This window comes from Rhea pennata, chromosome 7 (assembly GCF_028389875.1).
Source record: "Rhea pennata isolate bPtePen1 chromosome 7, bPtePen1.pri, whole genome shotgun sequence".
Lineage (NCBI taxonomy): Eukaryota > Metazoa > Chordata > Aves > Rheiformes > Rheidae > Rhea > Rhea pennata.
The window spans coordinates 35,862,636-35,930,947 of NC_084669.1; the positions used below are offsets into that span (position 1 = coordinate 35,862,636).

Here is a 68,312-nt window from a genome sequence, read left to right on the forward strand (position 1 = left end):
GAAAATGCATTAATACTGACCATGATTTATCTCTTTAAGTATATGTTTAATCCTATGCCAGTGTTAGTGGTTAAAACTGATGCATTTGCTTTGCTTGACAGGTTTTCCTGTACAACAGGAGAAATTTATCCTAGCCTACTAAAATGAACAACGCTTGTTAATGTATCACAGCTCTCTCAGGATTTTCACTGTATTTGGTGCCTTGGTCTGTGTTATATTTTAATAACGTAAGTTTATCTTTCATTTTATATTTGGCAAAGAGGATGATTCAGGCTTGAGGGGACTTCAGGATGGCTCTGGTCCTACTTCCTATTCCAAGCAGGGTCAGTTGTGGGGTCAGACCAAGTTGCTCAGAGCTTTATCCAGTCGCATCTTGAAAAACTCCGTGGACAGAGACGGCCAAGCCTCTCTGGGCACGCTGCTCCACTGCTGGGCTGGCCTCATGGTGAAAAAAGGGCTTCCTTACACCCACTCTGAACCAATCTTGTTCCAGCTAATGCCTGTTGTCTCTCACCCCGCCACCACACACATCTGTGCAGAGCCTGGCTCATCGTACATTGATGCACCAGTAGCAATGCAGGTCCCAGTTGCTGGTGGTGCACAGAGTCTCTGTAAGCAGCTCGATTTGTATTGAAACAGAAAGCTTTCTGGGCAAGGAAACAACTGAAATTCCAGTTGCTGTTTATTTAGAAAATCCATTGTGTTTTTAATAAACTGTACTAGTGAAAACATTATTTTGCTTTTCCAAAAAAAAAAAAAAAAATCAACTTCATTTGCTTTTGGCCTTGTAGCATCTTTTCTCTGATACCAGAGTTCTACTTTGTGGGCTGTGGTCAGCCATAAGTTGCGTTTCAAAGGTCAAAAACTGTGCTGAAGTTCTGAAACACTTTGCTTATTGTCAAGAAAATATTTCAGTAAAGCTAGCCCATCATTCAGAGCTCTTGCTTAGGTACTTCATGAACTGCATAATTTATTTTTTCCCCCAGGAAGTGTTCTCCTACACCTTCAATATCCTACCGACATCTGTACGTCTTGGTAATTTCTATTGGAGGCTTCACCTCTATTTGTGTATCTCTCAGTACCTGCAAATCAAGGTTTCTGTAAACTAGCTTTTGAAGAGATATTCACTGAGTTTTCTCTAATACTGTTGAGGTGCTCGGTTGCTTTATTTGCCTTTTATCGTCTCCTTTTGGCTGAAATGTAAGTGAACTACAACTCTGAAAGGGGGGTTAACAGTGCCAAAGCCCTGGAGAAGAGTTTGAAAAATCTGGGCTAAATTTCTCTAATCCAAACTAATGTTTAAACTGTGGTGTCCAAACAACTCCCCTGAGACTGGCCGTGGTGGTAAAGATGCTGCTTTTCATTCCTAAGCTGATTTTTCAGTGGGCCATAAATTCTAGCCCAATTAAAGGATGAGGAAACACATTTTCTAATAGAAGGATCATCTTCAAAGCTGGATTTCTGTTTATGGGAAGTGGAAGGAAAAGTGTCTGTGCACATCCATCAACGTCCGAGGCTGCTCACGGAGCTGTAAAGTAGCCCATATACCCTCCAAGCTTTGTTCTCAGATGAACAGGAAAACTCCCTGCGGTGGGATGTGGCCTGAAACAACATCTGAGAACCTTTTCAGTCCAGGTCAGCGTGCGTCGGGGCCCCTGCTCTCACTGCGAGCCAGGTGCTTGGGCCTGGCGGCAGCTACAACTGCACCTACCTTCCTGAAAGCTTTTCCTGCTTGTTCGGGCTCTGGCAGCTGGTCTGATCCAATACGTTGCCTCTCCCTGGGATGTGCCGCTCTGGGATGTCAGCACTCCAAAGGGGGAGAACAACGAGCATTTTGACCACTACAGGGGCAAGGATCCCCGGTTCCACCTTTTGAAGGGAAACTGGGGAGAGGGATGCAGGAAGAGAAGCCTTACCTGCTCTTCACTGCCAGCTTCCCGACCCCCCAATGCTGGTGTCCTCACTACTTTCTCTTCCCAATGAATCCCTTTACTCCAAAATCCTGAGGTTCCTGTTGCAACCCCCATTTCTGTAATTTCCCTTTGAAGTCCTCTGCTCTCCCTTTTGCAAGATCTGAGGGTACAGGGCGAATTCTCCCCTTGGCTGTAACAGGTTTTAGCAGTGTTCCTGTGGGAGCTTTTCTAAATTTCTGCAGTGGGTGGGATTTGGCTAAGCATTGTCTGGGTGTGAGCTGGATGCGGTAGATGTCGTGTCCCCTGAAACATGGTTCGCTGGAAATGCAGTGCAGGGGACTATGTTCTCCTTTGACTAGGTCTGTGAGTGCTGCTTCTCTTCAAGACTACTGCATGGCTTTTCTTGGTTGGGGTAAATGTGAACTGAAGCCAGGGAGTGTGAAACAAAGTGAATTTTGCCCCTTTCCGAGGAGAAGAGGCAGGATCACAGGTGAATCTTACTCCTGTGAATGTAACTTTATATTGTCTGCTTTTTGCGATTGCCTTTTGAATGACAGCATGTTTCCAGGCAAACTGAGTCAGACGTGGGAATGCTGCAGCACTTGGAGTTGACCTTTAGCTGAACATATAGAGGAATTTCTCAACTGCATGGTAACGTTTTTACAGTAAGTCTTTCACTGCGTAGGTAGGTACCTAACCAACGCACAGTGATGCTTTCTGCTTAGAACAAAGCTTTTCGCATTAAAGAGCTGTTTGGATGGTCTTGAGATTTACTGCAGAAGAGAGTACGGACCTGGGAATAAGGGAAAGATACAGCTGCTTTGGTGGAGAAGTGCCAGGGTTGCGATGGAACTTTTTTTTTGGATCAGGCCAAATGGAAAAGATATGCTTGTGTGAAATTCCCACAGCATTGCATGGCAGCACCCGGAGACAGTTACAGGTGTCAGGAATAGTGTCAGTGGCTTGTTCTCTGCTACTGCACCGCTTGCTCCTGTCCCATTGCTGGTCTTGATGGGCTAGTCATTGTGCTTTCTTAAAAAAACTTCTCTGGGACTGTTTCATTTGATGGTGTTTTTTTTTTTTTTTTTTTTTTTTTTTTTTTTTTTTTTGCTCCCTGCAATAAAGGTTTGGAACTGATCTGTTTCGTAGGATCAAGCCAGGCACTGAAATATTTGATCTTCCTTGCTATCAGCCATGCTGGTTATGTTTAATGCTGTATGTGAATTGACTGAAAAGCTAAGGGCAAGTTAAAACGCAGGAGAAAAAAAATTATCTTCAGTGCTTTTGCTCACGGTTCTGTTTCACTTGCATGTACCACTTATGCTTGTGAAGAGTGAGAGCGTCCCAGGGGCTGCTGTGTTTATACGGCTTTGCTTGCTGCCTGTTTTCACTGTTGTGTGTGGAACACCTCTCCAAGCACAGGACAACTTACCTGCCAGCTTTTAAGCGAGCAGAAGTGCTCAGTTTTCCTTAAAGAGTCTATCTGAAACTGCATGCCTGTCCTTGTGTTTGGGCAGTATTTGAGGAGCTTGAAATCTGCTCTCAAGATGGTTTTGGAGCATTAAGTGGACATGTCAGCAGCCTTGGTAAGTGTTCAAGGGGTTGATCTCCCGGCAGGTCGGAGATTTGAGTTTCAGTGGCAAGAGCCTTCCCACTGTCCCTGGCCTAACAAAAATTGTGCCACACTGAACATGTCGGTGTCTGCTGGGTAACGTGTTCCTATTCTCAGATTTATCCAGAAATTGCAAGAGAAAGCTCTGTTGATTTCAAAAGCCTGTATCTCCTACCTGCCTTATTGAAACCTGCTTTGTTTTCACGGGTCCTACTTCTGTTTTAGTCTCCGTGATGAAACAAAAAATGGCTCTGGGTTACTGCTAAGCACTGAGGACAGTGTAACTGTCATGATTTGGGAGTGTTTGTCCTTGCAGGAATCTGTGGTAAGGGCAATCTGGCATTTTGATGTGTACATAAGTTCTTTAGCACCAATTGATGAAGTGTCAGTGAACTTAACTGACACTTTAACTGTTTTGTTTCTCTTTCTGAGAATTATACAAAATAATAAAAAAACAGAGAGATATTGTCTGCTGTTCCAAAAGGCTTTTTTTTGTTTCAGCAACAGATAAAGCATTTCACAAGATTTCACTGTTTTTAATGAAACTGAACTATCTGCTCTTTACTTCAGTAAAAAAGATGTTTCTCAAAACAGCATCCAGTGCACTATATTTATGCTGAAATAGATTTTCCTCCATTATGTACTTATCACTGAAAATATTTTTAATGGTCTTAACTCTTTGTCGTGTAGAGAAATTATCCTTTAATAGGGACCTCTTGTAAAAGCTGCATTAAAGTTCAAAAAGTGGTTTGCTACAGTTTCACAACTTTCTATGATGTTCTAATTAACCTTTTTCTTCCTTACAATTCTTCTTAGTCTTTTATTATAAAATGTGTCCATGATGTAATTCAGTCTATAGAAAACCAGAAGCCTTACATTTTTTAGCAGAGCTATCCTTGCTTATAGCTTTCCCGGTGCATTTCTGCAAAAAGCAAAGTGCATCTAGCATACCAGGGCTCTAATGCAAAAAAACCCACAGGATCTGTGGGATCTTTTGCATGTTTAGCTTTTTGTTTTGTAGCTAAAAGGATCTATAAAGTTGATCTTCTGCTTCCAGATGTTGTGTCTATTCTCTCTCAAACAAAAGATGTTAGCAGAGTCATATAATGGAGATTATTGCTGATCTGTATTTCTTTCTTTTTGGAATTAATTACTTATTGTTAACCATTTATTGTTATTTAATGAATGAATTATTGTTATTTTGAATGGAATTATTGATGTTTTATGAATGAATCCAATTTTCAAGAACTAAATTGAGCTCTAATGAATAAAACACCTCTCTGTTGGTTTCCCCCAAATTAGCCTGTTTTTTACCCAGACAAAACTTGCCTTATATGTAATTTTTCTTAGCGTCAGAAGAAGCAAAAATCTTGTAATTGTTAAAGCTCCCAGTGAAAAACAGTAAAGCTCACGTTACAGAAATGGAACAAAAAATCACTTTGTTTTAGTCAATAATATCTGGAGGCTTTTCTGTTTGCTGACATTTTTTTATCTGATGCTTGTATTACAGATGACTTTCCCACACTGCGATTCGATACAGGCTCCAAAAGGTATTCTTTGGTTTCAGGGGCCCTGGTAATGAGCAGAGTTTGAATAGATAGGTGAACCAAACTGAAGGCCAAGGATACATGAGTACTGGCAAACTGCCTGAATTACAGTTGGTAAACGTGATTCTCTAAAAGCTGTGGAGTGTGAAACGGGAACTGTGCTGTGTTTGAGCAATCGGGAGGATTAGTCTGAGCTCCTTGACTGATGGCAGGCACCTTTTACATAAGCAAGCGAAAACTACGAAGAAACCAGGAAGCTGACTCTCATCAGAAGGTTTATGTGGCATAGGAGACCAGGGGTACTACAGAGGCTTTTTCTGAGCTGTTAAGGAACAAATATTCATCAGGTCTATTTGAGCACGAAGCGAGTTACTCCACTTCCATGGGTTTTGCTGATGTGGCATCAGGCCCGCAAGACAAAACTTGCACTAACTTTTAAGGTCCCTTTCTGCATAAATCTGAGAGATAGAGCTTTTATATATTTGTAAAAGAAAAAAAAAAATAAGAGAATATCTGATGTGCAGTTGTAATAGCTAATTACTCATGGAAAGCAAATAAACAATTTTTAATAAGAAATGGGTTGGATACGTGCAGGCTGTTGCCTATGCATTTTCCAATGACTACTTACGAATGTTTCCAATGGTCTGATTTTTGCTTTTGCTATTTCAGATCTCATTTCAAAGTTAGGAGGGAATGATCTTTAATCTTCATGTTGTAGAGCACTTGTGTACTCTGGCACTATTGATCCATGAAAAGCATTTCTTTTTGCTTGATGTATGCAAATTTTAATATTTTTTCCTTCAGTATTAAACTGGCTTTTTCTAAATTAAATATTATGTTGGCAGAGCCTTCCTTTAAAGGCAACACGGGGTTTGAGGCTGAGAGACAGATAATGACAATGATGGCACGTCAGCGTATAATAATAAAGATAATACATTTTGTGTTTTACTCCTTAGCAGCTTGGTGCTGTGTGAGGAACAAATGGTAAAACTCGCTGCAGCATGGTATGCTTAGAGCAGAGACCTCAGAGAGCAACCCTTCACAAGAATTATCACAAGTCTTTTCCCACAGAAAGGGAAAGCTTGCCATGGTTTCTGCACCTGCGAGGAGTATCTTGGCAACGTCACTGAGGAAATAGTATGCCGGGACATTTTTCTGAGCACTTTTTTATGAACATAACTGCAGATGTAAAACCAAGGTCAAGAGCAATTTAAGCTCTTCAAAGTGCTGTTTCTTAATCCACTTATCAGATAAATGTTTGCATTGTAGTTTTCTGCCAAAAGGATAGTATCAGGTTACAGAGTCACCCAATATACTATCCGGTTGCAGTTCAGTTAAACCTGAATATCACTTAATCTGAAATGTGCCTTCTTCCATGCAGGAAAATTCCTGTTAATTTGACTCCATTCTTTGCCTCGTGAAGTAACCAGGTGGGAGCCCCTGCCGCGTTCTGCCTGCTCTGGCAGTTGAGGATACCCAGAGGCTTTCTGCACAAGAGAGAGCTGGGAAGAAGAGCACAAAACTCCAGCAGGTAGCGGGGACAGACCGTTGTTCTAATTAAAAAACGAACAAACAAACAAAAAAACCCTTTTCATGTGAGAAGTTGTATGAAGTTGCATGAAGCACAGGCCTCAGGTGAGTCCCTGCTCTGTGCTTTGTCATCAGTATTCAGGCAATATCCGATTTCAGGCTTATCCTGCATCATCCATTGGTACTGTGTCAGAAGTACTTGCCAGGGTTGCTCTGACTGGCCTTGCCATCTTGTGATGGGAAGAGGGCGGTAGTTATCTTCTGTGTTTTATAGATGAGGGAGTTGAGGCGAAGAACTAAGGCCCCATTCAGACCACTGTCTTCCTCACCAAGTCCCTCATCTGTCCGCCCACTTCCCCTGAGGCCCTGTGTGGGAGTTCAGCATCTGCAGGAGAGCACGTCCTGGGGGCGCGCGGGGCTCTGGGAATGAATCATGGAAAAGTAAATAGAGAAGTATCTACTCCACATTCAGTCTTTGGATCCAGGTCTCCAACGTCCTGCCCTTGTGAGCTGGAGGGAAATAACAACAAAACTGTTCAGCTGCTTCTGGGGAGGTGTGTTGTACTCTGCTGGGCAGAGAGTGGGCTGAGGCTGCAGAATTACTGGGGAACAGGGCCACGTGCTTCGCCCCTCTGAGTCTCTGCTTTCTTCATGTGAAATAGCAATAGTATTACTGCCCCTCACCAGGAGGGACAGGGTAACCTAAAAATGTGTGCAGTAGTGCACATAACCAGTTAAAAGTCAGTGGTAAGAGGTATCTTTGCCCTCTAGTAAATAATCTCAAGTTTTAGAGCCCTGTCTAGAAATAAGAATTGTACCATTTCTATTCAAATGTTTGTGCTAGAGAAAAGACAAAGGCTTTTGCCAGTCTCCTCCTTCATGTGTTCCGACTCTGTGAAAACATTTTGTACTTAGATTATTGGATGTTGACCAGGTAGTGAGTACCATTAGGTACTCACAGAAATACAGGTTCTGCATTGTTTCATATGTAAACAGTCATCTAAAAAGTCAGCAGTCATCAAGTGTAATTTGCTCCCTCTATTCCTTGTTTATTAAGCTAAACAGTGGGTTAAGCTGGGATTTAAGATCAAACAAACCGAATTGCTTAAGTAACCTTCTGTTTCTTTCATTGCAAATGTTGAAAATTAATGAGGATAAGTTGTTTGTTCTGAGGCAACACAAATGAAATCTGAAAATCTGTTATGTATAATAGTAAAATGAGACATTATCCCATGCAAACAACCTTTTTTTCTTTTTCTTTTTAAACCTTAGGTGATGCGCCCCCTGTTCTCATGAATCCTCTCTCCCAATCACAGTTTGTTCCCCTGGCTGAAGTTCTTTGCTGCACCATATCGGAAATGAATGCAGATCATGTAATGGTTACACAGGAAACTTTAACAGAGCAGTTAGTGAAAAATTATCCAGGTACTATATTCATTTTTCTCTCCTTTTAGAAGTGACTGTACTATCGTGCTTGTGTTTCTGGTATCAGGCAAGTCATCAATGAACGCTTAGAAGCAAAGCTGGCAAAATGGAAGAATGTAAATTACCTGACAGCTAGGGAAATGCATGAATATGTACATAATCCTCATCAGTCTGTGAGCATCAGTAACATTATTTCGAATAGAATAATTTTTGCAGATTTTCTTTGAGAATAAGAGAGGGAACTGAGTATGGAAGCATGTTGACTATGCCCTTTTCTATGAGAAAGCATAGATGAGGTAGTTAGATATCAGATATGAAAAAACATAAAACACAGTATGTGTCAGTTCACTAAAACTTTGAGTCCTCCTTTGAGAGACAGCAACACTGAGACTGAGTAGGAGCCTACATTTGGTGTCTGCAATCACAAATACAACTGGCCTCAAATTCAGGTTTGTTGGTCAAATTCCAGCCTCCTTCTCCCCAAAAGCAATTTAATTACACAAAATGAGCTTTAATCCTTCTCTTTTGATGAGGTAGCAGCCATTTCCCTTAAATGCTGCGCTTTCCTTTTGATTTGAAAAACCTCCAATTTCCCTTAGATCTCGAATACTTAAATGTCTCTGGGACTCGGTGAAAGCTCATTCGGGCCCTCTGCAGAAGCAGTTTGCTTTGTTTGATGCTGAGCTTCCTCTTTTGATTCTTTATAATCCTACAGCCTTCCAAATGTTACAGGCTGATCTGGCAGGCCAAGTCCTGTTCTCTTTTTCACTGCTGGGGAAAATGTTAATGCAACCCCATAAACTGTCCCACAAACTTGCCGGGAATGTGATATAGTCTGTATGCGCATTGAGACATCCACAAAGTAGGATTTTTAGCTCAGCCAGAAGTAACTCTCAAAGTCAGTAGGGAGACAGAGGTTTTCTTGCTGTATTTTCACTTTGCCAGAAGATTTCATTCTTATGGGTAGGTGATCAGCTTAAGTCTGGGGCAGCAGGTCAGGTGTCACTAGACTAGTGACTCTGGGACTGTGATACCTGAGGAAAAACCAGCAGCTGATACCAGTCACAGCATGGTAAACTTTGGTAGCAATTGTCATATGACAAAGCTCTACCAGAAGCTTCAGAGAGAGTGATAAAAGCTACTGTTAAATAACCTGCCCAGAGGGAAAAAGTTTTGAATAACATATTGTTTGGCTTGTTTGTTGGCAGAAGGTCTCTCATGAATATCATACCCTGATAGATAAAGAGAAAACATCATTTTTATTTTAAGGAGAACACCCAAAACTCCAGCACAGCAGTGCTGCTGCTAAATTAAAGAATGCAGCTGTTTTTGCCTTCTTCCCCAGGGGCATCCTTACCTCATCAGTGAGGAATGGCCTTGAGGAAGGAAAAAGTGGTTTTATTGATCTGTAAGACACTGGCTGGATGGTGTTTCCGTGCTGCCCTCACCTGGCTGGCCCAAGAGGGCTCTCCCTGACCCAGGGCTGCAGTGGATGCTGGCTCTGGATTTGGGGCCACACTTCGGGCACGTTAACACTGCTGCACAGCATGTCTGCCTCTGTTCTGCAGGGAGCCCCAGGGCTCGGGGGCTGACTGTAAGGTACAGCAAGGTGCAGGCACAATTGTTGGCTCTGGAAACTCAGCAGAGTGATGATGAACTCAAAAAATCCTGCAGTTTGTCCTGTGATGTCACACTTTCAGGTTGAAATCAAGCTTGTTCTGCTCAACATTTCAGTTGGTACATCAGTTTCAAACTTTCTTCTGAATCCTGCAATCTGAGTTCACTGGCTATTTCATGTCTGAGCTGCTTCTAGTTCCATGTAAGTCATTTTTTTGGCCAGCTCTCATTGTATTTGAAATCTTATTTCTGATTTTAAATATCTGTATATTTGTTGCAGGAATTGCAGTTCCCTCCCACAAAATTGTATATAATACCCTTGGCACTCTAATTAAAGAAAGGAAGATCTATCATACAGGAGAAGGATACTTCATCGTGACCCCCAGTACCTACTTCATCACACATGATGCTCCAGAGGCCAATAAAAGGGTCCAGCTGGGGGACAGTTGCTGTTCATCACCTTCCATCACTTACCTTGTAAGCATAGAGAACTGTGCAGAGCTAATGAAAGAAAACATTCCTATGGTATCCTGTTACAGATCCCACCATTGTTTCCCTGACAAAGATATGTTCTGTGAACAAAGACATCAGCAGCTAATGAATCATGAACCTAATGGAGGAGGTAAGAAAGGCTGCAGTGAATTGAAGCCTTCAATTCAAAATCAAGTGGTGTCCACACCTGGTGAAACTCATTCCTGGGACACCACCAAATCCCTGACACGCGTGAAAGAAAAACTGAAATGCAAACGGTTTGGCTTTGGCCTTTTCTGGCGAAGTTCTTCTAAAAAAGAAAAGCGTAGGAAAGAGTACTCCACTTTTTCAGCCCAGTTTCCTCCCAAGGAGTGGCCGGTAAGGGACGAAGATGACTTAGATAATATTCCACGTGATATTGAACATGAAATCATCAAGCGTATTAACCCTACGCTTACAGTTGATAATTTAATTAAACATACAGCATTAATGCAGAAGTTTGAGGAGCAGAAAAATTATATCAGTAAAGGTACCTCAGCTGAAGCATTAACAGTCAGGCAAAAGCATCTTTCAAAGGAATGTCCTCAGAAGACGCAAAATAAAACAGCAAAGCATGGCAGGAAAAACAAATCAAGCAAAGAGAAGCAAATTAGCAGAAGCAACAGGAAATCTCAAATACAAGAGCTAACATCCCAAAGTGAAAAACTGGAAGAGCACCCATCACTGCATACTACAAACCAGCATGTGGAATCCCAAGCTATATACAAAAGACAAATTAAGAACCCTTTTCAGGGTCTGTCTCGGAAACACAACTTTCATGTGAAAGGGCATAAAGGTCAGATTAACACTCAACTGAAGCCCAGGACTCAAAAGCAAGAAAGGGGTTTACAAAGACCAAGGTCTTCAGATTCCTCAAAACTCTTTGAATATGAAGCTGAACAACTGGTTACTGAAAAGCAGGCTGACAAAGCCAAACCAAACAAATCACTCCATGTTAATAGGTCTTCCCTCCAACTAAAGAAAGACAGTTTAAGTGAAAACATTAGTTATGCGCAAGGCAATACTTTGCAAATAGATGACAAATCTAAATACTTAATGGAGAGTAGCATTTCTGAAGACAGCATCTGCAGACAAACAGCCAAACAAAACGCTGCAGCTGTTCAAAAATCCTCTCACACCTACACTGAAGATAATGTCAGGTGCAAAGAAGATGCAAAATATTCATTAAATCCAAAAGATGAGCACTGCAAGTACAAAGCTGACTCTGCATGTAAATTACTAGATCAAACATCAAACGAATTTCAAAATGTCAGCCTTTCAAATTACACAACCAATGCCAACCTGCTAAAAAAAGCTGGTGTGAAATACAGAAAAAAGACTGGTAAAAAGAAGGAACTTATATTTAAATATGACTGTACTAGCTGGCCTGGATCAACAAAGCTAGAAGGTGAAGGATTTACTGATGACTGCCATCTTGTGTACCAAAAAGCACATGATGGCAACACCTGTAGTTCATTTTATCTGGATGACAATTTTGAATACAGTGAATCAGTTCACTTGCAACCTGGCCAAGCTGTACCAAAAGCGGAGACAGTTGTGTCTGTAAAAAACTGGAAGGTTAATATTCATCCAGACCAGTACAACACAACTGTAAACAAATGTGACTCTGGAGAGTATGAATATAAGGAATGTGCCAGTCTTGCTGAATCAATAGATGGCTCAAAAGTGTGTCAGAAAACAGATTTCACTGAAGAAAGTTGTTTTTGCAGTCGGGTGCTTCTGACAATTCATAAAAAGGAAGAGGAAACTGGCCTTACTGCATGTGTGAAGACTTCAGCTGTAACAAATCTCTGCAACGCTAATGAGGCTGGCTCAGACATTGATGCTTTGCAGAACTCCATCTATGCGATGGGAGAAGAGCTGGCATGCTGTGCTCTGGGCCTGCAAGCAAAAGAAATGAGAAACCCTTTGATGAAAAATGGTCTAATTTTTAATAATGCCTGTACTGTGATTTTAGGACAGAATCACTTAGAAGGAATAGAAAATCACAGCATTACAGGAGACAGTGGAATTGACTCCCCAAGGTAAGAAAACTTAGGTAACTATGTTAGATGTTTTATTTTCTAAATAACAATCTGATTTTTAGGGAATTATTGCTGTGAATTATAAATCTCCTTCCCCCAAAACAAAATTGTGATGTTTAGAACTTTTGTATTATGACCCAGAAGAATTCAAATGGCATAGTCTTGGCATGTCTTTAAACATGAATGTTCCCCATATATCAGCTCTACAGATGCTGTTGTTTGGATTCGTATTCGTGAGCAAGAAAGTATTATGAGTTCCACGTTACAAATGGAGATGCCAAAGTGCAGACATGTTATAAAGCATGCTGATGGATAAATTAAATGTGATCTTGATAACAGGAAGGTTTAGCTTACACTGATGTTGCTATGTAACAGTTTTCTCCCCTTGAAGACCAAGAATAAAAAATTCCTTTATAAAGGTTTTTGGTCATAATTACAATGACAAAAAACTGTCTGACTTGCCCACAGCTGGCAGCAGGATGTGTGTGTCACTTGAACTAGTGGTTTCTGCTTCCTTTTGTACAGTACATGCTGCCTGAACCTATACAATCTCTTCTCAAAAAAGCTTTTTGAAAATTCCCTCCATGGAAAAACTGTTGGTATGAAACAGTATTTTACATGGTTGCATATATAAAAACTACAAAACTGTTAACATAATCTGAATTAGGGAATAATTCATCTAAGCTGGCAAAAATGTAAGTTAAACTATTGGAGGGAGAAATTATATCATTTTTCAATAGCATCGTATGTTCTTAACAATCAAAATGATTGGTATATAAGTGTAATTAAGCCACTTGAGTTCCCATTAGATATGTATTATCACCCTGAGAAACTAGTATATGACATGTACTACAGTTTTAAAACAAACAAACAAAAAAATTCCCTTGCACTTGGGACACAAAGAACTTTCAGCATGCTTCCAGTTTGTGAATTCAAAAATTCATTGTTTTGATTGCTTCTACTTACACGTCTGTAATGCCAGAAGCTAAGCCAACTCTGTTTATTTCTAGAACACAAAGTCTGACACCTAATAATTCTACTATTTTAGATGGACTGAAAAGAAGACAAAGCTTCCTGGAAAACTTCGAAAGCATAAATAGTATTGCAATAGCGGAAGGCCGCTTGCAAAAAATTCCTTGCTGCTGACTCTAGTCATGTTTGATTACTTTTTCTAACTCAACTTTGTAAACTTTCCCTTTGTAACAATATAACAGTGCTGTAAATGCTATCAGACTCATCTGTGAGGCTGTCCCTAAAATCAAAGCTGTTTGTTAAATCTTTTGTCTATGTGGTATTTTGAGTTCTGCTGTATATTCCTGTTGCTCTCGTCTTTCAGTACTTCTTGTGACCTTGCTTCTAATAAAAACAAGGATCGATATACTTTGTTTGGATCATGTTATTAACCTGAAAATGTTGTGTTGCTCTAGCAGGAACTGTAGCACAGCAACAGGTCTATTTTACATTGTAGTTCTTAAAAGTTTCCTGCTTGCGCAGCAGGCCCTGAACTCTAAACCTTATGTTAGAAAAAAAGTAAACTCAAAGCAGATTGGCACGCACCTTTTTCATACAAAAGCTCTTTGAATCATAAAGGAAACTTTTCTCTCTGGGTTGTTGCGAAGACAACTACCAGGGCTCTTTGCTTGTGCCACAACAGGATATAGTCTTTGCAAATGAGGAGAAGGGATTGATGCAGGAGGGAAGCGATTAGATCAAGGCTGCTGTTTTGAAGTGATCTTTGCAGCCTGGTATGCGTAGGCACACCCTTGCACTGCTGGCCAGGGCCTTGCTTCTGCTAAGGGAATGACAACAGTGCGAACTGCTTTCCAGCTGTTCCTTCAAAGACAGCTTTAGGCTTTCTAGCCACAGGAAGGAAACAATGATCGTAAGCGGCCCACGCAGGGCTGGGGTCCTTTCTAAGCTCAGTCGTGTAGAAGACCTCTTCTTCGACTTAAAACGTGAATACTGGAGCCTGAGCCCGGTAGTAACGGGGCAGAGGGCTCGATCCGCAGGTTCGGGAGCCGCCGCTGTGGGAAGGTTCCCCTGGGAGCGAGTCTCGCCGTGAAGAGGAGGCGGAAACGCAGGCCGAGGCCGCAGCTGCCCTCAGCCGCGCCGCCGCCGCCGCCATCTTTGTCGCCGCGCTTCTCTCGGGTCCCTCGCTCCCGCGGCAGCGGCGAGCGGCCTCCTCGCCCGCTGTCAAAGCCCCGTCCGAGGGCTCAACCGGGCACTCGAGGCCCGGTGCAAGGCCAAGCCGAGGCGGGGAGGCGACGCCAGGCGACGCGGGTCGCCAGCGCCGCCCGCGCCCGTCATGGCGGGCGACCGGCCACGAGCCCCCACCGGCCGCGGGGCATGCCGGGCCGGGTAGTCCCGCCGGGGGGAGGGGCGCTCCCAGAGCCGCGGCCCTATTGGCTGGCGCGCGGCGGGGCGGGGCGGGACGCGCGCGGGGCGGGGCGGGGCGGGGCGGTTGCGCCGCCGCCGCCCCGCCCCCGCGTTGCCAGGGCGCGGGTTCCGGGTTCCGCGTTGTTCCGGGTTCCGGGGCGGGGCCCGGTCCTGTCAATCGGCGCGGCGCGGCGGCGGCGGCGGCGCGGCGCGGAGCGGAGCGGAGCGGCCGGCGAGCGGAGATGCCTGAGGCCACCCGGTTTTGCGCCAGCAGCGGGGCCGAGTCCGAGTCCGAGAGCCCTATGGAGAGCGAGTCGGCCCTGGAGAGCAGCCGGCGGCGGCACAAGGTACCGCCGAGGCCTGCGCGGCCCGGCGCGGCGCGGCCGCCGGCCGTTGCGTCGCTCGCGGCCGCCGGGCGCCACGTGCGCTCCCCCGCGGCGGGCGCGGCGCTTGGGCCCGGGCCGGGCGGCGCCGGCGGGGGTGGGAGGGGGGGTGCGGCGGGCGGGGCTGAGCCCCGGAAGGGAAGGCCGGGCCGGGCCGGGCCGGGCCCGCTGGCGGCGGCCGCGCGCGGCGAGGGGAGGCTGTTGCCGCGGGCGAGCGCCGCGGTGAGTAAGCGGCGCGGGAATCTCCGCTTGCAACTGCCGTGCGCGCTGCCTGCCGCGTGCTTCACGCGCGTGTGTTCTCGCTCGCCCTGGGGCGCACCAGAAGGAGAAAAAAGAGAAGCGGTCGAAGCACCACGAGAGGTCCAGGAGGAGGAGGTCTCCGTCGGATGAAAGCGAGCAATCCGAGGATGACCTTGATTCCCCGAAGCTCAAGCGAGCGCGGAGCGGCGATAAAGAAAACGGCGACAGCAGGGGGGACAGCCCGGAGCACCCGCGGTTATCTGCGCTGCGCGTGAAGTCCGCCCACAAGAAGCGGCACAGCAATTCCAGTGAAACGTCAAGCGGTGACTGCGACAGTGAGCAAGAGCAGGTAAAGCCGACGGTCCGTGTAGCTCGAGGGATGTCTTTAGCTTGCGACTCCTGCATTTGCAACAAGATCACATTTATACCAAGTTACTTTCAATTTTTGTCCTGCTCTAGCCATTGGGGAGGCTGCTGCTGCTCTTCAAGGCATAAAGCTAACTGACCTGTCTTTTGTGTCCATTATTTGTGAAACTTCAGCATTCTGCGAATGCTCCAGTTACCACTGTGGCATGGTTCCTCGACTTCGACAGCCTTAACGGCGTGGTAACCGCTGGCAGTCGGACAAGCTGCAGTGGGATGGTGCTTAAAAATGATTCAGCACCATTAGACGTGGTTTTAATTGCCAGAAATATATTTTTAATTGATGTGTTTTTGTTAGTGTGAGTTCTTTTCTGATGAAATAATAATTAGTTGTTTTTAGCTACTAGAAAAAGAAAACATTACATATTTACCTGTGTGCATACTTATTAAGTAGTAGTTAATGTGATGAGATGCTCCCTAATACAATAAAATATATTGTCATGCTTGTAAATCTTTTTGAGCCTTTAAGAATGACTTTATTTTTTATTTTTTCTGAATAATTTTGCTTGATTTAGCATCTTTAAAATTGTTTGATGAACCAGTTTTTTTTTTTAGAAAGAAAGCATATCATACTTACAGTTTGCTCTAAAAACTGTTATACCTGTATTTTTTGTTGCTTGTTTTTGTTTCTCATTCCAATTGATGCCAAACAGAGCCTCTAGAATTTCCATAGTTCAGCATTCTTTTCTCTCCTTCACTGCTTAAATCACTGTACTTTTAAAGTGATATGCTAGTAAGTAGGAACAGATAATAGCGATCTGCCTTTTAATGTTACTCTTTTCAGGACTGTTTTCTGTATCTGTAAATCACTGTACTATATTTGGGAGCAGAATATAGACTGTAGACTAAATACCAAACTTGGTTCTTGCCTGTTACAGCAAAGTATTCTAGGCCATCAGGAATTGCTTAAAAATATTATTTTAAAGCTTACTGGGATATTTGGTGCTTAAAGTTATGCTGTTAGATATGAAACTGGGTCTTACCACAGATCATTTTCATGCAACTTTGAAATACAATATTTAGCAAAACAAAGAAGGATCTGCAGCTGTATTTGTGATATTGTCACAGAAAATTTAACCTTTGGATATGACGTTAGTGCCTATGCCGTTATTTTGAATTTTCTGAATGATCATATGATACTCATGTGGAATGGTATCTGAATTGTTGTTTACCGAACAGGAGTTGAGTGAAGAACAGAAAGAAGGTGCTTTTTCCAATTTTTGTATTTCCAAAGGGACTGTTCAGCTTCTTCAAGGTAAATTTCTTGGCGTCACAGAAAATAAATGATTTTTTGTCATGTTTTCTTTATGCTCAACGTATTCAGTCAACATTTGAGATGGGCTCTGCTTGTGTGTATGCAAGCACAGATGTTACACAGAAGACAAAAGTTACTTCTATGTGAATAAAAGAATAATAGGTACACTTAGTATTCTGGGCATTAGTGTGGCTGAATTAGTATGAAACTGAGATAGAAATGAATTTGGCATGAAAGTAACAGATCTGCTTAGATAGATGGAGAGTATCCCATAAAGCCACAATATTTTAAGACCCTTTAATAAAAGGATAGTAACACCATCTGTCCAAGCTAGCAGTATCTTTAGTGATAGAAAGCTGGAGAATGAGTTAGAGAGTCCCAAGGCACTCTTTAAGTTAAACTCTGTAATGAAATGTATCAGTGAACGTGATGATATAGTCCTGACTTACTCTAGAGCTGGTGAATGTTCTGCTTGGGATGACTTCCTCTGAAGAGTATGCAAGAACAACTGTAACATGATTATATTAAAGAAGTCTGTTTAAATTGCCACAGCTCGAGGAGTAACGTACCTGTTTCCCGTGCAAGTAAAGACCTTTCACCCAGTGTATTCTGGCAAAGATGTAATTGCTCAAGCACGAACCGGAACTGGGAAAACATTCTCTTTTGCTATTCCCTTAATTGAAAAGCTTCAGGCAGACACACAAGAAAGAAGAAGAGGCCGTTCACCAAAGGTAACTACAAGTTATAATGGGTGTTTTTGCTTTGTCATGTTTCTGAGTGATTCAGATTTTTAATCTACTGGAAAAGTTCTTCAGGTCTGTGCAGGGATAAGCTAACCCATGTTAAAGACTCTTTGATAGTGGTGTTCATTCGGGCTGTACCTGCATCCTGTGCTGCCTCATGCCCTCTGATCAAGATCAAAGAGCAGTGTAGCTCTGCTCACTTGTCAGTTCCCTCTTGCTGCTTTTACAAGAAGACTGACACTGCAGGGATTCAACCTGTCACTAGTTATTTTTGGCCTCTTCTGCTAGAGTCCAGTAGTCACTGGTATAAAGCAAAGATCCAAGAGGCTGTGGAATTTGATGTTACCAGTTTAGGACATCTCTGGATGCCTCTTTTTTTCCCCCCAGGTTAGCAACAGATTAGAGACTTTGATTAGTAAAAGACTGTCTATTAAGCATATTTGTTTAAATAGCAAGTAATGGAAGATTTCGAGAACAGACTCATCTTTCATTAGGACTACCTCCAGGAGTCAAAGCTTTTTCTCCGGAGGATGCAGGCACATTACTAGCTCTGTAATTTCTGCAAGGGAATACAGATGTGTTGTGTATCTCCTTTCACAAAATTCTTAAGATGACTTCCAAAACTAGATGGGGCAAAGCAGATCATACCATCATTAATGGGAGGAAAGCTCACTTTGTCTGTTTAATTCATCTTGTCACCCATCTCATAGATTAATTGAAAGTTGTATTGCAGAACTAGAACCAGATGTTTTATCCATATTCAGAGTCTTTACATCTGCCAATCTAAGTAGATGGTGACTGAGAATGCTGGTTGCAGATTTGGCACGTTTTTTTTTTTGCAGAGAAAGGAAAGCTTTCTTCAAAGAAGTCAAGTCTTAAAATAGAAACGTTTTCCTGCCTCACTCTGCCATAGTACACTGCTTCTCACTTTCTTTAATGTGATCCATATTGAAAGAAATTACAGAACAAGTATTTTAAGGTTTCTTCTGTTGAGCCACTGCTACCAGATTTGCAGTCAGTATTAAACTAAAGCATATACACATCCAGAAGAAAGTTTTTATAGTTGATATATTCTAGAGTCAAAGTTAGGTAAGATTTAAGTACCTCTTGTATTTTGCATTTAAAAAAAATTAGCTTGTCCTAAATGAATGTGTGCTGAGGGAGATTAATGATGTTCTGAGAATTTTAAGCAGTGTATTTTCCTGATCTTTGGTTAGATAACTTTATTTCAACCTGAATTGTTTTTTAATGGTGTAATGTTTGCACCTAAACTGAAGTCTAGTGGCTCCTTGGCAGAAGTTTTGTTGAGAGAATCTCCCTATATGGTTTTGCTTCTATCTAGGTATTAGTTCTTGCTCCAACGAGAGAGCTGGCAAACCAGGTTGCCAAAGACTTCAAGGACATCACAAGAAAACTCACAGTAGCTTGTTTTTATGGAGGAACTCCATATAATGGACAGAGTAAGTGACACTTTTGACCAGTAATTGAAATATAGATTGACTGGCATATTTGAAAAATGCAATTGACTCTCCCCAAACACATGTTGTGTTCAAGAGCTGGAGAGCGTTCATGGGGAAGTTAGTAGCTCAGTATGTATCCTTTCATGGTGGGAAATAAGCATAGTTGTCAACTATATTCTTAGTATTCTTTGTCTGCTAACGTACTGTAAACCAAAATGAAAGAGACTGTGTTTTGTGTGTTTATACAGAGTATTCAGTCTAGGTTCTTGTAAACATTTATATTAAGTCTTTGAGCTGTGGGTGGGTATGATAATTTTTTTTTGCCTGATAATGAGATTGTATGTTCAGAAGATCTGTAAATTGGAGGAGCTGTGTATTCTGACTGTGTAGTTACACAATCTTGATAGTCATACAAAGAGCTAGTCAGTGTAGGAATGAGAATAAGGTCTTTTGTCACAATAGATCCATTTTTTCATTCCAAACTTAGAAAAGAGGTGAATCACTAATTCAGACAATCAAATGAAGAAATATTTTTTTAAAAAAAGGTTTGTTGTAAAAACAGTCGGACAATTTGAGAAGAGCTCACTTTTTCCAAAGTATGTCTAAACATACTCCTTTGCTTAATTCACACCATGAGGCGATGGATAGGGGATGAGCAGTTCTCCACATCTTCAAGAAGAGCAGTAGTGCTTCTGCCTATATTTACTACTTTTTCCCTCAATTTCCTTGTCTTCATCATTTGCTCTAATATCAGTTTGTGAGGAAAATTGTTATATGTTTTAAAAAGCTGTTGTCTCAATATTACTCAGTTGACAAGTCTTTCTAATGTAGAGAATGCTCACTGGTTCACTGCTAACTTCTCTTCTGCTCTTTCCTGCTTTTTTAATCAGTTGATCTCATTAGAAGTGGCATTGATATTTTGGTTGGCACACCCGGTCGAATCAAGGACCATCTTCAGAACGGCAAGTTAGACCTTAGCAAGGTGAAACATGTTGTCCTTGATGAAGTCGACCAGATGTTGGACATGGGATTTGCTGAACAAGTGGAGGACATATTACGAGTTGCGTACAAGAAGGGTAATCTCAATATTTAAACAAATAGTAAGGAATATTAGTAATTATTATTCTACTGAAACTCAGGTATGTTTTCCAAAGCTTACAAGCTGGCTTTATCTTGAAAAGACTTGATAGTATATTCTAGGAAATGTGCTGTGAAGGTAATCTGTGAGGAAGAGTTGCAAAACTGGGAGTCACTCATAGAACCTTTGCAAAACTTAAAATCCAGTAACTAGAGATTTTTAGATAACTTTGACACCTATCTATAAGTTGTACCTTGTCTCTTCTGATTGAAAGGAATCATAAGCTTTTATGCCCTTTTCATCACTTGAAAGCAGACTGAATTTTTGCTCATAGCTTTTTCCCTAAACTTGAAAATTTTTCGACTTTCTAGAGTTTTTTTTTCTCTCCCTGTTTAAAATTTTCACTGTATACTTTACATACTGAGATTTGATTCATATTTTTAAAATTTTTTGAGAAACTAGTATACCTCTATAAGAGGCAAGAAACCAAGGTTTTGAAACATTGTTCTGTTTTTTAAGATTCTGAAGACAATCCCCAGACGCTACTGTTTTCTGCAACTTGCCCACATTGGGTGTATGATGTAGCTAAGAAATACATGAAGTCTAAATATGAGCAGATTGACCTCATTGGGAGAAGAACTCAAAAGGCTGCTACAACAGTAGAAGTGAGTAACCTATCTAATGCAGAATATTTTCAGTTGTCTTCCTTTTTCCTTTCTGCCTGAAATGATCATCCCATCCCAAGCTACATTATCAAGAAAATTGCTTTGAGAATTATTTTTTAGGCAGAAGACACATCACAACTATTCACACTGTTCCTAGGTTTAGGATTTCTTTCTGCTCTTACTGCATCCAGTAACCCTATAGACTTTTAGTCTGCTATGCTTCAGTTGTTGGTTGTTTCTGCTTTCAGAGAAAAGCAGGACATGATTTTATCTCAGAGTTGCAAGCAAAAGGCATACATTAACCAGGCTTTTTTAAATTACCACAGACATCACCACTGAATTCCGGTGTTTGGCATAGAGGAGGCTTTTTCAGACTTTTTGTTTTTCCCCTTATTAGGCCTTTGCTTGCTATGCCAGAAATACATACAAGAAATACATATGCAAGAAATACAATACATGTATGTTAGAGGCCTGAATTAGTTTTGTTTACATGATAAAGTAAGGTATTTGCTTCTGTTTAAATATTGTCTAACAGTTATTTTGACTAACCAGTTGTACATGTCACAATTGTATCAGTAGGATTGAAAGACTCTTAATCTTGAGTTTGCAAAGAACTTGTAAGGCACTGTTTGTTAGTATCTCTTTATCTGACATAAAGCTGTAGTTAATAGAAATATGGTAAATTCTGCATTCTTGACTGTCCACCAGAGAAATACTAGGTCATCTCCTGTTTTTTCCTTGCTTTACAAAGGTAATGTATAGACTGCCACCTTTTTTTTTCTCTTACTATAGTTACTTTGCTTACTGTTAGACTAATCATGATGGACATAGGGGCCTTATAGATTATGCAAGTTGCAGGAATGTGAGTGAGCATGTTTTGTCCCTCAAGAAACTGTACAACTCTCTAGTATTTGTGAATTTTAGTTTCAAATGTATTGAAACAGAAATTTGTGGTTTTATGTAAGCTAAACATTGGAATTCTTTTCCACAGCATTTGGCTATAGAGTGTCACTGGTCTCAGAGAGCTGCAGTTATTGGGGATGTCATTCAGGTCTACAGTGGCAGCCATGGGCGGACCATTGTCTTTTGTGAGACCAAAAAGGAGGCGAATGAACTGGCTTTGAATGCTTCAATCAAACAGGTATTTTTTCTTCTGTATTGAGTAAATAAACCTGTCACAGATATATCAACCCTATGTTAATTTCAGACCAGTGTAAAGTTTGGAAAAGTGATTCTTCAGAGTGGATAAAGTACATTTTTGCTGGCAGACTGATGCTTTCAAAACTTTTAAATGCCAAAAATCTCTTAAAAAAAATCGTTGAAAGTTTATAGCATAGTCTTCAAGACTGGGCTGCACTAATAGATACTGGGCTGTATTTTTTTTTAAGAGGAAAAGGTCTCATTGACATTAAATGAAAAAGTTGCAAATTAAATTATCCTTCAGAAAGCACTCTCTCTTGGGTTAAAAAATGGTAACAAGAAGATTTGAGCGCTACTAGGATAATAGGTCTTGGTACTGGAATAGCACTTACAGAGCTGCAAGGCCGACATTAATAGTTTTGGGCTGTATCTGTGTTTCATTAAGATGCTTATTAGCTTTTAGGAAGAGTTTAAAGGTCTATACATAGAAATAATTTGGTCTCTCAACTCTTGCGAATGGTCTTTAGTTTATGCCTGAGATTTTTGCCACAGCATTCTTTAACTGTGGTGGAAGATAACTGGTTGATGTAGTGGTGTGGCAATGTCTAAGATGTGACACTGGTGCTGCTTGCTCCTTTATGGTGGTGGTATCACAGCAACTTCTTCTTTTGTTTGTGTTTTCATGGAGGAGATGGGTTACCGTATGTCTAGAAAGCAGTGTAGCATTGTGTTTCTAGGGAAAGGAGAAGCTTTTTCATCTGCCACAACTGTGTTGAGGAGTGTTTCTCCCGCACTCCTAGATGACCTCACTAACAGCTAAACCTGAGCGTGGAGCCTTATCCTGCGTTACTGGTGGTGTTAGTGATATCAAATCTTGCATAGGCAATGCAGAACTCTGATCTTGGCAGGTAAGAGAAGGAAATTACTTAGATGTTTCTGATTCAGCATTTTAATGCTTGCTAACAGAATATATCCCTGTTACCTCTTTCAGGTGACATTAATCTAAAACTGTCTGAAAATGTTTTTTTTTTTTTTTAACTCTGAAGTGATCCTAACATCATGTTAGTATTTTTTTTTAAATCACTCTGTTTACATGTGAAAAGCATGGAAGCAAGCTATAGGTAAAATATTGTCAAATATGAAGTGGAGAAAAAATGATTTTAATTAGTATGTTTTGGTCTTTTTATGTGTGATTGCTGTGATACAGAGGGACTTTCAGAATATTTGGATTAAAAATTTTTTTTGAAACTATATATATATATATATATATATATATATATTTAAGACAACTTCTATTTTTGACCTTTAATTGGTAGAGGGGAAATTGATTATATTAAAGGGGAGTAAGAAGTAACCCTATTTTGGAAAAAGTGTAAAGTTGAATATTGTGGAGGCCTGAGGACATTTTGTCAAAGATGCCTATTTGGAAACAACTTCAGTCTTGCACGGAGGGCGTGGACTGAGTTGGGGCACAGTTGTTATACCCATCTTTAATTACTGTGGCCTGTGATAAGACATTCATTGCTATTCTACTTTCCTTACATTGGTAAATGTCTATTAAAGATATGAATAAGAAGCACTGAGTAAATATTGCAAGACACCTAAAATATAAATTCTGATAATTCTTTTTTTTTGTATCTTGTCATACAATAGCTATTGCATACGATATAGTTGTAGCCACAAGTGGCCATAAAATGGAGTATTATTTTGGGTTTTTGTACAGCCCTGTAATAATACTGTTTTTCAGGACTGCCAGTCATTGCATGGTGACATTCCTCAAAAGCAAAGGGAGATAACACTGAAAGGTTTTAGAAATGGTGTGTTTAAAGTTTTGGTTGCAACGAATGTAGCTGCCCGTGGTTTGGATATCCCTGAAGTTGACCTGGTTGTGCAAGGTTCGCCACCAAAGGTAGGAGATGGATATGCTGGGTGTTTTGTAGTATAAATCACAGTCTTGTTTTCAAGACCTCAACAGTGAGAACACTGGCCGAAGTTTCAATGAATTCACTAATAATGTCTCAGAAACCATGTTGCACACGTTGACATGCAGGAGCCATGAGTGGCCTTGTATAGAGGTATACACACTCAAAAGTTTTCTCAGGTTTCCTGTGGTGATGCCAAAACAAGGCTTAGGTGACCCATATGCATGATTCTGGCTTTCAAACCATGTTTTTTAGAAGGTTATGGAAATGCTTACTTTTCTGACTTTAATTTAAAAAAGCACCGTTTCTCTGACTTCTCAGATGCAATTACTGTGCATTATTCAGGCTTAACTGGAACAGCTTCTGTTAAGTTATGAATTTAACTTTGAATGAACTGATATAATTGGATAAAATAAAGATATTTATTTTGAAGGATGTGGAGTCCTACATCCATCGTTCTGGACGCACAGGTCGAGCTGGCCGAACTGGGATCTGTATCTGTTTTTATCAGCGAAAGGAAGAAAATCAATTAAGATACGTGGAGCAAAAAGCGGTAAAGTGTAGTTTTTTGCTAGTCGTGAACACTCAAATGTATTGTGATAGGGTAGCATATCAAATCATCGTGCCTTATTTTGTTCAATAGTTTGATTATGGCATATACCTTATAAAGGATCTACTTGAGGCTCAATTTATCTTAGAGAGTTTGTGTATATAGTCATTTACTGTGGAGGAGGCAGCACACTACCAGTTCTCATACCCAGGCATTTTCAGCAAATGCCAGTGAGATTGTACCTGTGGAAATGAAAAAGAAGCTAGCAGGATTTCAGTTTACTTTTCTCCCTGGCTCATCATGTGATCAGTGATCTCCATATCTGTAGCTTTATTGAGAACTGTTACTCTGATTTAAGCACTTTGTGCTGTTCCATATGATAGCTTTCTCATCGATTAAGCATTTAGTTGGGATGAAATGGCTTAGTCTTAGGCATGTAAAATTCAGGAGACTTGGATTTAGAAAGGCTGTGTAAACTGTACGTTAATCTGATTTACTTGGATTTATAATTTTGTGTAGAGTATATAGGCCTTTTCTTCTGGAATAGCCAACATGGTTTCTATTCATTTGAGTTTAAGGCTACTGGATCATTTAAACTGACCTTTGTCCACTAAATGCTTTTAAATGGTACCGATTTTCCTGTGAGCTTAACTTCATAATTTTCACTAGCAAACGCAGAGAGATAAAAGGTGAAAAGCACAAGAAAAATGTAAAGTATAAATGTTTGTTTTGTTGGAAAACAACAATATCTTTTGTAGAACTCCGTTATTTATAGGCTGTAACTTTTGTCTGCATTTCACTGTAAATTTCAGGGCATTACATTTAAGCGTGTTGGTGTTCCTACTGCTACAGATATAATAAAAGCTTCCAGCAAAGATGCCATCAGGTATGTTCAGTGACTTAAGCCCCATTATATCTTTTGTATCTTTCTAATTCAAAATGGCTGTTTGAATTGCTTATTGCCATCTCTTTGTAAGAATGCTGATACCAATCAATAACTGATCTCTATTAAAGCCCTAGATTGCTGTTTTTTCTTCTGTTTGAGTCTACGAGTCTACTAAATACCACTGTGTAAAATTTTCTCCTTGTCTAGCAGTCTTTTTGCTTTAAATACTTAGGTGTCTGGATTCTGTTCCTCAAACTGCTATTGAGTATTTCAAAGAATCTGCTCGGTGGCTAATACAAGAGAAGGGGCCAGTTAATGCCCTGGCTGCGGCTCTAGCCCATATTTCAGGCGCTACTTCCATTGAACAGCGCTCGCTGCTCAACTCGGATGCTGTAAGTGTGTTTAGCTTAACAGTTGTCTCGAATTTGAAAAACTCTGCTTTAAATATATAATTATCTCTTTATGGTTTTGTTTATGGGAATTGCAGTTAAACCACAAAGAACTACTTTTTTAGTTAAAAGCAGAAATATGAGAGAACAGTGTATTTATAACCACTGTAACAGTAACCATTTTAAAAACTTCTTTTATAACTTGTGAATAAGCAGGTTTCTTATGCGTGGTAGATGAATTGAAGCTGTGACTGAATGAAAAGTAAGAAAATTTCTTACTCTTTAGGGATTTGTTACAATGATACTACGCTGCTCAGAAGAAATAAACAATATGAGCTATGCTTGGCGAAGTTTGCGAGATCAGTTGGGTGACGATATTGATAGGAAAGTGAACAGAATGTGTTTCATCAAGGGAAGAATGGTAAGCTTTTTTTGTATCTCTGCTACTGTTCTCTCTTGTTACAGCCTTTTCTCAGCAACTACTCAGAGAAATATTTGTGGTATGGTGTTCTTTTTTTTTTTTTTTTTTTTTTTTTTGCCATTCAAGGCCCTTTAGACAAGGACATGATTCTCTGGCAGAAGGATGGGCCTAATCTATCTCATTAGCGGTCATCGCGGGGATGTAGGGCTCTGCTCTGCTGGCATGTTAAGGAGGTAGTACAATGCAGTATAACTGTGAAAGTCTCTGTAGGGATAACTATATGGGTAAAAGGTGTACACAGTTTACACTGTACCTTTATGGTTAAATGTAGAACAGGATTTCTTGGTTAAATGTAGAACAAGATTTCTTAAGACACTGTCAGTTCTGATAATGCATATCTGTCATTTCTGCCACCTAAAACTGAAAGATCAGAAAATTATTTTTGAACTGTGTAGATTACATTGTTAAAACCACTATAGCAAAACACAATGCAAGACAGTTATTTTAATGAATCTAATTCACTCTTTTCTCTTGGACTTCACATACATTTTCACAAGGGTGAGAACATGCATGATCAGTCTGTCTGAGTATTATTTGTGGTGACACAGAGGACAAGGGATGCTGCCTGTTGAGTCCTCATCATGTCTTCTGTTTTCTTTAGCAAACATATTGTGCCTTTTGTACCCTTAAGGAGTTGACATTGATCTTTTTCCTTTTCGTTATGTTCTAATTTTGTAAGTTACTAGACAGTATTGTTGATTTGTTTTTCCCCTTTTCTGGGTGTAGTTTTCATTTTCTTGATCTAGGTGTGCTGAGAAGCTGTAGAGATACCATGATCTTAATGACTTACTCATTTAGGTGCTGTCAATGCATGCCATTCTTTTTTCTCTTCTTGTGCTGTTACTTTGCTCGTGCTTTCATATACCCCTACATTTTCGTTCATGTCTATGTTAAAGTTTCTGTTAAAAGATCTCTGTATAAACACTTGGTAAATGATAACTAGTTAGTTGTATTTCCCTCTTTTCTCTATGGTTTATGTTGGGGTGGGGCAGTAGACAAACTAAAAAGACCTCAAAACTGTTTGAAGACGTTGTGAGGACACTTGAGAGACAGATGTTGAATTAACATTTCATGTAGAGATCTGTAATAGAAATGTTAAGATTGGTATGAATGGAGGTTGAACGTAAGGGGGTTTGGAAGTATGAAAAAGAAGGAGATGAAAGAAGGACTAGTGTTGATGGCACCTAGATTAGCAAATCATCAAAAGTGCAGCGCCTCTATATGCAATGCCACGTACATGCACAAATCTGGAAAAGTAAGAGCCTGAAACAAGGGGCCACCTACACCCCAACTAAAACAAAGGACTACAGATTCTAGCAATTAAGGAACGATGTGGGCACATAAACATCGGAGCCTTAGGACATCCAACTAAGGAAGGAGAAGGATGGTCCCAGTGACTTGCAGAGATGGGATAGGGTGGAGATAAACAAGTTCATAACCACTGTCAGCTCCTAAAAGACAAAAAAACAACCCCCCCCCCCCAAACCATTATGATGCCTGAATACTAGACAGACTGCTTGGATGCATCTTGATACTTGGATATGAGATTGAGTGAAATTGGTGGGTTGTGTGTGTTTTTTTTTTTTTTTTTAACAGTCACCATCCCTTCCTATGAAGTCTTGCCGTTGACTTTCTCACAACGTTGCAACGTTATTTACTATATTTAAAATGATTTGTTTTGTAATTTGTTCCTTTTAAATTTTCTATTTCCTTGGAGGCAGCATGTGCGTTATGAATACATGCATTCTAAGGCTTCTTTCTAGCTTTAGAACAAGGTTGTATAATTGTAAATGTTTTAAACTCGAGTTTTAAGGTGTTTCTTAAAATCTTGACTTAGGTGCCTTGTGTATACTCTCCTACATTCCACCTTTGTAAAAGCTGACCTACACATTTCACATTATGAATTTCATACGTAGTCTACCAGGTTTCTTGTCAAGACATTTCTGATTTTAAATTTTGACTTACAGGACATTCTTTATGCTAGTGAACCATTTTACTACCTCTGTGACTCTAAAGTTTCCTTTTAAAGTGTGTCCTTCTCACTTGTTATTTGATATTGGCTTCATTGATAAGACTTCTCTTATTGCCCTTGCTTCTGTTTCTGTTCAAAGCATTTTTCTGCATTTGATCTGCGGAACACTACAGACAGTTTTCCATACCAGAGTTTCAACTCCCTATATCCAAACTTCTGACTTGAAAAAATTTACAAAATGAGTAATGCACAAGCCAGCAGACCACAGCTCAGGATGGAAGGGGGTTAAAAGCCTGTTAAAGAGCAAGGAAATAGATATTGGAAGCATTGTCTATGCAGAGTACAGGAAAAAATGCATAAATATTTGAGAAAACAATACGGAAGTGCAGGTATCAATGTTGTGTGAGACACTGATGAAACTGTACAAAGATTTCAAAGCATGTTATGTCTTTGACTTACTGTTAATTGTTTTATCAATTTGAGATGTAAAACGGTTTGTTTTAGTACATAGCTGGGTTTTTTGTGTGTGTGTTTCCTAGTCATAATCAGTTAGAAAGGTGAGATTTGAATCCATTTAAATTATTTTCTCTTTTTAGGGTGTGTGCTTTGATATTCCTGCAGCAGACCAAAAGGAAATAGAGGTAATGCCTTCACTGAAGTTTCTGGTTACAGCAGACTAAATGAAACTGGCTTGACTGGGTCAGACTGAAGATTTTATCTAGCCTGTATCCTGATTTTTATAGTGGCTGAAAGGGATGCCAGATGAAGGATCAGAAGATCAGAACAAGCATATAGTGATCATTTCTTAAAATATTTCCCTGGTCTCCAAAAATCTGTAGCTTGAGACTTTCCAGTGAGAATAGTGTTGGTGTGAACCTCCCTATCCCTGTTACTGCTGTGGGATTGATTTTTTTTTTTTTTTTTGTAGACGTGTTTCATTACACTTAAGAGACCTTTTCTCCATGTTACTATTCTCTTCACCCAGAATTTCCTGTACAGAAAAGTAAATTCCAGATCAGATTTTTATTTTGGCAGAATTAATATTTTTATGACAAAATTCCCTAGACTTCCAATCTTTCCTTCAGGTGTTACTCCCTTAGTGCATCTCCATACCCTCATGCATTTGTTCACTCTTGAAGCAATTTTTTCTTCTGGATTGGAGGTTAATCAAGGAGTGGGATGAGGCTGGGGTGTTGGAGGATCAGTAGGAACTCTAGCTGCACTCCTATCAATGGAAAAGTGGGGGAAGAATTTACTGATGAGGCTGCTCTGTAAATCCCTAAGGTGAGCTTCAGTTGAGTTTTACAGTATCTGATGGTGTTTGGGTTTGTATTTGGGTCGGATGACGGCTGCCATCACAGGGGTGAAGCTCTCGGGGTGAGAGTTTCTGTTATGCAGGCTGCTGACTGGCCCCGGTGTCACAGACTTGTGCTCTGCACAGCAGCATGCACAACAGCACATGTCCTTGGACACCTGCAGCTTTTTTCTTAAAATCTTGAGACCTGCGTTGACCAGTTTAGTTAGAAACTTAAATACCTTGTATTTGCTAATATTCTTCCCTCAATTATTCAATCAAGCTGATTTTAATAATTACAAAATACATGGTATTTGTATTCCTCGAATGTAACGTGGTATGTGTGACTTTGTTTTAACAGGGAAGATGGGAAGATTCCAAACAATGGCGTTTGTGTGTGGCAACTGAGTTACCTGAGCTGTTGGAATCGCAGCGAGGAGGAGGAGGAGGAGGAGGAAGTGGCCGGAGTTTCTCGAGCTCCAGGAGTGGGAGGCGCGGAGGTTCTGGGAGAAACAGATTCAGAAGCAGAGGCCAGAAACGGAGTTTTGACAGAGCGTTTGATCGCTAACTTCAACAATGCAGGAGTAGAAAATAATGGGACTGAAGTATTTTATACCACATTCAAATAGGCTGTTCCTGTATGTTTGTACCACTTTGAAAAAAATCTGTCATTCAGATTTTTTTTTCCCTCAGTGCTACTTTGGTCATAAGTAAGATCCTGTTCACTTCAAAAAAGAAAAAAAAAAAAGAAGAATAAAAAGCAAAGCAACTTTCCCTTTCTTGTATCGTCATCTCGGCTGCGTGTAAAAGCTAAGCCCGTAGCGCTCAATATGGCTGTTGCATTCAAAACCTGGCTCATTCACTGTATAATGTATAGACCTCAACTGCCGGTTGATCCCTGTACATTTTCAAAAAAGAAAAAAAAATAAAGTATTATTTTACAACTTCACTTGTACGCGGACCGTGCTGTTTCGAAGGGGCTGAAGCGGCGCGTGGCCGCAGAAAGCGGGCGGGGGCAGGGCCCGGCGGAAGGGGCGGGCCGGGCCGGGCCGGGCCGAGCCGAGCCGAGCCGAGCCGAGCCGGGCGGGGCGGTGGCGGCGGCCGCATGGGCGCTGCGTGGGGCGGCGCGGGGCGGCTGGGCCTGGCGGCGGCGCGGGGGGGGGCGCGGCGGCTGGCGCTGCCGGGCGGCCCCGGCGCGGGCGCGCGGGTGGCGGCGGCGCCGGGGCTGGGGCCGGGCCGGCCTTGGGCCGCCCTCGGAGCGGCGCCTCACTTCCTGCGCGCCGGGGCGGGGCGCTGCGCTGCTGCCGCCGTCGCCGCCGCCAGCACGGACGTGCGCGCGGAGCAGCTCGCCGCTATGCCGGCCGCCGGCCCCGCCGCCAGCCCCGCCGCCGGCCCCGCTGAGCCACAGGCGCCGGCCGCCGAGGAGGCGCCGCGCCGCGGCCGCCGGAGGAAGGCGAAGGTAACGGGCGGCGCTGGGCAACGCCACGTGCCGCGGCGGCGGCGCGGCCATTTTGTGCTGCGCCGCGCGGCCCTGCTGCCGGCGGTTTAACGGTCGCGCGCGCGCCTGGGGCGGGGGTGGCGCGGAGCGGTGCCGCGTAACCGCCGCTGTCTCCCGCAGGAGAAGGAGGAGAACAAGGAGAAGAAGCTCAAGCGCCGTGACAAGCTGAAGCGGCGCAGCGCGGCCGAGGACGAGGACGAGCAGCCCCAGGCGGAGGAGAGCGGCCCGGGCGAGGATGAGCTGGAGCCGCCTAAGCCCAAAAAGACAAAAAAAAGCAAGGCAAAGCTCAACGGCGAGACCGGGGGCGAGCAGAGCGGTGCGGAGTGTGCGGCGAAGGCGGCTTCTGCCCTGAGCAACGGCGAGGCCCCCCCGAGAGGCCAGAGCGCGCCCGGCAAGGCCTCGGCTGGCCAGGGCGGCAGCGATGCGGAGGTAGCGACTTCCCGGCCGCAGAGCTCGTGTCTCGGCACTAACAAACGTGTTTCGTAGCACACGTTGCGGTATAAACCTGCGGCGCGTGGCCTGTTGTGGTGCTAGGTCGTGGGCGTCGGCAACGGTTTCCCGCTGCCCCCCTCGCCTCCAGATGAGCAGTGGGCATCCGCAGGAGGAAGTGCTGTCTCGCCCTTGGCCAGGTGCCTGAGCTACAGCAGCACGTGGACCAGCACGTGCTGGCCATCCCTGCTTTCCGGTGTTGCTCTGCGCCCTGCTGGGAGCAGGTTTTTTTGCTTTAGTTTATCCTCGTGTAGCCGCACAAGCGCTTTGTGCTATGTCTCTGCTTTCTCTCCCAGCAGGCTCTTTATAAAGAAATATTTTCAGAAGTGTCCTAGAAAGGAAGCTAGTGCCTCTCTTGTATGTCCTGCACTGGGGAACTTCCCTGTGCAGATTCAGGGCTTCTGGAGCCCCTTAGTCTTGAACATACATGGGAGAAGCCCCACAGCTTGTCCATCCTATGTGTAAGGCCTTGCACAAGTAGTTTTCTTTGTTGCGTTGGAGTTGGAAATGTGAATTAGGAGACTTTTTTGTACATCGGGTACAATGTTTTCTCTCTGGTGCTTGAAGCAGAAGCTAGATACTGAGTTTTAAGTATCTAATGGTAGCTCCGTGCAAAGTTCAAACATTACTTGTGTGATGCACTGAGAAGGTTCTGTTTACCTATCAGAAAATCTCTGCTTTGCGTAGTAAATCCTGGCGCTGATTATAATTTGCTGTGACATACAGTGTTCTAATGATCTTAGTGGATTCCAGTTAGGGTTTTTAGCGAACAATTCCTCTTTCCTAATTTGCTAAGCATATGTGCATGATGGGATGAGATGCTGTCAAACACAAGGGGCAGTTGTTCCCTTTCATTTGGCATGCGTTTAAGACCCATGGAAATATATCTGACTCAGAGATGAGGTAGCAGTAGGGGTGATTGGAACAAGTCAGTGCAAGCAGCAAAGGCTGGGCACTTTGGCAGTGCAGAGTTCAGGCTGCAGCTCCCCTGGAGGAATCTGTGTCACGCTATGACTGGTGCAGTCTGTGTCACTGTGTTTTGTCTTCTAAAACAAAGTTTCTGGATTAAAGTTGCCTGCTTACGCTGTGGTGACGTTTTTGTTTGTGAAGTGTCTGTCTTGAAAAGGTTTTCTTTTTCTTGAAATAGACAGGAGATAGCTGGTGAAAATGGTGATAGAGCAAATGCACAGCTGCGCTTCTGGTACTGAGTGTAGCTATGTAGGGTGAGCTATTTGGTCTTTCAGTGTTGATAAGTTGTTTGTTTTATCCTGTTAGGAACTGTCAGAAGAAGCAAGAGAAGGCGCTTTCTCCAATTTTCCTCTCTCCCAAACCACTGTCAACCTTCTCAAAGGTAGGTTAATGCTGACAAAAGAAATTTATAGAGGTGTTTGTCTGGAATTGCACTGCGCTGTTAACTGTACAAGCAGAGAGAAGCCAAAGATGAATTGCCCTAAATCGTCTTGGATTTATTATGGGGTAAGAATATGCAGACAAGTAGTTCAAAGAACTGCTGTTAGTAGTAGGAGTAAAGTTTCTTACTTGTTCAGTTTCTAGTGCCATCACTTCCAGGTAGAGTTTATTCTTCTATGACATACTTACTGCTATAGATGAGTTCTAGAGAGTGACTCTTCTCATCAGCATAATTTTAGTCACCATGTGTGTTTACTTTAATTCCCACATCTATTGTCTATGATATCTTATTCTTAAATAAGTGTTTCATATATAACATGTTTTATATGTGAGCATTATTTGGCTCCTGTGAGCAGGTTGTCTCTGATTGTTCTCATACTTCTATATATTTTCATATCTCTCCTAGATTAGTTTTGTTTGTGAAAGTAACCACTATAGAGTTTTCATTGCTCTGTACACTGAGAAGCTATACAATTCTTGTTCATCGGACAAAATTCTCTGTGTTGCTTTACATTTTTCTTGCTTGGAATTTTCACTTGGATGGATTATTTTGCTTGCATTGTGTAGAATCTCTCTTTTTGAGGTTTTAAAATGTCTCAAAACATACATACTGACCCTCTTCCCTGGCCCCAAAACCAAACTATAACAACCTTGAGTTTTTTCACAAAAAAGCCTTTTTTTCCCTCTTTTGTTTTATGCTAAACTTTGGGTGGTGGTGAGGAAAGAGGTTGTATTTCATTGTGAATACTCAGTTATGTGTTTAGGAGGAATACTTTCTGACCTACAGTAGGAGTGAAAACAAACTGACGAGTATTTCTTCTAACTTGCATGTAACGTCCTGTACAGGATTTGACATGATGTACCTTAAATATTTGCACTAGTTATATATGAAAACTTTCAGTTGTTTGTTTAGCTTGCAGAGGTTTAGCACCTTTTCATGAAACCTTTCTGGATTACCTTGCAGCTCGAGGTGTAAAGTACCTGTTCCCTGTGCAAGCAAAGACTTTTCAGCCCGTATATGACGGCAAAGACCTAATTGCTCAAGCTCGAACAGGAACCGGGAAAACCTTTTCTTTTGCTATTCCATTGGTTGAAAAACTTCAGAGCGTCTCATGCGATGGGAGAAGAGGCCGTGCACCAAAAGTAACCTACTTAAGGGTTAACAGCAAAACCTTTGCAGATGGGGGTTTTCAAAAGTGTTCTTATAATTGCATTAGAGACTTCTGCTTGGGATTTCTTCCCTCTTTATTGCTGTTTATGTTACAAAGTTTTTGCAGCATCTCAGCGATGATAAATTTTATGTGTAGGGTTTCTGGTGACTGTATTTAGGAGAATGACCAGAGTGCTGTAGTAGTAGCTGGTAGATTTTCACACTGGTACCTGCAGGAAGTTAGTTTGTGACTTCAGGGTTTGATCTCCTGCTTCCTGTCGTGGAACAGTTGAGTCAGCTGGACTTGTCAGAAACAACCGCAGTGAACTGAGACTGTAAATTTTGTGGTCGTGGAATAGTGATGGAGGCTTTGATTTTGGGTTTTTTGCCCTCCACCACCATGCCTGAGTGACTCAACTTAGTGGATGCAAGTGATGTTTACATTTTGACTTAAGTATGAGATCAAACTGATAATCAGATACCACATTCTTACACCGTTGGAGCATGTATATTTGTCACTATACTGGCAAAATGCGTTAGGTCTGTAGATTTGCTCTCTGTTCATTCTTCTGTCTTATTTGTAAAGTTATAATGTCTCTAAAGTTAATATTAGCATCTGAAGGGTTGCTAGGAAACAAGACAGCTGTTAAGTTTATCATTCTGCTCTTAAGAGAATGAGAGGGAGAAAGGAGAAAGAATTACATTGGAGGAAGGTAGGTAGGTAGATACGGAGGCTAGAGTACTTCAAGCTGTAAGTCCTTCCATGTCTTGCTACTCCAAACTGTTTAGTGATTTTTTCCCCTGTTCTTTAACACTGAACTACACCATGATTGTCCTTAGTAGTGTTATTGAAGCTTCTATTTTATCTGGCGTTAGAGTTAAGAAAATTCATCTCTGTTCTGCATCTCAGTTAATTGCAATCCTTTTCTGTTCGCTCTTGCTAGCTATGGAGCTGTGATGCACAGGTTCTAGGTGGTGAGAAGTGTTGCTGGGATTGTGGAGGCTGCTTGGGTCCCTCTGTAACCAGTGTACAAAATGTGACTACAAACTGACAAGAATTGAAAGAGATGACCAAAAACCCAGGCTGGTTCTGCAGCAGTGCTTCCCTCTGACATTAAGTAAACTGTCCTCCTCACTCCCTCTCGTGAGCACAGCTATATTTCTGTTCTCACTCTCTGCAGGTGCTGGTTCTTGTTCCAACCAGGGAACTGGCCATTCAGGTAGCCAGAGATTTCCAGAATCTCACAAGGAAGCTTTCAGTGGCTTGCTTTTATGGAGGAACGCCATATAAAGCACAGTGTAAGTAAATCCTAAAGAGTTACTGCTGAGTCTTTTGTTAATAAATAATAAAAATATAAAATATAATAAAATAATAATAAAATGAAAACTGGCTTTTATTCACTTGGCGTTTCGCTTCAGGTCAGGAACTATGGCATTGTTTTCAAAGGAAATGCACAGCCTAGGTTGAATTATTTTAGTTCCAATAAGTCTCTGTTCAAAAGAATGGTTGTAGATCTGCAAAGTGACTACTGATCCTGTTGTTTTCTGTAGGGTGTTTTGTTTTTTGTTTTTTGTTTTTGTTTTTGTTTTTTTTTTTGAATGGATGTGTTTTGTGAGTGGATGCATACTGAGACTGGGTGACTATCCAGGGAAAAAAAGAACTTTGTATGTGAGTGTGCATTTTTCTGTCTGCAGGCAGATGTGAAAAAGAAAGAACTGAGCTGGAAACCTGAAACATTTATTCTGTGATAAAGCTCTAGAGTTTTCTAATGCCAGCTGATTGCTGCTTAGAAATTGAAGTATCCTGCAATGCCATTGCTTGTAGCTAATATTCCTGACAAAATAACTTGGACCACTGCTGAACTCGCTTTTTCATTACCCAGACTGGACTTAGTCCTTTAATTAGAGGTGAAAGTGAAGGACATCAGCTTTTTCATTTTAAAATTAGAAATGTTGCTCCATCCAGGGAGCTTTTTAGAAACCTTATTGTCTCTTAGCATATTGATACAGTGCTTGTCTTTCTGTCTTCCAGTTGATCTCCTCAAAAGCGGCATTGATGTTTTAGTGGGAACTCCAGGACGGATCAAAGACCACATTCAAAATAGCAAGCTGGATCTTTCAACTGTAAAGCATGTTGTTTTGGATGAAGTTGATCACATGTTGGACATGGGCTTTGCTGAACAAGTAGAAGAAATCTTAGGATTTGCTTATAAAAAAGGTAAGTTCTAGCATCAGGAAAGAAATAGCAGTCAATGTAGGAAATAATTCTGTCTCTCTAAAAACTGCTGGTGCATCCCCACATGAGTCTGTTGTGCAGTGCTAGTATCCAACCTCAGAAAAGGGTAAATTTAAAAGTAGAGAAGCTTGAGAGAAAGCAATAGATGGACAAAGGGCTGGAATGGCATCTCTAGAAGAAAAAAATTTTTAAAAAACCCAAACCCTTAATGATGATCTTCGTCCTAGGAAAGGCGACTGAGAGTAGGGTTAGAGATATTGTGATTCTGTATGAATCATTGTATGAATGAGTATTCATACAAAGGGGGTGAGTAGGAAATATTTTCTCTTTTCTGATGTAATGAGCATTCAGTGAAGCCACCAGGTAGGAAGGGTAGAACAGGAGGAGGTTGTTATTCTTATAATGGTGTGAAATTCCTTTCACATTATACTAATGCTAAAAGTTTCAAAAAGTGACTTGATGAATTAACAGAAGTAGAAATATCAAAGACTGCTAAAAGCAAAGGCATCACTTCTGGCTCTGGAAGTCCCAAAGCCCCAAAAAGCTGGCGGCTGGCACTTTCTGCACATCTTAGATACACTTGACCACTGTCAGAAAGAGGGCATGAGCTTGACAGACCTTCTGTTTGACCTAGTACAACCACTTATATCATTACCTAGTGAAGTGACTTATGTTCTCCATGTTTCTGGAGAGCTGGTCTTTGGACAGCCAAAAAGCCTACATATTCTACTAAAAAACTAAATCTGCTTAGGTTTTGGAAAAGATATAAAACGTATTCAATTTGGGAGTTCTGTTTTCTTCATAACTGGAAAATAAATGCTAGAGAATAATAAGCTCTCTCTCTTCTGGAATGTTTGTTTTTGTTTGATCCTGAGGAGTTGTAGAAATAGGCTACATTTTTTAAAAAGGTACTGTGTATTAAACTATTCTTATCTGGGGTGGTACATCATCTCTGTAACACTGTAAAATTAAATACACTGTGATCATTCTATAAAAAGTGAAAAGCACTCAGGACTCTGCCTACTCCCATTTTTGTTACAGAATTCCTGTCTGTAGGTTGAAAATTAAGAAAGGACAGAGGTTGAAGGTGGAGTTGTCCGTCATATTTTCTAATCCTTCCTCAGGATTTGGAAAGTGTACTTATAACCTGCCTTTTTGTTTTGCATGCATCTGCACAATTCACAGCTACTAGTTAGCATTAGAACACAGCACATGGAAAGATTGAGCCAGAGTCTTTTTAGGTGTGTAAAAAGACTTCAGGCATGATCCAAAACTTGCTTAGCTGAAGATCTAGAAATATATCTTGCATTTCTGTTCAGGTTGGGCAAAGGATTCAGCTTGATCTCATTCAAATTCACAGTTAATTTTGCTTTTGGTGTGTGAAGGGTAGTAAAAATATTTCTGTTACAAGTTTTCTTGTTGTGGTTACTGATGATTAATAGTGATGGCCTTTTCTTTCAGGTTTGGAGGACAACCCCCAGACCCTACTGTTTTCTGCAACTTGTCCACGTTGGGTATATGATGTAGCGAAAAAATACATGAAAGATGAATATGAACAGATCGACCTGATTGGAAAGAAGACTCAAAGGACTGCCACAACTGTGGAAGTGAGTGATTCCACTGTAACGTGGTGCAGGTCCTAAGAGGATATGGTCTGAGTGACATGGCTTCCGCATCTGACTTTCCAAATGCGGGTGTGAAGTGTTTTTTAAAGAAAAGTTTTCACCTTAGGGCAGTAATTTGCAATTAAAGATTTTAGATATATTTTACAACTATTTGTTCCGCTCCCCCCTTGCCCCCTCGCAAGACCTGATATTAGGTTGTTTCTGTCTTGTGCATGGCTTAAATTTAACATAGAAGCTTGTCGTCTTTCTTTTCCAAACAGCACTTGGCTATACAGTGTCGCTCATCTCAGAGAGCAGCAGTTCTTGGGGATATCATTCAAGTCTACAGTGGCAGCCGTGGGCGGACCATTGTCTTTTGTGAGACCAAAAGGGAGGCGAATGAACTGGCTTTGAATGCTTCACTCAAACAGGTACTGGGATCCTGCAGCTGCAATTGCAGGTATTCAGGTTTGAATGTCCTGAAAGAAGTAGGAGGTTGCAGCCACATGGATAAAGTTGTCTGTCTGTCTGTCTTCTATTTTATTTATTTTTTTAAATTAAGACTTCTGAAAGCTGTGCCTAAAAATGGAGTTTTGCAATTAAAATACACTTTTGACTGTGGTTGTGAAATGAATCCTTTTGCTTTCAAATCATGCGGAACAGGATCAAAGGAAAATACGCAGCTAATACTGAACAACAAGAAAATAACAATACTGTTAAGAAACAGTAACTAGTACGATGCACATATTTCATCTCATATTAGTGTGCTCTTTGGATTCCTCTCTCTTGGCAGCATTTATCCTTTGTACAGTCAGTATGCAGGATTACCCAGCTAATACAGTAGAACTGAACTTGGTGTTGGAAAGATATTGCATAGTTTGGTCAGACTTCATGTGATACAATGTATAGGCTCTCTGTACTTACTGAGTATCGCTCTTCTAAAAAGAATCCAACAACAAAATAGCAACAAAAACCATGTTTGTTAGGAAGCACTAAATTATGGAAAAAGAGCAGCGGTGGGAATGCACATCTTTCGCAGTATTTGATGAATGTCATATACTGTCCACATTAAAATCTTACAGGAACTATCTTTATCTGCCCTGACACTTCTGCGCCAAATCCAATAACGATGTCTTTGTGTTCTTGTATCAGTGTGTGGCCTTACTCTGTCGTGCTAGTAAGTTGCGCTTTAGCCTGTTACTTGTTTGAATTCTGAGCTTGTGACTGCCCTTTCTGCTTGTCAAATACTTGAGCTTTGCTTCTTGTCTTGTAAGAACAGATGTAGTTCAGATGAACTGTAGGATTTGGCTATGCCCTGAAAAGCTCTCTTCAGCTTCTGTGAAGCTTTTCAGGGAAGGGAGTAAAGTCTCTTGTTAGTTCTCTATAAACATTGCTTAAGTAAAGTTACTTCCAGTTGTTACAGTGGAAGAGAAAGCTGAAGGAGGCCGTTGTCAGCTTGGCTGTCTGCAAACTGTAGTCTGCTGTTTTTATATTAAAAGTAATAACATCACAAAAAACCCACTACTGCTCTGTATTATTGGCCCAGAAAAGGATAAACCTTAAAGTAAGATGCTCTGCATTCATTTAGTATCATCTATGTAAGTATTATTAGTTGCAAAATGTTTTGAGTTTTACCACCAAAATTTCCCGCTTTTGGAATTAAACTCTCCTGTTAAGTGACATCTCAATGATTTGTTTTATTGCCAGGATGCCCAGTCACTACATGGTGACATTCCACAGAAACAGAGAGAAATCACATTAAAAGGCTTTAGAAATGGTGTATTTGAAGTTCTTATTGCAACAAATGTAGCTGCCCGTGGTTTGGATATTCCTGAAGTTGACCTTGTTATACAGTGTTCGCCACCAAAAGTAAGTCAGTAAGGGAAAGTGAAATTGTCATTTATATCCTTGTGGCAGAAGGATGGGTTATTGCTTTGTTTCACTGTTATTCTGTTCTGATTTACCAGTGAAGTGGATTTTCTGTAAATGCATGTCTAGAATTTCCCAGTCAACCTCTTTACTTTAATCGGAGCTCAATATTTAAAGTGATTATTTTTCATTACCCTAAAAAGTCTTAAGATAGCTTTGACATTCTTTCAGTATTTCTGAATCCCTTCTGAACATTGTTTAGACAATTTAGTTTCATAATAGTTCTAAAATACTTCTGTGACTTTTTTCTTCTGAAACTCAGTGGATCTTTTTACTTCCAAAAATGGGTATCAACAGTGTATGTCCAACTCTAGGCAGCATATCTCCAGTGGTGTGTTTGTAATAATAAGTTTGTATATAGAAACACTATGTATCACTTTTTAGGCTTCTAGATTAGAGTTTAGGTTGTATTTTCTCTCTCTTAAAATGTATAAATATCAACAGTGTTAACGGACATAAGACTTTCTTGTGTTAATCTGAATTTCTGAAGGATGTTGATTCCTACATCCATCGTTCTGGACGCACGGGTCGAGCTGGTCGCACTGGGATCTGTATTTGTTTCTACCAGAGAAGAGAAGAAGACCTGCTGAGACAGGTGGAGCAGAGAGCGGTGAGTTCTGCCTTAGACTTGTGTTTAATTAAATTATTTTGCTCCTGCACTCTTAGAATTTGCACCTGTGGGCTGCTTGTAGCTCCATGAATCCAGTAGGGAAATAGACATGCTGATTTTTTTTTTTTTTTTTTATGGTAAGCATTTATAAATGCTTTTTGTATCAACCCATTTTAATTTATCATGAGTTTTCCCACGCTGGCACTACTCTGTTTGTGTTGACACAGATAGTCACAGGAATGTAGGAAAGAGACCTTGCCTTTCAAGTCTGCCTTTTAATTTGTACAGAGTAGTTCCAGGTTAACGAAGGCAGGAACTAAAAACAACAAAACAGCCTTATACTAGCCTAAAACTAATTACTTTAAATAAAGACTGCTGGTGTTCTACTAAACACCAAGTGAATAGAGGTCATAGAAATGTGGTTCAGGTAGGATTGAGTTGTAGAGTGCTGAAAATACCTTAATCTGTTTGTTTGTTTGTTTTTCAGGGGATTACATTTAGGCGTATAGGTGTTCCTTCTGCCACAGAGATAATTAAAGCTTCAAGTAATGATGCCAAAAAGTAAGTTTCTTAAAAGATGTCTAGAGCTCTTACCAGCATCATTATGAATGCAGTTTTAAGGGATCAGCACATCTTTGCCTGTGTTGTAAAAAGCCAGTTGCTTCACATGTAGACATTGATTAATTTTCGTAAGATAATAGCAATAAACCTTTGCATTCTTGAATCCTTTTCACAGAACATGATGTGTTCTAAATGCTTGGTAAAAATAAACCTTCATTTACAACAGAAGAAATTAATTATCAGTAGCAGAATAGGAAATACTTTTTACATGGGAAACTGATCTCTGCCTCTTGGATGATACGGTGGCAGTGTTTAGTACAATGAGGAGTTGCACTATGATAGCGAGTGTGTTGTAGCCACATCCTGTGCGTTTTTTGTATGCTTTTATTGTCGAGGGTGTTCTTTGCTTTTACTGTGTACAGCTCTGTTTACATTTGCTGCCTGATTGGTAGAAATGGCATTGACAGAGATCTCAAACTACTTCAAACTTGGCCAGTTTGAAGATGATCATGGGCTTGGTGTTAGGTTCACCCCATACTGTATGTAGAAGTGGTAGGAGCTGACGGTATACCAAAGATAGCATCCAAGAGCTGCTAGAAAACGGAAAGTGTTTTCCATCTTATTCTTGTTCCCTCTTACAGAAATAACCAATTTAATCAGCTTTTACTGAGCAAGAAATGCTTTGCCTCAGCCTATAGTGGCATTGTAATGCTTTACTTCTTCTCTTCCTTGTGAAGTGAAAGCAAGAGATCTTCACATCTGCTGACAACTTCTTTGTGGATCCTTGGGCATGGCCTTAAAATTGCTGTTTTAGATCCTCCCCTCACATATTGTTATCAAAGCTCTCAAATGTCTCACCTGTCCCCAGTTCTGCGCACATCTTTGAGGCCTGGCTTAATGATCAAAGACAGTGGGTATTCAGCATCCTTAAAAGCATTGAGTTAGATGCATGGTAACAGAAGCACTAACAAACATTACATCCTGAGTTTTTAGAGGTAAATAGTCTTGAAAATTGTCTGAAATATTCGTCCTGTCTTGTACATGACTGCACTTCACACTGGCCTTTGGCACGCTGATCTCTCAAGCCTTTCTTTTTCTTTTTCCCAACATTTAGGTTTTTAGATTCCATTCCTCCTTCTGCAGTAGACTACTTCAGACAGTCAGCTAAAGAGCTAATAGAGGAAAAAGGGGCAATTGATGCCTTGGCTGCAGCTCTAGCTCATATTTCTGGGGCATCTTCCATTCAGCAGCGCTCCTTACTCAACTCAACTGTGGTAAATAATATTTTATCTGCCCTTACAAGAATGGATAGATGAATGGTTTTAGTCCTGTCCAAATGTGGCATCTTTTTCTGGGGTTTCCAAGTAGCTGTTGTCTCCAGCTTCTGATTTGTGTCTGGTTCCTTAACTGAAATGAGATCTTACTGGCATTTTGTAGGAAACAGAGCAACTTGAAGTCAGTTGGTAAATTTTCTTGTAATGAGTGTTAAAAGAATTTCTCCAAAGATGTAGGTGAGAGAAGATGTTGCACTAAGAGGCCTCAATTAATAAACTTTCACCAGCTGATAATTTGGTTCTTCTGTTGTTGTAGTTGCCCTCCCAGGAAGCATCTTTGTTTCTGCATATTTCATGTAAGCCTAGCATGTGATTATCTGACTTTAGGCATTTTGATTAAAGGAAAAGTACTACTCTTCCTTTTTCTGTGTGGTAAGAGTTTTGGAAACACTGATGATTGGACTGTCCTTCCTCATCAGTTTAACTTTATTTTTTTCCAGCTACTTTCTTAATGTACTGAACTCTACTTCTGCCTAAAATACGGAAATGCAATTGGCCTTTATATCGATGGACGTTCTTAGGTTAGATTGATACCTTCAGTTTCTTTGTAGGCTTTTAGTTGCCTCACTCCTGGGAAGCTGATTTCTTAGGATTAAGTATTGCATTACAATTGTAAATTATTACATAGTTCATAACAGTTAATGGGTTACAGACTGTCCAACCAAGTTTAGTCTTCTGTTGTAAATATATTTCTCTGTTTATTGCTCCTTAAGGGCTTTGTGACAATGGTGTTACAGTGCTCAGTAGAGATGCGTACCATGAGCTATGCCTGGCGAGCGCTAAAAGAACAGCTTGGTGAGGAAGTAGATGCTAAAATATCTGCAATGCGTTTCCTCAAGGGGAAGATGGTAAGATGGCACGACCTTGGGGAAAGTGGGGTGCGTGTCCGTGTATGCGTGTGTACACAGACATTTTATGCAGGGACTAAGATGGGAGTTCTGAAGTACCAGTGTGGAAATGTTGTTGTCTCACTCTGTCCCTACTCGATATCATTTCTCCCTCACATAAAATGCTAATGTATCACACGATACCCCTTTAACTGCTATTTTTACACTATACAAAAATATATTAAAGCTAGCTGAGTGTTAAGACATTTACTTGAGTGAAGGCATTGCTCCTAAATGATGCACATCAGATTAACGTGTACAGGAGAAGTGGTTGCTCAAACCTTTATTCTTTCGTTGTAAACTCTCATTAACGCTATGTGCCAATGCGTTGAAAGGACATCAGTAAAGTAGGGCTGTGACTGGCAGCCTGACCCGATCAGTGCAGTATTCGCTTTATTGTCAGCCTGGCTCTTTACATGTCTGACGTTTGTGTCCTACGCAGGTGTGCTTGCAGGGGACGTGTGCTCCTGGAGAAGCCTGTCTTAGCTTTGAACAGGCAGGCTGACTGCAGGCAGTGCTGCTGTCAGCACAGAGCGTCTGGGTCTGCATTTTGTCATGAGCTGTAGAGTTTTAACTGCTCTTCCTGCAGCTCACGTAAAGCTTCCCCTCAAAAAGCATGCATTCTGCTGCCTCTGGTTTCTGTTCTTAGCAGCAGTGTTTCAGGTGCTGCCTATCTGGAGTTTTGGTTTTGTGTCTCTGTAATTAGATGTATTTTTGGAAAACAAATGCCTGTCTTTTTCATGTGTAGGGCGTGTGCTTCGATATCCCTGTTGATGAACTGAGTCACATACAGGTATGTGTTTTTTTTTTTTTTGTCAGAATTTGCTTTTGGAACCATTAGGGGGTGGTACGTTAGTCAAATACGTGGTGATTACATTGTTGCAGGCTAGTTTGGGAAGATAAGGTTTGTGATTTTACAAGAGGATTACACAGAAATACATCAGAGCTGTCCTGCCTGCCTCTGCCCTTTTAGTTCTCCTCTTACTACCTGTTTTTTCTTAAAGAAAATCCTGTGTACTGTGGCCTTGCTGAGTTTTGACCTTACTCGTGTACTAGAGACTAGCAACAGTTAACGAGTTCTCTGTGGTCTTTACTCCCTCTTGTCCCTTTGACTATCTAGCCTTCGCTGCAGGACTGCAAACTCTGAGGTTTTTTGAAGATGAAGATTGATGCTTGTCTCCCTGGGGGATCTGCTGACCTGTTTTGGCAGGAATGGGATTTGTCTCAAACTGCTTTTGCCTTTAACAGTGTTGGGTAGCTTGGGCACACCTGCACGCTGGCGCCTGCAGGCTCACGGGTCTGTTATGTTGCTCCTGTTTCAGGAACAGTGGCAGGACACCAGGCGCTGGCAGCTGTCTGTAGCAAAGGAATTGCCTGAGCTGGAAGAGTACCCGCATGAGGCAGGCCAAGGGTTCTCCCGGTTTGGAAATGGCAGACAAGGTGACAGTCGCTTCAGGAGGAACAACAGATTTAAGAACGGAAACCAGGGACAGAATTTTAACAGATCGTTTCATTAACATCTGATACAGCTATGGGACTGAGCTGTTTTTTATCAGAAAGTAAAAACCTATTGGACATGCTTCTTTGTCTTTATTCCTTGATAAAGCAGCCTGTCTTTGAGGATGGCTTGTAATCAGTCGTTTGCTGAAATTAGACCAAAGTAATGTTTTGGAAGGTTGGTTGGGTTGTTTTTTTTTGTTTGTTTTTTTCCCCTCGTTTTTGCCCGGCAAAATAGCTGCTGCTGTTTTCCCACGGTACATCTGGGAGGTGAGCGTTGCCCTGGCGGAGCGCAGACGCTGCCCGCGCAGCGGCCTGTCCGCGGGAGGAGACGCGGATCCCAAAGGCTGCTGCGCTCCGCCAGGCGAGGCGGAGCCTGCCCAGCTGCCGCGCCGGGGCGGGGCCGGAAACGGCAGAACACGTGAGCACGGCGGAGCCCCGGGGGGCGGTGCGGCGGCCTGATTGGCCGGCGGGCGTCACGCGGGCGGCGCGGGAGGGCTGGCGGCGGCGGCGGGAAGATGGCGGCGGGCGGCGGGTGGGCGGCGGCGTGCGAGAAGTTCCGCCGGGCGCGGGCGCTGTCGGCCGTGGAGTCGCGGCGGGACCCGGAGACGGAGCCGTACCGCTCCAAGTACGCCGCGCGGGCGCTGCTGGAGGAGGTGAAGCAGCTGCTGAGCGGCGGCGAGGCGGGCGGCGAGGCGGGGCTGCGGGCCGTGCGGCGCGCCGTGCTGGAGTACGAGCTGGGCGTCAACCACGCGGACACGGAGGAGCTGTCGGCCGGCGAGGAGCACCTGGCGCGCTGCGCGCGGCTCCTGCAGCCGCACCGCCTCTCCCGCGCCGCCGTCGCGCTCTGCGTGCAGGCCCAGGTGCGTGCGGCGCGGGCTGCTCCCGCCGCGGCGGCGGGGCGGGGGGGGGGGGGGCGCGTTGGTTCTTCCTGCCGTCGCCCCGTGCGCGTCCCTGCGCTGCGCGGAGCCGCTCCGCTGATCGGAAGCGTCGTGCTGCGTGGTGCTTCCCCTTGAGGCTAACGAAGTGGGTGGAACTGGACGGGGGGCGGCGTTGGCCTCTAGCTTTTCTGAAGTTGTGTTCTCTGGAGTTCTCTAATTCCGTGGTGGTTCTTAGGATACTGCTTATGGTTTAAATTTTGCATGAATCAGATGCAGAGCTATGTGGAAAAAACTTCTTATTTGAACACACAGGTCCTAATTTAGCAGAGTAAGCACAAAAGATCACAGTTTAAGTGAGGTGGGTTTTGTATGAATTTGCCTGTGTTTGAGAGCCCTCCTCTTAAACCAACTTGAGATAAATTGGATGAGTCAAATTTTGCCCTCTAGCTCCACTGTACTAGAATAACATATATACCAGGATGAAGACTGACACATTGTTTGGCGAAAGTGTGTAAATGTAAATTGAACATAACAGGAACTATTCCTCCCCCCCCCTTTTTTTTTTTTTGTTTAGAACAGTCTCGGCATCCTGTGGTCTGAAAGGGATGAAATCAAAACTGCACAATCGTACTTGGAATCCGCAGAAGCCTTGTATAATCAATACATGAAAGAGGTACTGTGTTCATTAACATCTTGGCATATCTTTCTTTACACATAAATGACACTCTTGCTGTTTGTTTGACAGCAGCATCTAGTGACTATGTTGAGTTATGTTGAGTTCTCTTGAACAGAGAAAGCTATTGATTGCCCTGAAGACTGCTTTTTTTACAGAGATTTTCAAGCTTTCATCTTCCGGGAGACGTTTCATGTGACACAGTAATCTTTGAAAAACGTCTCGGTGAAACTTGAGTTTCTGAGCTCTGTGCTGGTTGCTCTGTTACTTTTGAAAGCTGATGTGGTAAGTACTGCCAGCACAGGAGGAAGTGGTACTTGCTAATTTCAGAATGGGTTTATTCAGAAAAATAATTTTGCTCAAAAATAACAATTGAAAGCTTTTTAAGTTGTTAATCCAAAACTAAAGCCAGGTAGAATTTGGCTCTTAATTAAGACTGTTCTTAACCTTATTTTGGAAATGTAGTAAAGCATCCAACCGTTGCTTTCAGCAAGAAATGGAAATAGAACTGTATAGTGTTTGCCATGGGTTTGCTCTGACTGTTTGGTATTGTATTAGAGGCAAAATAGTTCAGTTCCATTTCAAAAAGACAGTTATACAAACAAACAAACCCTTCATGCATTTTAAACAACCTTTCGAGCTGTTAGTTCTGGCCTGTATTAACAGACTCCCTTTAGCCTGACTTTCTTTACACACACTGCCAAGCTGTTCCTATGCCGATTGCCTCAGGGACAATTTCTAAACAAACTAAAAATGTGTGTCCTTAGAAAAAAGGAGCTGCTGTATTCTGTGTTTCAGGACAGCCATAAAGGTTGGACAGAACCTAGTTTCATGAAATTACAGTTCGGAATTTACGTTAACTTAGTTTAGAGCACAGATCATTCTCAGGAAAGTTTTACAATAGGTCATTCCTTACCAGTCAGTTCCTGCTGCAGCATAGTCTTTGTAGCCATGATAGCTTAATATTATTAGAGAAATAATGGATCTGGAGAAAACACTTGTACTGAAAAGCTTGTCCATGTATTTTCCACCCTCTTCATCACTTGATCTAAGTAAAGATACTATATCTCTCTACAGACTTTCTCCTTAATTAATTCTGGATGTTCATTTTTTGCTTCTTACACCCAGCAAAGCTTGTTTATGCTTTTGGGTTCCCCAACATCACTAAAAGATTCTGGCTCTTGCCTCAGACATTATGAAATTGAACTGATATTATCTTAATATTTCCACAGATTAAATAATGCTGTCAAATACTTCACATTTTAACTTTGAATTTAGCTGAAACGGTTAATTTTTGGTAGAGTTACCCGTATGTGTTGTTAGGTAATGGCTACTGAATGTTCCTCCTGGGGCTTTGCTGCCTGGTTAAGGGATATGAACATGATTATCATAATCCCACTTTAGATTGCTTGTCACATTTTTATCACTTCTATTTATTTATTGCTTATATATCAGGACATTATGTAGTCAAACATAGTTGTATCTAAAGGTTGGGATTTTTTTATAGGAACTACAGCGAAAGACTGTTTTTGTGGTAGCTTTATTGTGCTTCTGTCAAGTTTCCCTGAAAAGACAGAACTGAGGAAAGCTGAAAGGATCAGTTTGAGAAGGCTGTTTAAGGGGCTAATTTAACATTCAGTTGACATTTGAGATGATATATATGCAAATACATGAATCATTATTGAAAAATACTAATTCCCAACTTAATTTGGCATAATCTGCAAAGAAAAAAAAAAAAGAGGAGGAGAGGAAACAGCTTGTCTTGCTGCTTACGGCTTGTAAATACAGAGTTCCTTGTGAGAGTGTTGGAACTTTGTTAGCATTTGTACAACCATGTCAACATATGTCATTCACAGACTATACAAATAAGAGTATGTTTCTTAGCATTCTCCATTTTTAGGTTATCAGGAAGCATTCCCATCTGGGAACCTTTAGTAGACTGTTAAATAACTGAGACACTTTCCTGGCACCAGATTTAATTGTTTACTTACTGGCTGTAGCTACCTTACAAGTTGGGAGGCTTATTATTATTACTAATAATAATAATAATCCCTAAAGCAAGTAGAGCAAAACCAAGGATCTTATAAGAAAACATTATTTTGGGAAGACTTAAAAGATCCTTTTGCTTTCTGCTCCTGAATGCTTTGAGTCTGCATTGGTAATTCCTTTCTAGAACTCATCAGTTATTGTAATGACATCTTGGTGTTAGGAAAGCTGTTTAATGTAGTACAGTGAAAATTTGTGAGTGCTAAACTCCTATGAGCAGGAATTTGGGCTAATGAAAGTCTGCTTGTAAGAGGGGAGTTGCAGAGCTCTTTCTCAGCATGGTTAAAGGCATAAGGCTCTAGAGGAGGGTTTTATTCACAGATCGATCATCAGAAGATTGATCTGTGAATAAAAGAAGGAGAAATGGGTCTTAGTCTAGCATATCAGTTGTTTTTTCTTCATTAGTGTCAGGAATATCACCTCTAGTCTTGTCAGAGTATACTGCAAATCATGTTGGAAGGTCTGAGAGTATATATTATAGGCCTTTGTATCTCTACAGAAAACAAGGTGGGGGATTATGAAGTCAGGTCTTGAAAACTAATGAGATATAAACAAAAAAGCTCAAAGTTTAAAAGATGGTCTAAGAATCTACATTTTTCTGGTATGTTTAGCTTCCCCACCTACTATCACGTTAATTTATCACATCTGTTTTCAGAACCACTTTAATATGAACAAAATATTTTCATTAAAAAAAAAAGGTGTGCCCCGCAGGATTTTTTTTATGAGAACAAATAAGAGAACATCTTTACTTGCCTTTCAAGCGAATGTGTTCTCTGCCCCCACTCCTGTCCCTCTCATCTTACGAGAGATATTTCTCTGCGCTGCTTTTTGTTTGTCACCTGATTATCTCTTGGTCTAGGAAAGAAATAGCAGTAGAAAGACTTGTATTCAATTTGTATTCCTGTTCTTACCTGAAGTATAAAGAACAACTTGAATGTGTCAATCATGTTTTATATAAATTTTATCTTGATTCATAGTTCTTCAGACTCTTAGAGCTTTGGGAGCAGTGTTTTGTTTTGTCTGTTGATGCTCTTACCTTGGAAAGAGGATAGTACAGAAAAAGATACGTGCTGTGCACCTAGAGATCTGGTTTCTGTGTTTTCCCATAGGATTCTGAGATCTTTTGGACAAATCAATCTGTGCCCAGGTTGGCTAATTCTTTACATGCAGATGGTGATTCCAGTTGTATTTTGTAATGTATTTTAAGGTCAATAGATGGAAATAAAAGAGAATTAAGTACCCATATAGAAGCTATTATCAGCTGAAGTTTTTGTCTTTATGATCTAGCAATTATCCTGCATACTTAAAGTAGCAAGCAAGGTAGCATACTCAGCTGGGCTGTGCTGCTAATAGACATTGTTCAGGATGCAATGTGTAAGACAAAAAAGCCACCTTAGAAATACACCTTTAACTGAGGTGTTTTGGAATTGGTGTCTGAAATCGTACACAATTACAAAGGAAATTAGATATGCACAGACAAACAAAACTTTGCCCTAAGTGGCGTTAATCTATTGGACTGTCCAGTTTGGCTGACTGTAACTCTTGTTTATTGGTAGTTGTTCTAAGGCAAGGTTGAACAGAGCATTACTGAAAGATGTATAGTTATTGTTCTTCTGGGTTTATCTCGGAAAATGTTGTCTTAGAGTGACCAAAAAGAAATTTAAATTCAGAGTGACTTCCTATAAGTTGCTTCCTATATGTCTTACCTTCAGCTCTTCTTATATGAGGAAAAATAAACTATTTGGTGTTTATCTATAAAAATGTATCTGTATGAGGATTCGCTTGATTTTAAAAAACAAAAAAGTCCTTCTGAATGAAATAGTTTGCATCATTAACTGCTTGCCTATGGATACTACCTTATATCAAGAGAGAGAGTAATTTTCCTCCTCCAAAGACGTATTTACTCAAATATATGGATGAGACAATGATCTCACCAGCCTATAAATAAAGGGACTCATTTGACAGTGGCATTTCACTTTGGCAAGAGTAGCCTTTACAGCAGGTCGGCTAAGTGCTCTCTGCACTTAATGTTGCTGACAGTGCTTCCTGCAGGGTATTTTCTTGTTACTGATTAGTGCAACTGGACAGATATTTCACACTTGAAGATGTGCTTTGTGTTAAATTGATGCTTAAAAAAAATACGATGCAAAAACTGTCATGTTATTGCCCAAGCTAAAGACACGTGATTTAAAAGTACATAAGCAAGAGTCTTCTACAGACTGAAAAACCTTATAATTCTCTGTGCAACTGAGGTACTTTTTCCTTTAAATCTTTGGGTTTTGTGGAATTACATCTATAGCCAACTGTCACATCTCTGGAGCATTATGTGACATTTTGAAGAATTCAGGATTGAAAAATAAGTGGTCTGCAGCCAGGAGAGGGAGCACTGTGTCACAAAACTAAAGCAATGTACCTTACTGGCTATACCCGATACTCTCTTGTAGGATGGAAATCCTCCCTTGGATCCCAGTGAACATTTCATGACAGAAGAAGAAAAACTCACAGACCAAGAAAGATCAAAAAGGTGGGTGCATATCAGTCCAAAAAAACCCTTGGTATGCTGTTGAGAGAATATTTAAGGAAAAAAAAAGATCTAAAGAGGTTGGGTTTTTTTTGTTGTTTGTTTGGGTTTTTTTTCCAGATTTGAGAAGACCTATACTCACACTTTGTATTATCTGGCACAAGTCTACCAACACCTAGAGATGATTGAGAAGGCCGCTCAGTATTGCCATACCACTCTTAAACGACAGCTCGAGTATAGTGGCTACTCCCCGGTAGAATGGGCACTCAATGCTGCTACCTTGTCACAGTATTACCTCTCTAAGGTACTACACTTAATCTTTTTCTGCTGTAGTTATGTTATATAAATGTAGCTATCAAGTAAGATGGTTGTTTAAACAGCTGTTTGAGACAAGGCTCCCTCTTGAGTTAAAAATGTCCTCCTGTAAAACCACAAATTGTTTACTGACATGAAACATCTATTAGATTTTTTCTGAAGTAGATGTAGTGGCTGTGCTTTGCTGTGTTGGTATGATGACAACAGGGGAAGTGAACAGGGGAGTAGATACAAGAAGAGCTCTATAGTTAATAAACATTTCAGTAGCGATGTGTGACATGATGCATGTAAGTAAATTTTAGTAAGTGAAGCTTACCTGCTCTGAATAGCCCAGTGTGTTAGGAAATGCTGCCTTTTTTTTTTTTTTTTTTTTTAAGAGATTTTCATACTCCAGATTATTCAGGTGCTGTTTTCTGATGCTTAAGGGCCTTCTGCAGTACCCACGTCAGTTAATGCTCATTTCAGTAGTAATTTGTAATTTCTGCATCTTTTTTGCTGCATTGGTAGGACCAAATCATTAAATAACACACTGCCGAATATGAGTAAAGGAACCTAAATCTGGCTCATAACATTGACTTGTATGTCCAGCTTGTTCTAACACCCCGTGATACAATCTTTACCATACAGTGTCAGGAAGTGACAGTAGCTTAGATCAGAACAGTGTGGAAATGTTTACAATGTATGTATCTAATATCAAAAGCAAGGGTTGCTATTGCGGTTGTGGTAGAAAGAGGAATGGTTGGTTAGAAAATACTATATTCAATAGTAGATGAAAAAATTGCATCGTTTTTTCCAGTGACCAGGGAAGCATGCTCTCAAGCTTCTCAATCCTGTAATTTCCCTTGTGTTCACATACCTTAACTATCCAAGATGAGGGCTCTAGCCCAGCTGAGAGCAGTAGTGCTTGGGCTGCTCAGGACAAGCGATAAACACTGCCATTTCTGTTCCTCTCAGCAATGCTTTATGGAGTCCCGACACTGTTTAGCAGCAGCCAATGTCATCTTTAGCCAAGCTGGACAGGTTCCATCTGCTGAAGACAGTAAGTTTATATAAAAGTTTTCAATTACATATTGTGAATTAAACATCACTAATATATATGTTAAAAGTGAAGTCTAACAATGATCCAAAGCTTATTCCAATTCTAATTTTTTAAAATCTTTTCTATTAACAATAAGACAGAACAATGTCTTTTAAGCGCTACTGTTACTGCAGCTTGAGATTGGCTATGTGTAAACTGAGGAAAAATGCAAGTGCTTGTTGCAGATGCTTCAGAGAGAGTCAGAAAAGGTTTGTATTTACCATGAAAATGTCATATACTAGAAACTGAAATTTACAGCAGTATGCTTTTCAGTAGTGGGAGCATCTCTATTCACCCACTTGTCCTTGTATATGTACTTAAAACACAGTTTAACCTTGCTTCTAAATGATTGGAGGCAATGATTCAATGAAATGAAACAGATACTTCCTGGCAATAGTTTTAAAAGGATAAGGGAAACTGCAGCTTTTAAAACCCCCAAACTTGGAGAGTACCCATACTGTCTTTTGCACTGGATATTCCAGCCTCATTAATGGTTGTTTTTGAAAGTTTAGGTACCATCCTTGTTATTTTGTGTATTGATGTAAAGGAACAACTTTGTAGTTCAGCATCAAGATCAATAAAGCAAACTTCTAAAGACAGACCACAGTTTTAAGGGCTTGTGGCTATGTGATGACTGTCTGTGCTCAGAATAAATCATCTGTTGTAGATTTAGGCTTTGCTTGTCTACAGCAAAGCTTTTCATATTCCAGGTCTTGGACAACTGAAAGCTTCAAGTGAATAGACCTTAACCTCATGGAGAGTGGGCAAGTATTCAGAGTAGCCTCAGGGTGGGAGTTCAAAACTGACTTTAACCAATATATTCACTGTTTAACTTCTAAGGGTGTGAGCTGTTTAGAATACAAGCTCTTGAATCCATTGATGCTGTTATTTTAGATTAAAATATAACCTCAATGGACACAACTGTTCTATTTAATTGAAGGTCAGTGACAGTACATTAATTTCACTGCTTTTGGTATTTCTTTTAGCCCAGAAATGAAGAACTATTGAGATGCCTTTTCCTGCTATTTAAGTGCTTTGAGGACAATGTCCAAAAGTCGTCTTTTAGTTTACGGAAAACACATGTTTATAGGCTTTCATAGCTAGCTGACAGCACAGTTGTCTGAGTTTATTGATGTTTGTTAAACTAAAAAATGAGGTTAAGTTTTCATTAGGCATGTAGAAACACACAGGCTGTTACGGTGTCTGATTCAGGTTCAAGCCTAGAGGTAGGCTTGAACTTACTTATTAAAGTAGGATAAAAATCCTACTTTAAATTTTGCTTTATAGATTTCTTTTGTCTTTTCGGAGCAGGGCAGTTAACTTCTTTTATCTCTACTTCCTCCCACACTAAGTGAGAGTAGTGATACTTGTATTTGTTTCAATGGAGTGCCTGTTTCTGTTTGCCTTCCTTTTCATGGTACAGAGAGCTGGGCTGGCAACATGAAGGTCACTGTGCATAAAGTTCTAAGTTTCAGAAAGACTAACGTGCACTCAGTGTTACTGTCGTAATACCGACAGTAATTCAGTTTCAGAAGGACTAATTACTCAGTCGGTGCTACTCTCAAGTACATTAATAGGATTCACTCTGGCATGTGAATCTGTGTGTAAAACACAGCTATTTAATAAAGGACCCTTTCTAGCAACAGTTATTCTTAATAAGAACAATTTGATTGGCAGCAATGAAATACATTGAATCTAGTGAATCTGAGTCTGAAGCTTGCCTTTTATTTAGCAGTCAGGAAGTGCTAGCCTCCCCTCATCCTTCAGCTAACTCGCCACCTCCTATTTAGAGACTGGGAAGTTGGTTCTCCTTGGTCCATTTGGTTTCTTGAAACATAATCTCGAGACATCAGCAATGCTAGTTATGACTGTGATATATAGTGGGGAGATTGCAGGGAGAAAAATACAGAAGTTACAGACTAACATGTATTATGTTGTGACAAGGTAGATAAACCACAGGCAGTTTCCCCTAACTTCATTCCTTTTTCTGGTAGCAAGTCTGAGGCCTGTTTTGAGACAAATACCCTGATTATCTTGGGGAACAGCTATGCAGTAACAGAAATTACTTGGCAAGCAGCTGAACCTCGGAAAATAGATCATCCTTCTTCCTTTCAGTTATTACAGAGGGAATTTTTCCAGTCGAACACCTCCAAGATCAGAGTTCTTTTTAAACATATATTATGGTCTGTTTTTTTGAGGAATACATACATGACAAATCCATGCCAATCTATATGGGTTTCTACCACAATGACAGTTAACAGAATTATTATATGAACTAACAAGAAGAGCTTATTTCTATCTCACAGTGAGGAAAAATGAATCCTGATCAATGTAAGTAGCATGTATTCTTTGCATGTAACATGTGAGGTTATTACTGGAATGCTCAAGTTGTCTCAAGCTTTTTATGTATTGATGTCCATTTACTAGGTGAAACAGAGCAAGACCAACAGGACCTTCGACAGAGGAAAGCTGAAATTGCAAGATGCTGGATTAAGTATTGCCTGAATCTTTTGCAAAGTGCTCGGAAATTACTTGAGGTAACTGAAAATTTATGCTGTAACTGCTGTTGTTTAAAAACAAATACAGTCAATTTTGATGTTTGTAGTGGGAATCACTTCATAACTGGTAGCAAATGAGAAACCATTGCCCAACCAATAAGGCAGTAGGTACTTGAAACCTAGTACATGTTTCATAGTATGCTTTGACTTCAATGCAGCACTTAAAAATAAGTACGGATAGGAGATCAGTTCTGTAGCATGATCAGTGCACAGCTTGTATAGAAACTTCACAGATGGCCCTCTTCTCTTTTGTAATTTCTTGTGGCTTGATTTGGCAGATGACTTTTTATTAAACTGATGGTAAGAACATCATCTCAGTTTCATGTGCTGGTATTTTCATTTATGTCAAGTGCTTAACGTTCAGTATGTACTGAAATGCTTTCAGAAGCAGGGTCTTTTGGCTTTTTATATTTATTGTTTTGGCTTTGTTGTTGCACGGGGTAGAGAAACGTAAATGATCTGTCTGTATTTAAATCTTACATTCTCAATTCTGTAAAAATGTAATTTACATGACTTTTAGTGAATATAAGGTTTAATATACCAACATGTCATCTTTTCCGTCTTGTTGCTTATCAGTTTGTATTTGAAAGGTAGCCCTTAATTAAAAAAGCTTCTGCCAAAGTCTTTCTCTTTAACCACATGCATTTTTAATTAATGCATTTTCTCATTTCAGGATAACATAGGAGAGCTGGATCCTGACAGGCAATTGGAACTTAAAGCCCAAAGGAAAAAAGAGGAGGATGAAAAAGAGAATGGCAGGAAAAAAGCTGTCCTTTTTGGGACTAGTGAGATATGTGATTCTGTCTTAGCCATGGAGGAGAAAGTGAGCAGTGCATATCCTTTAGATTTTCAAGAAGCCAGAGAAATCTTCCTAGTGGGTCAGAACTATGTTCAGGAAGCAAAAGAGTTCTTTCAGGTTGATGGTTATGTTACTGACCATATTGAAATTGTTCAGGATCACAGTGCTCTGTTTAAGGTACTTGCTTTCTTTGAAGAAGACTATGAGCGACGTTGCAAAATGCATAAGCGTAGAGTAGACATGCTGGAGCCTCTCTATGCAGACTTGAATCCGCAGTACTATCTGTTGATTAGTAGGCAGCTTCAGTTTGAACTAGCAGACACCTACTATGAGATGATGGATTTAAAGGTAGCTATTGGTAACAGATTAGAAGAGCTAGACTCCCATACAATAAAAAAGATCAATTCTCTAGCGCAGTTAGCAATAAAGTATTATGAACTCTTCTTAGATTCTTTGAGAAACCCAGATAAGGTATTTCCCAAGGAGCTTGAGGAAGACGTTCTTCGCCCTGCCATGGTGGCCAAATTTCATATTGCCCGACTATATGGTAAACTCATTACTTCGGATGGCAAAAAGCAGCTGGAAAATATGCAGACATCATTGGAATATTACACATTTCTGGTAGATTATTGTGAGAAGCATCCAGATGCTGTCCATGCCATTGAAACTGAGCTAGAACTCAGTAAGGAAATGGTGGGTCTTCTTCCAACAAGAATGGAGAGGCTAAGAGCAAAACTGTGTCCATTCATATGAATTCTTTTCTTGAAAGGAAATGTGCGATATTAAAATGATACCTGTCGAAACCAATACTGTAGGACAGCTTCCGTACTGATTAGCAGAACTAAAGTGTCTGCAGTTCAACACTCCCAGCTAGAGCCCGCAGTAATATAACCTTGTGAAAAACTGAGAGCCGTCCAGTTTAGTAGCACACCTACACTAATGGTATAAAATTTAAATGTACATGTGAATGTCCAGCTTGTGGTTTGTATTGCTTGTCCTGTGTGTAAATATAACTTTCCTGCCTTACCTTTCTCCCTTCAGCATATGGTTCGGTTTCCAAATGTAGTGCTGTATGAAAATTGTTTCTTTCAAGGGAATCTGTTGATCTAGGAAAATTTTTCTAAGAAACTTGAGGCATGTTCTTCCAAGTAGGAAACATTTTATCTCTTCTAACCTTTGTCTCCAGTAAATTTTATCCATATGAAGGGAAATTTATGTCACTTCCAGTATTTATTTTATATATTGCTCAGTGTTTTTTTTTTCTCCTAATTAAAACCTAACTGTTGCAGGCTAAATAAATGGACTAGCTTGACTGAATGTTCTTCATAGTCCTTAGAATTCCATTTTCTTGTGTCTTATTAATATATGGTATGTACAACTTTGGCCAGATTAAATAGTTGTGAGATAGTGTTTCCACATGAGTGTCTTCGATAACTGTGAAGACATGTGAGCATCTAAAATACCACAACGGAGAACAAGAAAGCAGTGAACTTTTTTGCTTGTGATAAGAAGAGATACTCTGCTCTTAGTTCATGTTGGTGAGTTCCTGGGGAAAAGGTATTGCGGTCTAGTGTTCGAAACATCTACCAAATATGCTTCTAAAAGATGTGAGATACCGTTGCTGGCTTTTTAGGGAGCCCAGGCACTTTCTCCATTCACAGCTCAACAGGAGCTGCAAGCAGATGCCTGCCTCTGTTGTTCAAGTTGTTGCAGACCCAGTACTGCTCAGGCTGTCTTCAAGATCTACGCGTGTGCCGCTGATTACTGACCTCGCCATTAAAGCCTACAAGAAGCTCTCCTGATTCTCATTAAGGACCTGCCGAAACCTCACTGGCCCTTTAGTCAGGCCTCATTATTCCTGCTCTTACACAAACTGTTACCTTTGCCTTGTTCTTGTCTGCATGTGCTTGCCTATTTACTCTTTATGGAAGATCAGGATGAATTTCTGACACAAACTGTATGCAGATGTGGTCTTTCTTGTGAGCATAGGAGGATTATGAACCAGGACCCAGTACTGTAGGTGGAGTGCGAGCAGAATATACTGCTCAAGTGTACAAATGCTCAGACAGGCCAGGGCTATGGGAAAGTGAAGGGACAGCACTAGGTGATGGGATGTGCAGTAGTGTGCCGCCCAGCGCACCAGCAGTCTTACCACGATCAACTTTGCGGGAAGATTTTTACAGAAGTGTGTGTGTGTGTGTATATATATATATATATATATATATATTTGTAGGGCTTTAAGGGAGGATTGTAAAGTAATTGGATTCTTATGGAATAGTCATGAAAACAAGGGGAAAACAATGTTAGCTTGGGGGAGATGAGGCACGTACAAGCAAGAAAGCATGTATGTTTTGTACGCATGGTAAAAAATCTCTCATTTGCAGAATTCTGTGCAGAAGCGGCTGACTTCCAACCACAAACAAACAAGCCAACAAATGGGTCCTGGAAATGATAGGTAGCAAAACCCAAACTGCATCTGCCTGCATGCACATAGAATAAACGGAGTGATAGTGCATGTGAACCTGTGTGTGCGTTGACTCTTGTCTTACCAAGTAATTGTCCAGCCAGTCTTTGAGAGGCTTTTTTTTCTCTCCAGTATCAGATCTTTAAATTAGTTTTTCCTGTGGCCTGAAGATAGGACTGCTTGCTGTTTCTCAGTAAAACAATTATCAGTTTGCTGCATTTTGTCTGCGACCTTATTTAAAGCAAGTGTGTGTTTTTGCTGTTAATTTGTAATTTGAAAATTAGTTTTTAATAACTTTTATATTTGAATGGAAGAAAGAGAAGCAAGGTTTTTTTCTTTATATACCTTAATAGTCCACCCTTGAGGGCCTTTGAGCAAATTTTTTAAGGCAAGGATTGGCTCATCAGACTTAGTTTACTTGTATTTTAGGGAAAGACTTAAAAACTTAAATGTATAGATTGTGTGCTAACCCAGCATACAGAAGAACTTTAATGTTGTGTGTCTGTGTGTTTTTCCACAAACAGCTAAATCCTACTGTGTCCTTCAAATACTGATCTTAAGGAAATAGTGTTAAAAGTTATTTGCCGGGAGGCAAAGCTGAGTGAAATACATGTCCCTTTTAACAAGAAGTTAGCCTGTGTAAGAGGAACACTCCCTCTTATTAGTCCTTGTTGCCTGTATACACCAAAATTCTAGTAAAAATGCAGAAGACAGGTAAAACTAGGTTTAGACTTGAAAAGGCCTGGAAATAACAGGGAGCTGAGCTTAAACTTTTTGCATGTGAATGTGTGGTTGGTGCTGTGGTTTGGAAACCTCTCACTTTGGAAGATACCCCCAGCATGCTTCAGCTTTGCAGCTGTCCTTTAAAAATGTAAATGGAAACAAATAATTGAAGCAACTTAAACTTCGAAACTTAAATATGGGCAATGCAATGTAAGTACAATAAAGACTTTGTTTACTCTTGATCAAAATCTTGGATCTTCTAGATCAAATACCAAGCTGCTATAAGCTATTGAGCAGACAACCAGTCTACTACTCCTATTAGTTTCTTAAACTTTTGTTTATTTGAAGCTCTATGTGTTTGCAAGCTGGTCTCTTAAATTTAACAATAAGCTCCCTAATCTCCAGAAAGTTACAGAAACCAATGATGTCAGTTTTTCACCTCATAATAAATATTCAAGACTATGATCAACAACGTGTATTTTCTTACTGGAGACGGTACGCCAGCACTTAGCACAGTGCCCATTACATTGTGGTTCTTTCAAAGCAAGCCTGTTGTTTAACGGGAACCATTTGAATAATTCCCATTTGCTCAATGATTTGATAGAAAGAAATATATTGTATGTTAGGAGCGAGGGAGGAGGAGGCTTGCTGGATTAGGCAGCAAAACTCCCTTCAGGAATGCTGAGTTTTAACTGCAAAGTATGTGTGAGATCAGGCATTTATTTCAAAGCCTAATTAAAGATCAGATTCCTGTGAACTCCATTTAACCTGCCTTTTTATTCCTTCTTGTACCTCAAAAATCTTAAAACTAAAAACTACTTTTTGTTGTTCTGTGATCTTTTTTTTTTTTTTTTTTTTTTTTTTTCCCCAGCACAAAGCAGGGAGGTTTACAAGAAGCCCAAGTTTGTGCAGACTTCATATCAAGTGTGAGATCTAGACTTGCAGGCTATAAACTCAGCTCATTTGTTCAAATAGTATATGATATTCTTGAGAAAGATTTTGAGATCCTGGCTGAGAGGTAATACATGTAATTTTGATTAAAAACGAAGTTTCATTTTAATTGAAACACTCTTAATTCTTATAAGGCTAATAAGGTGTTACAGGTTGTTAAATGGGTTCATCAGGAGGAATATTGTGCTTTGCTTAAAATGGTGCCAAAGACAAGGGCCAAATGTGCCTCTTAATGCTTTGCGTTACACAGGAAAATAGGAAAGGGGACGTCCCCTGCCTTTGGGCAGAGAAGGAATGAGCCTGTCTCCTGCCCTCTCTCTCGCCCTACAAGCCCATCAGAGTAAGCTCCCTTTTTTTTTTTTTTTTTTTCCACAGAGCCAGAGGAGAGCGGTGGGAGGTAGCAGCCGTGTCTTTGCTGTTTCACGTGTTTTCACGGCTGGCTGGAGGCAGCACGAGCCCTTGGTGGGGGCAAGAGGGGGGGTGGCAGAGCGGCAGTGAGCCAAAGGTCCCCGGGGTTCGGCTGCTGCTGTCTGGAAACCCTTTGTCCGAGCTCAGTCCTGCCTCCGGAGCGGACTTGTGTGGGCTCGATGAGTGGGATCACTTCCTTCCCTATGTGCCACCAGGAGACAGCTGAGCGTATCCGTGCAGCGCTTATGCCCAGCGTGACTACCCTTCCAGCTGTACGCACGGAGTTACTGCAGGGTCCTCGTGAATCACCGGACAACCGGAAACACGACAGATCTCGTTAGCTCATGGGTTTTGGCATTCCGGTTTTGTTTGGTGTCTTCCTTTTACTCAGCACCGAAAGAGGGAAGAGTAGCTTTACTTGCGTGTTTCTTTTGAAAGATTAAGTGAGATGATCAATGTTAGATACATGTTTTCTGTGGACTTCTAATTAGAAAATATGCTGAAATAAGGCTGCAGAGCAGGACTTCTCTGGCTGGGCTGCTCCTGAGGCTGGCACGTCAGCCTCGTGCTTACAGAACCAAAGACTGTTATGTTAAAATCAAGTGTGTTAATTTGTGGTTAGAGGCATTTGTCAACTTTCTTTCCTCTTAAATTGCAACATCTTGGGCCACGTTAGAGCTCGACACAAATGACTAATGCCAATTTTAAATGTGTTTTGAAAACTGCTTTATATGTACTTCCTAGGAACTCTTTCCAAAGCATCCGTTAGCGCTAATTTTGCAGTTTGGTTGATATTTTCTAGATCTTTTTGTGACAGCTAGGTGATTTTCCAACTAAAATTATTTGCCTGACTGCCTCTTTCCAAAAAACATTGTACAATTGTGTCTTTTAAGCTAAAGAGCTGAGCAATGCACCAGAGAGGCTACTCAACGGTGTGAATACTAAACACAAAGCATTTTGCAAATGAGTTGCTTCCCTTCAGGACAGAAAATGTTGGTGGTAGCGAGCATTTGCTCTGAGAGAAGAGACACTGATAACAACATGGTGCCTCAAGTTAGAAGAGCATTAATCATCCCTGTGTATTATCTTGAATATTTAGTGCTTAGATTTTTGGCATATGGCATGCATAAAACAAAGTCTTCGTACAAACTCATTGCTGCAGTGAGAGACATGCTAGTTGGTGTCAAACAGTGAAGCAAGGTTTTCACTGTGAGAATTTTAATGCAACTTTCTGCTAAAACAAAGCATCAGGTGAGCGACTGAAAGAGTGTGCTGGAGAGGGCTGAAGTTAGTCATCAAACTCTCGCAAAAGCAATACAAGTGCTTGCATGAAAAAGCTACTCTAAGCCACTTGGATGAAATATATGGGGTAAAAAGCAGGAATTAATGAGAGTAGTTCCTGCACACTGTCTTAGAGGAGGGCAAGAGTGAATGCTTCCCAGGCCAGTCCTCAAGCTGCTCCAAAGCATTAGATGGGAACCCCCTGCTGCCCTGAGGCTAGGCTCCAGGTAGCACACATAGGCAAGCAAACACATAAAAAGTTTAACAGTTGCCAAAGCGAGGATGCAAGCAGGCAGGCCTGGAGCCTCCTTTTGCTGGAAAACTGGGCCTTCTTGGATAGTGGAAGCAATGCCAGCCTGTAAGCCATGTGAGTGCTGTTGGCTAGAGGCAAGAGCACGGAGAGGATCCTGCTGGATGAGGAAAGGGAAACTTCTCCATGTGCTTTGCCTTAATGCTTTCTTACAGCACCGAGCTGCCTGTTTGACTTAGGGCTTGTGTAAAGAAGTACTTTAGTTTATATGTGCTAAGGCACGAGATGCTGCTAGTACCAAGCTTTCTGCTCCCTGAAAGGGCAATGAAGATGCCTTGGGAGAGGGAAAGAGCTGAAGGTGGAGCACCCTGCGGTCTGTTTTGGCTCTCTGGGCTGCTCGGCAGCCTGGGAAGGGGTGAAAACCTTCCTAGACTCTGGCAGAGCAGCATTTCCTGACTTTCCTCACTGCCTGACCAGACTTTGGGGTCTTCCTTCATGCTAAAGTTGCCTTCGGCCATGACAGAGGCTCTGGGAAGCACAAGGTCCCTGTTTTGTCTCCAGAAAATTTTATCAGTTCTGTTCTTTCAATTAAACGTGTCTGATGCTATCTGAATAACTGAAATCCGTCTCTGTCTTGATCTTTATCTTGAATCCCTTCTTAATGCCTACATTAAGAATATCTCAGCTATTTTAGATACCTTTTCAACGTGCAGCTTGTTAACCAGATGTGACTGTCCCTGGGAGCTCATGCGAGCAAGAAGCAACAGCAGGCAGATGCTAATAGATCCCATTTGAAATCAGGATTTTTCTACAAGAACTATTTTTATTTTCTCAGTCCGTATTGTGTTTTATTGCAACGCGTTATCATCTCACTTTTGATGTGAAGCAATCTGTCCATGACAGGATGTTTCTACTCAATACACAGGTTATTTAATCCATAGGGGGGGGAGAAAAAATCTGCTTGATTTATTGAGCAAAGACAGATTTCTGCATGTGGATGATATGCTCAGCACCGAGCTGCAGAAATGAGAGGCTGCATCCTTGGGACTGCTAGTCCTCCAGGGCACGCCATTTCTGAGGGCCGGAGATGGAAAATGAGAGCAATTATGGAGCCCGGCTCTATGTGGCAGGAAAAGATAAAATGCACTTCTTCTTCTTTTTTTTTTTTTTTTTTTTTTTTTTTTTTTTAATGTAATGCAGATTGTGTTTTCTAAAGGCAGGCTCTTGCCTTGGTGAGGGATTTCCCTGCACTAATAGGGAGCTGGGCTGGTTTGGAGGCACCATGGGCCTGAAGCCCTGATGTAATTTTACCTCTTTCACCAAAAGATTGGTGATGATACAGAACTAATACTGTAGGTAAAGGCTTGGTTAACTGAGGTGTGAAGACAGCACTCTGATTTATACATGGGATAGGAGGAAGTGCATCTGGCCCATGGAGAGGTCTTCACAGCAGCATCTGTGTTTCTAGTTCATGTTCCCTGATCTATGGGTGCTCCTTCCGGCTCTACACGGTGTGACACCTTTATGTAGTCTCTGGCACTGGTGATGTTCATGCTGAAAAGGATGTTTACCATTGCACAGGGAGCGGGGCTGAGATTTGTTTTTCCAGTGTAGATCTATGGGAGAAGAGCCTGGACTGGAAAAAAGCTTTTTAAAGCAGTGGAGTGATTGACTTGCCAGAGGTGGGCCAAGGAGCAGAGATGGAAATGTGTGCTAGTCATAGAGTTGGCATTTCCCTTCAGAGTCTCTAATTTGCGATCTCAGGTCAATTAGCTTGGCAGAGGGAAGAAGAATTAATTTTCTTTGCCCCTCAGCCTTGTCACATAGGCACCAGCCTCTCCCTTGGCAGCAGCAGCTGGCTGAGTAGCTCCTGTCAAAAATGGAGCCCAGCAGCTGCAATGAGGAGGAGGGTGCTGACAGGGTTTTATTTCTACCCTTACTCCCCTCTATGCCCTTGGTAAACCTGCTCTGGAGAAATAATCAGGAGAAATTGCACTGTGGAAAAATAGTTACTCTGAGATGAGGTTTTAGGGAAGTCTGTATGGCTGCTGCATCAGCAATCAGACCTCTGCTGCTTATCACATCCTAATGGGGCGCTGGTTTAATGTATACAGCCCTGAAATTGCCAAATTCTTACACTGCAGCAGGCTCCAGCTGTGCTGAGCCCAGGAGCAGAAAGCTTCAGGCACAAAGAAAAGTGACTTGTTTCTTGCTGAAGGACGGGCTCATCTAGCTAGTGTTTTTGGTAGAGACAGGATCATCATTGGTGGTTTCCTGTAAGTTGTTGCCCGTGTTTGATTTGATGCAGCTGTGACTTTCCTGTGAAGATCTCTCACTGTGAACTAGCTGACTGATCACGGGAAAAAACAGGGAGTGACTCTTCTGCGTGATCTGGCTAGCGGTAAACATTAGATTTCTCTGCAACCCAATGACCCTTAATGATTTCTTGCTAGATTTGTTCCTTATCTCCATGGAACAGGCGTGATGCTTTCTGCAGATGAAGCAGCCCCTGCATGAGAAGCAGAGAGAGGCTGTGTGCCCATCACTGGCGTGTGCATGCCAGCGCAAAGACAGAGGTGAGTCTGAGCTCAAGCACATCTGCGGCTATGAATTTGCATTTTTCTAAGACTAGGCTTAGAAAGCCCATAACATGACCCAAATCTGCAGTGCTGAAGGCTCCTGCCAGCATAAATCACCTTGGCGTTTTGCTTGCGTGCTCTTTATGTTCAACCCAACCATTATTCAAACACTGTCCCCCTTTTCCTTTTGTTCCCAGTATTGCCTTTTCCCCCCTCTCATTTGCTGCCACCCTTTGCCCTCTTTTTCCAGCTCTGTCTTAAAAGATGATTTGGTGGGAGGAGTCCCAGCTTCAAGGCACAGTGCGATGTGATTACCCCACTGCCCAAGGCACTGCAAAGTGACCCAGCAGCAGTTTGGGTTTATCTGATTTCCTAGTGGTTATGAATGAGAAACTCCTGTATTGCCATCACCCAGTGCTCCCTTCCAGGCCAGTATGTGTCCGCCCTGATAAGAGCACCCAGGCCGGGAGCCGCATGGGCCCTGCAGCCATGTGCATGGCCACATGGAGGTGAACCACTGTTTGAGGTTGGAGCAGGACAGAGGTTGGAGGTTTTTGGGATGGAGCGTGACAGAGGTTCGTATCCACCTAAGAGCTTTCCCGTGTCAGAAACACCCTTGTTATATCCCTTGGGATTGGCTGAAATGTCCTTGCTGGGATTTTTTGCCTTAGATCCACCTGCAGTTGATGGCAGAATAGATGTCCCCATGCTGGGCATTCCCACGGTGTGATCCCAAATCAGTAATGTCACCAACTGCTCATTGCTCCAAAGTGACCTGGGAGATGAACAGCCCTGGGAGTTGTGACTGAGGAACTATTTATCTTTTTTCATTTTAATTTTTTTCCCTCCTACTTAGTGGTTATTTCTGGATTTTTCAGATATATAGCAGAGTCCTGAGTGGCTGCATGAGGGCTCAAGCACATGGTGTCAAAGCAACTCTTTCTTTCCTTCCTTCCTCCAAAATTAATGCCATAGAAAAATGCAAAGCTCTTAATCTGCTTTACATGTGATTTGAAAATAATGGCAGGGCTTTAGTACAGGGCTCATAGGAAACACTAAAAGGGTGAGAGCAGCTGGTGGGAAATGTGACATTAATGCAAAAGAACAGCCCAGACATGCACAGAGATAGGGGCATTTTTATAGTGTTGGTGCAATACTGGACATCTCTCTGACGCTGAAGTAAGAGTGCCTGCACAGAGCTGGATTCTCAAATAGCTGCTCTGAATCTATTTTTTTCCTATTGTGGGTCTATTACATTGTGGGATTTAATATTCCAATATATACACAGGAAATACATAAGAGGAATATTATCTTATGAATCTTCTTCACAGCTTCTGAGAGGTACCAGATCTCCAGGTAGCTGATCCAGCTACAGTGACTCCCTCCACAGTCAAATATTTGACTTAAAAAAAGAAATCTCTCTCTTAAGCTCTAACACTCATACAATGGCACATTTCAAGGTTACAGTTCTTGTACAGTATTAGTATACAAACTGTTCTCCACTGAAAAATGCAGTTTGTTCATTTTCTGCAATTCATGCTCTCTTTCTCAAGATCACTTTTAAAAATCATTTCTGTAATTATTTGCATTTTACATACTGAGTGACTTGCTGAGAGGCTTATAATTGTCCAGTATTTCTCGGGAATACCATGATGGTCCACAAAATGGGAATGTTTTACTGTTAGGAATTATCCACCATGAAGCAGCTTATAGCCAAACTAGCAAAGCTAACAGCTGAGCTCCTGCGGCTGAGCCCTCCAGCAGAGCCCTGGGACAGCACTAGCCTGCTGAGCCTCCCTGGCAGATGCTTTGGGGCCAAACCTCTGCTATTCTGGTGACAAAAATGCTCTCGCTTTAAAACAGCTGTGAAAAGCCCAAGGAGTGTGGCCACCTGAGCTGAAAATTAGCACTCAAAACTGGCTTCTGGTGCACTTTATGGAGGTATAAACAAGGTTCTGCATGGGATGGAAGAGTGGAAAATGTCCTTTGGTCAACCGATGTGTTGCTAATTGTAAAACAGACAATCTCATTTCCTGGGGTGCTCTGCCGACATAACAGAAAATAACAGAACTGTTATTTGTTTTTGCTCGTAGGCAAAACTGCTGGCACAAGTTCCTACTGCCTGATGGTACCTAGCAGATAAAGCAGTGCTGAGATCCCCCTCCAGATACACATTGCTGTGCCTGCCACCTGCCTCGAGAAAGCTCTGTCCACTCTCCCTTCCCCTCACAGAGCCCACAGTCCCACTGCCAGCAAGGGGTGAGGGAGAAGACATTGCCATTTGGTAGTAAATCTTTGCATTTTGGGAATTATTTGCACAGTGGGAATTGCTCTCACTGCCACAGAAGGGCTCTGCTGTCAACACCCCAGGATTTTCAGTGTTAAGGTGGAAAAAGCAATGAACTACTGCAAAATGTAGAAATAGGTTGGGGATTGTGTGTGTGTGTGTGCATATGTGGTTATTTGCTCGTGTTGGAAACACGGAAGAGCTCTGTGCTCTGCTCCATCCCACCTTGTTTGCCCATGACCAGTGGAAAATCAACGGTGTTGCTGCAGGAGCAATTTCTGTGACCTAACGTGAGCTGAGGCTGATAAACTCACAGCGCACGTTTGCTTGGTTTCCTATCAATGTTGAGCACCACTTAGAGAGAGGGGGGAAAAAAAGTCACACTAAAAATAGGAAGTAGAAAACGAGCTGGTAAGAGTAACTGCTGAATGTGGTCAGCTGCTGAGGTGTGAATTGTTTCTATGCTCTGGCGAGCCCACCCAGGACAGGGAGCTGGTTCCTGTGAGCACCAGAAATTCCTCCTCTAGGTGACTGGACGGGTGGGCATGAAGAAGGGCTTTTCCCTTGACAGCATAGTTTACTGAAAAGCAACAGGCAAACTGCCTTTAAGAATGCCTGGCAATAGCTGGGTGGAGGGAGGGGGGGAAAGGTGTGGTGTAGCCCCATAAAAAGGGTCTCTTCCCCAAAATTTTGAGTCACTGGTTTGTGGGAGAATTACTACATACTATAGCAAGATTGGTGTGAGTCCATTATTTTTCCTGCTCTGGAAAAACATCCTGAGGTTCATAACAAATTGCATCAAATGCTGAAGAGTGACTCCTAGACCTGATAGTAAAATCACAGCCCCGTGAGCAGCATCTCCCACTAAGATTTTTTCTGTTGCTTGCGAGATGGTTGCAGTGTGTTGGTGACCCTGGAAAGTCACCGTTCAGACCCAAATCATGGTCTGAAGTCTTGGTGGACTTTCCATAGCATAGAAATAGATGAGTAAACTCACAGTATCAGCCACAGCATCATCTGGGGCGCTGGTGGTGTGTTAGGCCCACACACTGTTGTCCCGATTAATTCAGCAACTAATGATATGACTGAAAAAAAGAAAAAAGAAAAAAAACAAACAGATAACTTTGTGTGTGATTTATTCTTAAATAAACTCAAGCCTGGCTGGTTTAAGCTAAACTAAGAGGTAAGCAAAATGTATAAACTAGCGTAAATATATCTATGTAATGACTTTGAGAAGCTTAAATCCATTGCTAGTTTTGTACGTTGATAAATTTGCGAATTGCTTCTAGATCTGGTACTCTTTAGGAAAAGTACAATTCGGTAAGGAAAACAAATCCAATGGCTGGCAGAGCCACTGGGTCAAAATGTGCTATGCCACCGCACTGAGTTGTGTCAGTTCTCAGGCACCCACAGCAACCTGCATCTTCTAGGGGGCTTTGTGTTAGCGTCATACAGCGGAAAGGTGGGTATTGCCTGAAAGGTGGGAATTGTCTCTACCCTCGGATGTTTTAGACCTCCTGTTCTAGCTATGGCCCCTGTTAATGCACTGATTCTCAAAGCTGCCCTGTCAGATAAATGCTGGGGGCTGACGTGCAGCCCCAAGAGGGGTCCAAGCACCCAAGAGATTAGCTGGCCAAAGAGGAAGGCCAAAAATTCATGTGGCAGGGCTGGCTACCTGGTTGTGTAGAGGAAGGGCTCCTCTCTCTTAGATGTTTTTCTCACTTTCCCTTTACTGGTGTAAGTGATACCGATAGTGTCAGGATTTCCACTCTGAATTAATACATTTTTTTAATTTCTACTCTAAGTTTCCACCTTCAAATATCTATTAAAAAAAGAA

The 68,312-nt window shown here is 41.4% G+C and overlaps 4 protein-coding genes across 4 annotated transcripts; all 4 read left to right on the forward strand.

Moving 5' to 3' along the window:
* Positions 1 to 442: 442 nt before the first annotated feature.
* On the forward strand, positions 443 to 13,345 carry STOX1 (storkhead box 1). Its single transcript, XM_062580473.1, has 5 exons — positions 443 to 611; positions 3,431 to 3,499; positions 7,875 to 8,027; positions 9,925 to 12,199; positions 13,210 to 13,345. The coding sequence occupies exons 1-5, from the start codon at positions 443 to 445 to the stop codon at positions 13,343 to 13,345; spliced, it is 2,802 nt and encodes a 933-aa protein (XP_062436457.1).
* A 1,415-nt stretch (positions 13,346 to 14,760) lies between these two features.
* Positions 14,761 to 30,405, forward strand: LOC134142489 (nucleolar RNA helicase 2-like). Its single transcript, XM_062579583.1, has 15 exons — positions 14,761 to 14,922; positions 15,281 to 15,547; positions 16,801 to 16,876; positions 17,429 to 17,607; positions 18,962 to 19,079; positions 19,970 to 20,155; positions 20,677 to 20,822; positions 21,814 to 21,963; positions 23,710 to 23,871; positions 24,318 to 24,437; positions 25,247 to 25,320; positions 25,553 to 25,712; positions 25,996 to 26,130; positions 28,759 to 28,803; positions 29,818 to 30,405. The coding sequence occupies exons 1-15, from the start codon at positions 14,818 to 14,820 to the stop codon at positions 30,022 to 30,024; spliced, it is 2,130 nt and encodes a 709-aa protein (XP_062435567.1). The 5' UTR covers positions 14,761 to 14,817; the 3' UTR covers positions 30,025 to 30,405.
* A 351-nt stretch (positions 30,406 to 30,756) lies between these two features.
* On the forward strand, positions 30,757 to 44,744 carry LOC134142907 (nucleolar RNA helicase 2-like; the record flags this gene model as incomplete). Its single annotated transcript, XM_062580474.1, has 15 exons — positions 30,757 to 30,915; positions 31,075 to 31,383; positions 32,719 to 32,794; positions 33,818 to 33,996; positions 35,185 to 35,302; positions 36,036 to 36,221; positions 37,701 to 37,846; positions 38,125 to 38,274; positions 39,551 to 39,712; positions 40,263 to 40,382; positions 40,870 to 40,943; positions 42,058 to 42,217; positions 42,991 to 43,125; positions 43,913 to 43,957; positions 44,487 to 44,744. Coding segments are annotated over 15 exons (2,214 nt in total), but the record flags the coding sequence as incomplete, so codon positions are not given.
* Positions 44,745 to 45,179: 435 nt separating this feature from the next.
* KIFBP (kinesin family binding protein) lies at positions 45,180 to 59,191 on the forward strand. Its single transcript, XM_062580290.1, has 7 exons — positions 45,180 to 45,524; positions 46,117 to 46,215; positions 50,706 to 50,785; positions 50,903 to 51,086; positions 52,052 to 52,136; positions 54,603 to 54,712; positions 55,407 to 59,191. The coding sequence occupies exons 1-7, from the start codon at positions 45,180 to 45,182 to the stop codon at positions 56,283 to 56,285; spliced, it is 1,782 nt and encodes a 593-aa protein (XP_062436274.1). The 3' UTR covers positions 56,286 to 59,191.
* Positions 59,192 to 68,312: the final 9,121 nt, after the last annotated feature.

Coding starts and splice junctions, on each gene's coding strand:
- STOX1 (XM_062580473.1), top strand. CDS start 443: ATGGTGAAAAAAGGGCTTCCTTACACCCACTCTGAACCAATCTTGTTC. Junction 612..3,430: donor TGGTGGTGCACAGAGTCTCT/GTAAGCAGCTCG, acceptor GTGTTTGGGCAG/TATTTGAGGAGCTTGAAATC. Junction 12,200..13,209: donor AGTGGAATTGACTCCCCAAG/GTAAGAAAACTT, acceptor GTTTATTTCTAG/AACACAAAGTCTGACACCTA.
- LOC134142489 (XM_062579583.1), top strand. CDS start 14,818: ATGCCTGAGGCCACCCGGTTTTGCGCCAGCAGCGGGGCCGAGTCCGAG. Junction 14,923..15,280: donor GCAGCCGGCGGCGGCACAAG/GTACCGCCGAGG, acceptor GGGGCGCACCAG/AAGGAGAAAAAAGAGAAGCG. Junction 26,131..28,758: donor GTTTCATCAAGGGAAGAATG/GTAAGCTTTTTT, acceptor TTCTCTTTTTAG/GGTGTGTGCTTTGATATTCC.
- KIFBP (XM_062580290.1), top strand. CDS start 45,180: ATGGCGGCGGGCGGCGGGTGGGCGGCGGCGTGCGAGAAGTTCCGCCGG. Junction 45,525..46,116: donor CGCTCTGCGTGCAGGCCCAG/GTGCGTGCGGCG, acceptor TTTTTTGTTTAG/AACAGTCTCGGCATCCTGTG. Junction 52,137..54,602: donor GGTTCCATCTGCTGAAGACA/GTAAGTTTATAT, acceptor TCCATTTACTAG/GTGAAACAGAGCAAGACCAA.